General features: G+C 36.0%; 1 pseudogene across 1 annotated transcript; it reads left to right on the top strand.

The window, feature by feature from the left end:
• Positions 1-10,245: 10,245 nt before the first annotated feature.
• LOC306861829 (acyl-CoA synthetase short-chain family member 3, mitochondrial-like) lies at positions 10,246-52,335 on the top strand (annotated as a pseudogene). The gene is made up of 16 exons: positions 10,246-10,277; positions 10,378-10,542; positions 11,471-11,528; positions 11,656-11,790; positions 13,390-13,530; positions 17,373-17,433; positions 18,409-18,504; positions 25,565-25,698; positions 31,971-32,074; positions 40,504-40,599; positions 40,782-40,845; positions 44,734-44,815; positions 51,005-51,122; positions 51,240-51,302; positions 51,892-52,098; positions 52,260-52,335. The product of its transcript is annotated as an acyl-CoA synthetase short-chain family member 3, mitochondrial-like (transcript).
• Positions 52,336-52,752: the final 417 nt, after the last annotated feature.

The raw sequence follows: 52,752 nt of genomic DNA, 5'->3' as shown, positions 1-52,752 counted from the left end.
TGCACAAATAAAATTAATACCATATAAGCGGGGTAGGGCAATGTCTATAGTACCATATTAAACTGTAAAATGACTGCCAAAAGTATTCAGATACAAGTTTTCACAAAAACAAAAAGTTTTATAAAATGATAAACTTTACATTTCAGCCTTTAAACCATTTCTAAGAAAATGGATAAGTCAAAAGTATTAATTATATTGATTTTGACAATTATTATCAATAAATTATTATATAAATGAAATAACATGAATTAGGGGTGTACGAAATTGACCAATGATATTTTCTGGGGTTTTATCGATAAGAATAATTAGACGATATTATTATTGTGCTGGTATCTTAAAGATTACCTCGGACAGCTGACTCCTGAATTGTTTTGATATTCTTCATATTCTTGTGTGGCCAGTTCACATCAGTGATAGAAATTAATCTTTTCCAATAAGTTTTATGGGCATTTTTACCGTTAAGCCATTTTTTCTAAAAGTGTGTATCACCTTTTGAGTCAAATTCTTGCATTTGGGTTATTACCAAGCAAATTAAATCAGTATCAACTAAATGTATCTTTGCAATGCATCTGAAGTGGCATTTAGATGTGTTTACACACTGTTTAATGCAGCTCAGAGGGACATAGAATGCTATAACCTACAGTTACAAATGCTTAAATAATGTTTTGATATTTGAAACATAAAACAACCGCCAGCAGGTGGCAGCGAGTCACTGTTATTAAGTGAGTCATTGCGATTGAACTGAATCGTTTAAAAGGTTGATTCATTCAGGAACGAATCACCGTCATGCTGCTCAGAGACGCAAAATAGCGCTGTGGCTGTGTTTGGGATTATTTTTGTTGTAGAAATAGAGCAAAAGCAGGAAATATGGTGTCTAAAACGTAAGTCTATTAATATTAATTTCTTGTTTATTGAACTATTGAAATTTAAGACTTTTTAAGACCCCCACGGAAACCCTGTGATATGTCTGTATGAACAAAATGATAAACTTTGACTAAATGTGTTTCAAATGTTATAACAGTGATTTTATAATAACTAAGCATGAATCCATCAAACCTATGAAAAGTTCTGTTTAAGTTAGTTCAGTGGTTCTCAAACCTCTCCATGAAGTACCCCCAGCACTGCACATTTTGTATGTCTTCATATATCTGATAAACCCACTTCAGGTCTTGCAGTCTCCACTAATGAGCTGATGAGTTGAATCAGGTGTGATAGATGAGCGAGACACACAAAATGTGCAGGGCTGCGGGTACTCCAGGACAGGTTTGAGAACCACTGAGTTAGTTGAATGAGCCCATTAGTGGTCTTCCGCTACTATCTAGTGGTCATAAATTGCAATTTGTCATACAACACATTGTTTTTAACCTTTATAACTATTATAGTGTTATTTTTTGCCCAATCTCTCTTCAAATTTTGCATGCTTGTTTAAAATGAAATTATGCATCATTTTACACCGTTTTGAGAATTTGATGGCTTTCTTTTAGGATTCATAGGCCTTTGGGTACACTATGTAAAGAAGATATTATAAAATTACCAATTTATAGTTGTGCAAATGCAAATGTTCAACTTTTTATGATAATTATTGACCTAGAGAAGCAAAGTTGATCAGAATGAGAAGATCTATCGTATGATATGAAGATATAGTGTATAAGTGAATATTATGAACATTTTATTGCAATTTGAGGTCATTCACTATAGAAATACTGTGTTTTAGAGGCCGTTTTCACTGTTATAGCGCCACCTTTGGTCCAATCTCCATGAAACTTTGCATGCTTGTTAAGAGTCTGACACATGTTTTCAACAAGTTTAGTAAAGTTTCAAGTTTTCGTTTAGGTTTTATAGGCTTCTGGGTATATTTGGCCTCACCCCTTTTTTTAATGACCCCGTTACAGCTAACCAAAGTGAATATATGAACATGTTCTACAATTTGAGGTCATTTTCTATACAAATATTGTGGTTTTGAAGGATTTTTTAACTGTTATAGCGCCGGTCCGATCTCCATGAAACTTTGCATACTTGTTAAGAGTCATATGTAACATGTTTTCACCAAGTTTTGTAAAGTTTTGGGTTTTCGTTTATGCTTTATAGGCGTTTGGGTATATTTGGCCACACCCCCTTGTTAAATGAGCCCATTGTAGCTAAGCAAAGGACAAAATTCAACATTTTTTTGATAATTATTGATCTAGAGAGTCCAGAGATTATTACTACAGTGGTTTGATCAAGATTGAGCAAAACATCAGAGACTATTTTGCAAAAGTAGGTTTTTCAGATATTTGCAAATATTTAATGAACGATTTGATTGACAGCAATGGTTCTTGAGGCAAAGTTGCTCATTATGTGGAGACCTATCAAATTATATGCATATTGTGTGGATGGGTGAAATACCACGTGATTACAGAGCCAAAAAATCTCGTTAGCGCCAACTAGTGGCCGATTTCTTTCAAAATTCTTACAGACCTTTAGGGCCATGGATCAAACATGCCCACCCAGTTGCGTTCCGATCAGCCACCGTTAACCTTGTCTAATAGGTGCTCAAACTTCATTGGCCGATGGCGGCCATGTTTTTTTAGATACGCCAATGTCCTCATAAACTATTATGGCACATGGGACGAAGACACTGCATACCAATTTTCAGGTCAATTGGACTAACGCTTGCGTAGTTATAGCCATTTTTATGTTTTTTCCATCTTATAGCGCCACCAAGTGGCAAGATTGGTGGAGATATGGTGGAGCAGTTTAAATTCAAATGTTAATTTCAAATTAATTCAATTTCAGTTTGTCTCCTTGTATCTGTTTTATGTTCATGGGTGTTCGTGGGTTTAGGATATGCAAGATTTGCAATGTCATATTTATTAGTTTTACTAAATTTCAAACATTTTTACATTTTTACTGCTACCAACCTCAAATATTAAATAAGATTCACATGCTTTGAATGGAACAACAAGTATGCTGTATTAGATCTTCCCAGCTCATATAGCAGCAGTATAGCGATTAGAATCATCCTGATGAGGGTTTACATTAATCTCCATGAATATACTCAAGAGCTCTGAAGCCCTGCATCTCAGGTTTGCACAGGGTTAAACGCAAGACTTAAATTATGCAGAGGCAAATCCCATGCACAACCTATGACCTTCACAGTGAACTGACAGCAGCAGAGAAAGCACTAGACAGTGTGGCACCTAACACTAATTTGCTCCCTGCAGTATGAATGCAAGGCCTGTGTTTCATATTGTTTGGTGTCTACTGTTCAGCTTCACAGTGAAAGTAATTATGAGCACTAGACAAGTCCTTGGCAGCTTTTCTCCAGTTTATTACATGCTTTCATAATTGCGAACTTTGCTCATTATTTAGGACTGTAACAGCCAACTGGAGTGATTTGTACTATAACTTTTTTCATAGATTGATTCATGATTAGATAACACTTTGCTCATGAGTCAACTGAAGACAGAATTTAAATTTTCAGGTGAACTATTCCTTTAAGAAAATTCAGATGCTTCAAAGTTGCAGTTTGCAAGCTGGTTTCAGAAATAACAACACTGATGGGTTGCTCTGTCAGTCCTCCAGCTGCAGACAGATGTGCAGTGGTAGTAACTAATGGGATGGATGGAGGGCTTAAAGCCAGAGAGAAAGAGGCCACAGGGAGATTATGCTCTCATGGCCATATGGGACACAGCCTCTGGAAAACATTCTGCTGGAAAAAAGTCAGATGAGCAGAGTGCAATGGGAAGCTTTCCCGATGAGAATGAATTGATTTCTGAATGGATGCACAGATTTGAGAGCAAACTGACAGGGATGTTTGAGAGCAAACAGAAGTAGAGAAAAGAGACTATTTTAAGGTTATGTGAATGTGTATACTGTAGTAGCTCGCATGAGCATAACAACTCTGATTCATATTTCACTGAAATGTATTATTTTAAGCCTGTATGTAGGTCAGGGTTGAGTTTCAGAATTTAAAAATTAGCTGTCAGAATTAGATTCAAATTAGACACGTCCAACAGAATGTTTATCAACTGGAATGACAGGATGAGGAATTTGCTCAATTCCAAGAAATTTAACAGTCACAAATCATAAACATTATTCCCTGATATGCACAATGCATTTCCTAGTGTATATATTTGTATAATACATACATACATATTATATGTGTGTGTGTGTGTGTGTGTGTGTGTGTAGCATAAGTGTGTAGTCAAAAGTTTTTGAACAGTAAGATTTTTAAGGTTTTTTAAAGAATTCTCTTCTGCTCACTAAGCCTGCAATTATTTGATCCAAAATACAGCAATTGGGGGATTTAGGAAAATTAAGTGTTCTTGTGTGCTTTCTTGTGTTCACCATCGTTTTATATATATATATATATATATATATATATATATATATATATAATATACTGTATGTGTGTGTATGTATATATATATATATATATATATATACACACACACAGTATTTATATATATATATATATATATATATATATATATATTTACATACACAGTGTATGTGTACCTATATATAAAGTTTTTATATAAAAATAAAATACGTTTTAATTTAATTTACAAGTTTATATTGAAATATTTATTTTTTAAATACTTTTGTTAATTAAATGTAAAATAATAAGAATTTTAAAATGTATTAATTTGTTTGAATTTCATGAATTTTACTGCCTACACTAAATATGACTTACAGTTCTGCTTCCTCTTTACTACCTCAATTCAAATCCTATTCAAATTCAAGGATTTAAAAGGCATTTTAAATTAAATCCTGAATGGCGCACAGTTGTATGATGTGGGTGTAAAGCAACAAGTGACGACTCAGTTAAATCTGTGGCCTTTAGCAAAGATGCCACCTTTATTCTCCATGCCTTATTTCAGCTTGTTTTAAACAGAAGACTCATAGGAAGAGCTGCCTTATTATTCAGTATAGAAATACTACGGTTCATTCGATGTATCTGCACTTTCCTCAAGAAAACAGCACAGTCATTTGGCTGTCAGGAAGTTTTGAAACATGACACTACATCCCTGTAGGATGCCTTTCAAACAGAGTCGTGTTCGGTGCAAGGACAGCGTATCGAGAGATGAAAGTGGCTTGAAGGGGGCAGATACAAGAAGGCTGCTTTTAGCTAACATATGCGTGCTTGAGAGACAGCTCGCTTTTGTTATTTTCCCCCCGTTAAGCGTGGCAGAGGCAGATGTTGTCTGATTCATGATGAATGGAAGCATACATGCTGCTTTGACACATCTTAGAAAACACACCAAACAGCATGTCATTGTGATATTTGGATATGTCAAACATGGCCTGCTTGCGTGCCCTTTTAGTGGTGTTTGTTAAAGCAAGTGTCACTATTACTGTTCCTCATATTTTGGGTTAAGGATTTGAACAAAAATTTATCATAATATGTAAAAACCTAGTTTTAATTTTGTTTGTTTTGTCACTGAAGGTGCAAGCACATTTAGTTTTGCACAGCAAAAATGTGTGGGTAAAATCTAGTCATTTTAATATGAATATGTAGTTGAGAGTTTCATTGAAAGTGACTTCTGTGTGAACTGTGCTTCATTCATCACTACACTAATGGCAATAGACGGTGGACCTTTTTTGCTCATGAAATTGAATGAATGTGATCACAACTTGAGGATGCAAAATATTAACAGCTGTTTAACCTGGGCTTAACCCACAGCAGCGCAGACTTAACTAATCATGTATTTTATCAGCAGATGGAATATTGTCTGACAGTGACTTGAAGGTGATAATAAAGGAATATCTACCTGGTCTCATGGCATAAACGTAACTGGGGGCACTTTTTAGCGAGACGCAAAATACGTACCAATAAGTAACCTACATATCACTGCAGTTTCCAAAAGAAATGAACACTAGAGGCAGTAGAACTCCGACGTCTTTTATTCCTTTTCACACAAATTTACAGAGTTTCTATTAATAAAGCGTAATTTTCGCACAATTACTTGAAGAATATTATGTTATGACTTCAAAACAATATTAATATGCTGGGAGATTTGAAAACTGATGCTTTTGAATGTTAGCATCACACATATCCAGCTTCATATCTATGGGTTTTCATAGACGGTAGGTTTGTTCAGTAGCTCACGGAGTACGGCCACAGCTCCGGGTCGACAGAACAGTTCAAATCTGCATATAAGGAAGTTCAAATAGCATGGTTGCATCAACAAATGCGTTATTATATCAGTTTTGCATTTGTCAACAAATTCTGAACCGCCGTAATACGTATCTGAAGCAATGTAATAAAAACACAGCAATACATACCTATATCAACGTAATAAAAACGTGCCAGGGTTCACGTATTGAACCCGTGTTTTAGTGCCACTCAGTGGACATTTCTCTCTGAAACTGAGGAGCGTCTCGCTACAGCCCACAAGATCCAGGGGGCGTGGTTGTATCCAGATCCAACTCCTCCCACCTTACATATACCTAAACCTACCCATCTCCACCCCCTGATCCCTAAACCCACCCATCTCCACCCCTAAACCCACCCATCTCCACCCGTAAACCTACCAATCTCCAACCCCTAGACGTGAATCCAACCACGCCCCCTGGATCTTGTGGGCTGCAGCGAGCCCTACTTGGCGAAAGTTGCAGTAAGGGTCCGTAAAAACAGTCTTGCTAAAAAGTACCCCCAGGTACGTTTATGCCATAAGACCAGGTTGCGGAATATACAAGGCCTGACAGCATTGTGAAATTTGATTATTACTAAAGATTAATTGTGACATTTTCCAATTAGTCCCAATTACTTACCATTGTAAGTGTCTCACTGTAGACGGAGTTTTCTTATTTTTTAATGGAAGGGAGGAGTTGAAATTAATTTTTGTGGTAATCAAAATAATTATGCCAAAATGTTGTTAATTGAGCTCAACTTGTATTGAACACAGAAAGCCCAAGGATTACTTATCTGTCCAAATAAAACCTGCAGTTAAAATGACTAAATTGTAAAACAAAATATTCAAAGATATATACAAGAAAATGCTCTTTTAGCCTTATTACATCAGTTTTCATGTTTGATTCTTTGTTTTGCTTGCCATTTCTTTGAAATGATTTTCACTCAAAAACTGCTATCAAATTTCACAACTAATTACAAAGTAAATCCTACACTATTTTTTTTCTGTGTATAATCATGTCTGATTTTCCCTATCAATTCTCAGCCATCTCACAAGAATTTCCTGCCCATCTTGCTCTCTCACCATGCCAGACTCACACCAAAACCCATGCAAGAGTGGCTGTCCATCAGCTTCAGCTTTAATTAAATTGCCACTCATCAAATATCTTACATAATACACCATGAGTGCCTCTACATCAGAGTAAGATCATTGACACCCTCCCACATGTTCACATCAGGGCCAGACAAAGTAAAGATAAATATTTCCAATCAAACAATAGCTGTGTTATTATTCCCAGAGAGAGAAAAAGTTATGGCAATATGAATAGCTCTGTTTTAGAAAGTCCTCCTACTGACAAATTGGCGCTGGGAGCAAGCTGACGGGCATTAAGTTCTAAGGCTCGATTCTTGCCTAGAATCCTGCAACACAGGGAGGAAATTAATTGAAGATGTGCAGTTTGTGTGATGTGCTTGCTGAGTGCAGATCAGAGATGAGGACACGCAGTGAGACTATTGAGAATGCAAAACCTAAAACAGATACATGCAAATGGAGATCAGCGCATTGAGGTGAATGCCAGATACCAGACAGAAAAGAGACATTTATGGAGTAATTTGATCATTCAGCACAAGATGATTTATTCAAAATAAATAAATATATATTTGTAAAGACAGCACATGCAAAGTAAATTTAATAATAAACTAATATTAGGAATGGATGATATACATACTGTATATACATTTTTCAGCAGAATCCACAGTGTAGTTATTTCTTTACCAGCCTTTTATCCTGCTGTTTTGCAGTAACAGTTGGTTGCATCATTGTTTTGCACCCAAAAAGGGTAAATGTCACCAATCTAGTAATGTGCATCATACCGCAAGATATATTTATCTTATTCAGCTCTATTAAATCCTGAGCAATTCACTTCATAATCTGTGTGCAGACAATCTGCCACACAGGACTAGGACCACTTAGCATTAATCGCCTCAGTCACTCTAACAGAAAACATTGCACAAGCGATTTGTAAATCACATCATCCCTTAACTGCCAGCAAGATTGATGAATGACTCAATCACAGTGTCCAGGTTGCACAGTTAAAATGGGACTGCAGTCAGCAATCAGAGAGGGGTATGGACACAGGCATTTCTGACAGAAACGGCTGGCAGTCTTGCGAGAGCCATGGAGAAGACATTGCTTCTGAAATAGTTTAGTAGCATCTGAAAGGAACACTTCACTCAAAAATTTTAATTCTGTTATCATTTACTATTTTTTATTTTCTAATTATTACTGGAGAGAAAAATCCATAGAAAATAAAAAAGCTACTGCTTATTTTCTGATAGGTTTATGGACATTTCCTTTAACCCTAAAACATATATGGGTAACAAATCATTCATATTAACACTATTGGGCCCTATTTTACAGACTTGTCTTAGAGTGTATCCCACAATGCAGTGCACTTAATTAATTTCCAGTGTAAAAAAATAAATGTGAAGTAACATTATCTCTCTAAAATGTTTTACCTACATTTAAAGGAAGAGTTAAAAAATAAAAAAACAATATCAGAGTAATTTTAGCCAGAAACTACCATTTAAAGTAAAAAATGTCTTAATGATAAGTTTGTTTATTACAAATGGGCAGCTTTTCACTTCACAAGACACTGATTGGTGGATTGGAGTTGTGTGGATCCATTGGTAAGAAAATTATGTAAAGCTAAATTTCTCCAAATCTGCTCCGACAAAGAAAGAAACTCATTTGAATCTTGGATGAGAGTGAGTAAATTTTCAGCAAAGTTTCATTTTTGGGTGAACTATTCCTTTAAGATGAAACATGAAGATAACTGGATACTTTCAGTTTGTAGTGTTGTATTTTTCTAGGGAGTTTCTCCTGTTCACTGTTGCCTTCAGTTTACAGGGTTTAAGGCAAAGCTGCTTTGGAACAATATTTATGAAATATACTATACCAATAAATTTTATTTAGAAGCCAACATTACTTAGAGAGCATAAAAGACTGTCAAGATATTGCAAAGTAAATATTTTTCACATAATACTTTATTATTTTTTTCTCCAGTGCAATGACAATATAAAAGCCAGATTAATTTTGGGAACCACATGTTGTCTTTTTATACAGTTTAGTAAGTGAAAGGGCTTTTTGTATCATTCTAAATATTTCCCCTTATTCAGGACATGGCTTTTTGCTGTGAAGTCTTTTATATCGTTATTAATATTTCAAGAAGAACGTGTGAGTATCAAATATGATACAACAGGCTTTTGAGTAACGTTTATTTGTACCTCTCAATTATAATTGCATTGCATTAGGCCTATATTGGCACAACAATAAAAACTGCATAGCCTACTTTTAATAATAAAACTAAGCATTTATATATCATCCTACTAGACATATTAGGTAGTCTGCTACACTGTTATCGAATCTCATTGATTTACATTACAAGCAATCAAAATTTCATTAACTTTTTGGCCATATAAAATATCATAAACTGTACCAAATTCCATATTCATAAGTTTTGGCCTCTGAATAAAACTGCTTATGAGATCTTATATACTATAGGCTACTGTAATAATACTGTATGAGCCATACAAGTCTGATATATAATACTCAACAAATACAGTATGCAAACTTTTGATTTTTTTCATATTTCATATTATTACACATAACATTTGTTCTTAAACAGTTTGAATAGGCTTGCATGAAAATATACTGCTGCCTTCATACTTGAGGGTTCTTTGCATTAAAAAGTTTGAAAACTCCTGGAATAGGCTATTTTCCCAAAAGCATTTATATGCAGACTATAGCATTGCTAAACATTGTGTGTCATAAATCATGCAGGGCACCTCAGAAAGCCCCAACATTAAGTAACGATCACATTGCATGGATTGCAAAATCTCGGAGTGGCCTCTGGCTGTGATCTGAAGTATTGAATTATCGCGCGGCCATTTTTTGAGAAATTTGCAGCTCACTTGTGTCAGCAAACACTGAGGCTGAAACGACGAATAGAAAACACAACAAACATGCGTCTTCACCAAACTATGCGTTTAAAACACATCTGCATTGGAAATGTAACGGTGTCTAGAGTTAAGGAAAGTAACAGAACAGTGAGTGCTGTAGGTTCAAGATGTTTGTTGGGTCTGAAGTTTTCATGCACAGGTGTGTTTGGACCGTGTTACCTGCAAAAGGTAAAGACAAATATCTGGAATGGGTGTAAACCGCTGGTTTATACGCCAAACATAACTTTTTACACATACAGGAAACATTTTATTCGTGCATTTGCATCAAAATACACATATGACGACGCGTTTGGCCTGGCACGTGACGAACCCGAGAAGTTCTGGAGTGAAGCGGTTGAAGGCATCACTTGGTTTGAACAGTGGACTCAGACTCTGGATAACACGGATACAGTGTTTCCAAAATGGTAAGTACAGCTTATATATTAGGGGGGCGTTGACATATGGACTTTTGCAGTCAACAGTAACAGAATCGAAGTGAAAGCAGGGGTCTCGGGCTGTTTGATAGTTCACCAAAAAATAGCGTGACAGCCTCAGTCACCATTCGCTGTCATAATTCATCGTATGGAAGAATAAAATGCAATGAAAGTGAATAGTGACTGAGCCTGTCGTGACTGCTGTCCCAGGAATTCTGCTTAACTGGAGTTTCTCTGAAGAGAGAGAGAGTGAGTCAAGGGTGAAGAGAGCAAGTAGGTGTGTGTTTTTTTATTCACGAGGGAGAGTAAACGATGACAATACTTTAATGTTTAGGGGGAAATTATATAATTGTAATAACGCGCCCACTTTTTAAAAACGCGACGCTACTGGAACGCGATGCAACGGAATGACGTCATACCTGTCTAGACCAATCAAAAACAGCGCAGATGAAACGCATAGAATGATTTTTTTGTTTCCTAATCTTAGTAACATTAAAGCAGTCAGCTAATACATAATCAAGACAGGTTTTTCATATTTATTATTTTAGCAGTTGCGCGTAGTGACTTCGGGTTTATTGTGGTTAACTCGGGTGTTATTCCTTAGCAAGCTCTGGATAGACATTGCATGAATGAGAATGTATGCAGTTCATCATTGAGGATTTCGAGATGGTCCTGACTGCAGAATACAAGATCCAGGGGGCGAACCTAAAAGCGAACCTAAAATGTTAAATGTCTATGAATATAAAGTCCCATTCATTTTTCATAGGGGAATTGGTTGAAAACTACATTGCGTATGATTCTGCAGAGCAAATCACAACAAAATAACTCCTTGGCACGCCGCTCACCTACTCCCATGAATCGTGAATGACAAAATGTCAGTTTCCCCAAGCTTAAATATTAGTGTGTACTAATATTACAGCCTCATATTTGGAGGATTCGCCTCCAAAGAGCTCTCCGTCCGCATTGACCATGCTAAGGCAAGCCATTGTTTTTTTTGTTTTTTTTTTAATGAAAATGAAAAAAAAAAATATTTTTGTACATGCATATATCTGCTGAGATTGCGAAATCCACTTCAACTCTTAAATAATTATTTTTCCCCCACAGCCCAAGTAGCTGGTGACAGCATCATTTGGCATCGAGCCGGGCAGAAGAGTGGAATACATTCCCCTGGTAGAGAAAGCTCTGGAGCTCAGCAGTCACAAACCACACAGAGTCCTCATCTACAACCGTCCCAGCATGGTGAGCTCCCAGAAACCCCACGGCACCTGGACGCCAGTCTCATTATCAAACTGGCACACTTTCCGCTGCCTATTAACTGTTAAAAGAGAAGATAATGCAGTGAGAGAATAAAAATGCAAATGTGGTCTCCTTTCTAAAAAAGAGTACCTCAAAATTCAACCTTGACGTCCTTTTTCTCAAGGAGGCTGGCACTTAACCAATATCAATCATTGTAGGAGGAAGTTAGTCATTTTTATAGCTGCAATAACGCACCACTCAAAAAATTATTAGGAAATCAAGTGTTCAAGCTTTCAGCATTTTGACGAGCTCTAGAGTCTTTTTCCTGTTTTAATGTCTCTTAAATGAGTTTTCTCATGTTGCGACATCTAGAAACAGTATGTTGATTTCACAACGCAGGGTACTACTTAAGCTTCATCCTGTGTTGTCATGGAAACTGTTAGCAAATAGCTTTTTGATTTTCCAGTGGTTTGGGAGCCAGGATAAATCCCGCATGGTTGGTGAAGACGAACACATCTTGGAAATATTTGAGTTAAAATCATATGCGAGGGGAGAATTTGCAAGCACCAGAAGAACACACTCAGAGTACACATTGTATTAGTTCTTAGAAGATTTCTACATGGTAGGATCCAATTTACAGAAGATTTTAGGATATTCAGGACTACTTGATTGGAGTTAACACAACTAATAGCAAAAAACACATTAATCCAGCTAAACCCATGCTTTTTGAGATTTGCTGGAGCAGTGAAACCCCAAAGTGGTTCATATGACTTAAAAAGAAAAAAAGGGTTTGCCTAAAAGAAAGGTAGAAAAAAGAGGAGGTCTCAGCATGCATATCATGGCAAAATGGAATTTCTTAGGTGAACTATTCCTTTTAGGCACGTTAGACACTTTGGATTTCCCAAAAAATTGAAACAAAATAATTTTTTACTTCTGCCAGGACTAAAAAAGGTAGGACTAAAACATTTTTGCTAATTGAAATAAAGCTAATATAAATATTAAATGAAACTATAAATATAAGATGAAATATTAGATACTAGACACACAATATTAGATATATTTCTGCACAGAAAAGTCATCTAACTGAAGTAATAAAGTTACTAACTGAAATCGAAAAAAACAAAATCTGAAATAAAAATAAATTAAAACTATTAACAAACAAAAACTAATAAAATTGGCAAAAGCACTACAAAATGACTAATTAAAACTAAAATTAAAATAGAAAATATTAAACTAAAAGCTAACTCAAAATATGAATAAAAACTAAAAGTATATAAATAATACTAAATTAGCACTACTGCCTTGACTGAGCGATTTGTTTTTTTTTAAAGTCCACCCAAAAAATCTGTCGTCATTTACTGACGTCTGATGTCGTTCCAAACCTGTGTGACTGTTTTGAAGAATGTTGGTAACCAAATAGTTTTAGATTGCATTGATTGCATATAATCCATTTAATGGAAGCCATTGGGAACAGAAACTTTTTGGTTACCAAAATTCCTTAAAATATCTACTATGTTCCACGAAAGAAATAAACTCATACATGTTTGGAATGATATGAGGGTGAATAAATGATAACAGAATGTCAATCTTTAATCATCCTGTTCCTTAGTTCTAGTGCGTCCTGACCTGAGCTTGGACTGGGAGGAAGAAATGGCCACTGCCCGCCCTCACGACTGTGTGTCCGTCCCTGCTCATCATCCTCTGTACGTCCTGTACACCTCCGGCACTACTGGTACTCCGAAGGTAAATTCTTGTTTATGACAGATCACAGCGATAAAGCACAGAGCTTGAGGGAATGGATGAAATTGTTTACTGTGGAATAGATCTATTCTGTCAGAGGCTTTGTTTATTGCATAGTGTGTTAGCTATAGACCGTGAGCAATACGCCTTTATAAACTCTCATGTGTATTCAAGATAAGAAGAAAGGTGCTCGTTTTAGTATGAAGGTTTCAGCCTGTGGCTGTGATGTTGCCTGATGCTTTGCAGGCTTTTTTGCTAAAGAAAGTGCCAAAAATGCTATGGCTCTGCCATATGTTTTGGCTTTGTAACTTGAAGTACCATGTAAGTATTAAAGTGCTAAGTATCTGGTTTGTTTTCAGATTGAATTTAAATGATACTGTATTACTAAAACATCAACAATAGGAAGTCATTATAGGAAATGTCAGATATTTTAAATTGTGTCTTTACACAAGTAAAACAGTACAAATATAATTTAAAATAATATGAGTTTTTTGAAACAATATAACAATACTTATAATAAAAATTATTACATATATTTTTACTATTTAAAAATCATTTTTGTTCATTGAAGTGAAGCTGAAATAAAACACAACCTAAATATTAGATGAAACTGTAAATAATAAATATTAGATTAAAAATTAGGTATATTTTTAAACAAATGTCTCTACCTTGAAGTACCATGCAAATACTGCTTGGGGTGTTTCAGATTAAATTTAAATTACCATATATTTTTAAAACATCATCAACAGGAAGTCATTTTAACCAATTTACATTTTTTTTTAAACAGTGTCTTTTCTTTTTCAATCAGAGGATGATCAAGAAGTAAAATATAGTTCAAAATAGTAGTTTTAACAGTACTTGGTAATAAAAATAAATATTTACTTATGTTTGCAAAAACATGTTTCTGGGAACAAATTGAAGTGGTGACATTTTCAAATAACATCTGCACTGTTCCTTAAATTGCTGCAGACTATAGGATACTGTTAAAGTAAGACAGTGTTAATGTACAAAAACAAGGAACTCCTAATTTAAGGTATCATGTTTTGTCATTATGTGAATACTTGATGATCAAATTCATTGAAATAAACACTGAAAGCACCTCTCTTTTCTCTTCCTGCAAATTACCGTAATTATTTTAATAAGCAGTATTTTCGTCACAGCTGGCTTGATTGGGTATTTTCAAGCTGCGGGTGGTTGCATTTTAAATATCCAGTGTCAAGTTAAAATAAAAGTCTTAAAATCATTGCACTATTCACAGAGTTTTTTCATCACCAGCAATAACATCACGCATAAAATTGCAAATATATTGTAGATATTTGATCATCATATATCAACCCCCCCCCCCCCCCCCCCTAAATCTTTAACTTGTAACGGTGACAAGATCCAGGCAAATGTCCAGGCCACATAAGTCCCGCCCATTCTCAAAGCCTATTTGCCATTCTGCTTGCTTGTTCTATTATGGTTCCACCCCTAAGTAACTCTTTTTTTTGTCAATTTAATATTGTCCAAGAGGTGAACAGCACCTTGAAATTTACATTAGCATGCCTCAGGTGCTGTTCAATCCTTAACAACTCACTTTTATATGTACTCTGACTGAATAAGAGACAAGGCAAGAGAAGAGAGTACAAGGAGCACAGGAGGAAGTTACAAAGCCTGAAGGCAGAACGAACAAAACACGGCTCTCCACTGGCCCAGACTCCAGCCAGTATGAAATATCTGGCCCAAGGCAACGCTGCCCTGTACATAAACCTCTTGCTAATAGGCCGTCCGTGCTCACACATACACCTCAGATTTATGTGTTTGGCACACACAGGATCAAATTACCTTCTTACAACTCAAAAATGTGTCCCTCAGTATCAACCCTCGGCCTGATTTGCTAATGATTTACTGACAGTAGGGACAACATGAATTGTAATATGAATAATGGCAATTAATTAATTGTTCTCATATACTTACACACACATTGATGTATTTTTTTCATGCTGAACTTGGATGAATACAATAAAATACATGATTGTGTGGAAAGCTTTGTGAACAAATATTGGGTAGAATAATTATTTATGTGAATAATAAAAATATAAAATAAAATGAAGACTAATTGTGTTGCCATAATATTAAAGTTGATTTTTGCTCTGTTTACTATACTTATTATAATTACAGTATAATTCAAGAGTTCCAAGGACACATCCAAAGTTCTTGCATGAAACTCTAGATGGCGCAGTCCGATAGGTCAAACTCAATCTGACATCATGACATCATCGAATGGCTCAGCTGATTGGTTCTTTTTTTTATCAGCAGCCAATGAGCTTGCTGCTCAACATTAAAATACATGGCTAGTGCTTGCTGTAGCAGTTTCAGTGCACTTCAGAAACCCTCCAACTCCCCAGCTCCACCTGTATAGATCTTCTACGGGGTGATTCATGCATGTTATATATGGGGGTTATTTCATATGATATATGTGCAGCAGTATTTCTTACATGCTATCAGCAGCATGTTATGGATGTACTGGCTGTAGCAAGTCTCGGCACTTGCTGTGCCGCAGCAGCGTAGCAGATCTATTTAGCCAAGACCAAACACATTAACATTGTCATGTATATTACCACGCCAATCCCTCTGAGAGTTGTCATGACAGAAATTAAATTAATCATAAATAACAGTAAAACATCTTTCAAAAATGTATTGTCCACTTTCCATTCATAGCTTTTGTAAGCTGTCCATCTCAGTATCATTGGTGTGAATATTAGAAAAATATGGAATAATTATGTATAAATATTTACATGAATAAAAAGTTAAAGTGTGGCTTAATGCATTGCTGCACCATAAAGAGACAATGAAAAATTCACATTTCATGTCATTTCCACAGTTGCGTAAAAATGTAACAATTTATAAGCTCAAAGTGAGATGAACATAATTAATCATAACGGGTTGTTATCAATTATATATTCATCTTCAGAAATTAACTGTAGCATTAATAGTACAATAAAATGATTTATTTGTCCGCAGTACAGACAGTTTTAATCGTCTATTGACTCTAAGGAAAATTATTTCTCTGGTCACGAAAAATAATTTCCTCACTAATACATTGCTCATAGAGCATGTAACCAAACCGGAACGTTAAAGTGACCATCTGTGAGCCGCAGACACAGACAACCAAGCGTGAATACATATGGATGTTTATTAAACTACACTACAGGGGAACATGCAACATTGAACTAAACACAAACATACACACATTAAACATAGATGCCAACACACAAAAGACATGGGGAGAGCAAGAGAGAGAGAGAGAGAGAACATTTGCGTGCAAGAGAGAACATAATGGCAGGATTTTTACATCTGCTAAACACAACCTGTTAGAACCATCAAAGAATTACATCACCTTAATCAAAAGGGGTCGAAGCCTAGAAGCGCATCTAAATAGTTAACAAGCGGTTACTTGCATATTGGTTTTTTTGGTGCTGAGTATATTGTCCTGCTGCATGTATAATGCGTAGATTCTTGATGAATTCCTTTAGGACTGAAAACTTCGTCATTCCAGCCATGGGTTGATTGGTCCGAAGTTAAATCGCCAAGTCTAACATCCTTTTGACAGTGGGGGGCAACCATTGGCAATTTAGCACCCATATAAAGGTCGAATATGGGGCCAGGTCTGTGAATTATATGCAAATGTCAAAAGGCTAAAAGGCGTTTCTTAAGACATAAAGTTCCAACGACCATCAAGGATCATAAACGGATGTTACAAAAAAAATCCCTAATTTAAATGTTAATGGAGGATTACAATTTAAACTGCATAATAATATTATAAAGGAATCACAATTTTTTTCTTTCCTTTTTGTTCTCATCAGGGTGTAGTCAGAGATTCAGGAGGATATGCCGTGATGTTAAACTGGAACTGCTCCTGATGAGGTAGGTTGTGATCTGTGATGTTCACAATGGGTCAATTAAATTGTCCTTAATGTTTTGAGAAAATAAATTTGATGTACTTTGAAAACACTTTCTCCCCAGTCGAAAAAGTGTGTTGGTGAAATGGTTCATTTACCCCCGGTTTCACAGGCAAGGCTTAAGCCTAGTTCCAGACTAAAATGTTAGTCTGAGCTGTTTCAACTGAAAGAAACTTGCATTGACTGATCTTTAAATAGACAAGTGCCTTTGTTTTGTCTCAAGATGCACACCAGTAATGTTTTTTAAGGCATGTTTATAAAAATTACTTAAATGTCCTAATTGAACTATGGCCTAATCATGTAAATTTGCCACACTGACCAAAAGAAAACATGATTTGAAAGTGACTTCTGTGTGAGCTGTTAACTATTAACTATACTATTATTTACTATTAACATTAGACAATAGACCTGTTACGTGTGTGTTCCTGTTGAGTTCCTGTTTTGCCTTATTTGGTTTTGTTTCCTGTTCTTATTAATTAATTACTGTTCACTCTTTCATCGAGTGCCGATTACTAAAACCACACACTGTTACATTACCTTTTTGCCTGCAAATTTCAGCCGAAATTTCACTAATTTGGTGGCACCTTCGGAAAGTTAATTTTTAACACGTTTTTGGTCTAACCTTGGTTGACCCTGTCAAAATGTAATGCTGTTTTTGCAAAGATGGAGCAGCACAAACTACTTTGCGTAAAAAATGTGTTAAATTTCTTTGTGTGAGAAGAGAGTGTTTACATTGTTGTCTTAAACGAATAGTGGCAAAAAACTGCCTGTTTATGGAAAATATACACATGAAAATTATTTACAAATATTTTTTGTTCACGGAATAATGACTGTGTCAGGGTTGGAACAACAGGAAAAAATTGTGATAAATGTATGACATGACCCCTTGAAAAAAGTTTACACACTGTCTCACACCATTTAATCCACACATCTCTCTCAGGTCTGGTGGGCCGCGTCTGACCTTGGTAGGGTGGTGGGCCACTCTTATATCTGCTACGGTCCACTTCTACATGGCAACACCACTGTGCTCTACGAGGTATGGGACATATAAGGAGTGTGGATATAGGAGTGTGAATGTTACAGCATTTGACCTATGGACCGCACCAGCTAACACTCAATTATCTGCTGTTGTGGTTTACCAGATCCTGACGCTCATGCTGAACTGAGGTCTCCTAAGTCTGTACTGTGAATTTTTTTAGGCTCTAGCAGTCTTTTCTCTTAGGGATTGGATGCAAGGATGATTGAATCTCTACAGCAAACCTCCTGAATCACTGGCTCAGTTTAAGTTTGTTGTGGATTCGATTTGCTGTTGCTTTTCATAAGCTTTTGTACTGTAACAGAGCAGCTCTCATAGTTTTAAACTAGTTATTCTCACTGAGATCACAGCATGAATACTAAAATCATTTGCACTTGATGGGAGGTGATCAGAGTGTGTTTGGTTTCTTGTCAAGGTGAATTCAGCACTGGCGTCGCCTCTGCTGATTAGATGTGTTGTCTCGCTCCACAGGAGAAAATGGAAGATGCTCACAGAATTTATTAGTCTGCTGTAATGGAAGTTTGATTTCAACAGATCTTTCATACAATGTCAATATCCATAGCAGAAAGCCTTCAGTCTCTTTTAATTAATGTCTTTTGTAATTATGCACATCCATGGTAGATTCAAGCCTAATAGTTTTATTCTATTATATCCTGTCAACATGCCAAACCCGATTTTATTTATTCAGCAGTAGTGTTTGCCAAGGAAATACTTTTGACTTTTTGATGCCAGTAAACCCAAATATAATGATATAGATAGATATATATATTAATATTAATATTACTATTACAAAGGCATTGTCATTGTCTGGCATTTATTTTTTGTTTATACAGGTCTAAAGCCCCCCCCCAAAAAATTAAAGTAATATCTTGGAAATATATATCATTAGTTCAAAATAATATTAATCATTTAAGGAATAATGTGCATCTAGCTGGTTGTAAATATTTAGGCACAAATTATTGAGGTGAAATATTTTATTAGCTCATGAACCTCCAGATTTGAGCTTAGATAAACTAACAAGTTCAAACAAGGTGGATATTTAAGGGATTTGTACCATATTAGGCAGCTTTTCACCACATGAATATTGATGGGGACGTGCAATATTGAGTTGAGAGGAACAGTTTTGAAACCTTTTTGTCATCTTATAATTCTTTACAGTGTACAAAACAATCATTCTAGCAACTAGACAAACACCTTAAACATTATTATCTTAGGCTTACTACTATAACTTCTACTGTTCAAGTCTTGTGGTTACAGTCGATAACTGAGATGCAAGATTATGGCAGCTGCATTTACATGAAATGAGAGAGTATGACTATAGAGCAATACGAGAGACATGAAAGCATCCGACCTCAGATACCTGAAGGAGCAATTGTTATACAGTGGTGCGATTGATGGTGGTCATTATTGGAGAATAACTAACCTCAAATGGTTGCAATTGACCAATCAGAATTTCAGACAGCCGTGTAATAATGAAGTTTGTGTGTAGTGCATATCACAATATATGTTGGTTCAGTGTGACATTTTTTTTCATAACTTTTTTGGTCACACTTTATTTTAAGGTCCAATTCTCACCATTAACAATTAACTACGAATTTTGCCTCAAACTCCTAATTTGCTGCTTATTAATAGTTAGTGAGGTAGTTGTTAAATTTAGGTATTGGGTAGGATTAGGGATGTAGAATATGCTCATGCAGAATAAGTACTAATAAACAGTCAATATATTAATAAAAGAAATGCCAATAAGGAAATACAGTAGTTAATAGTGAGAACTGGTCCCTATACTAAAGTTCTACCCTTTTTTTCTATAAAATTTCCAAAGACTCCAATTTAAGAACTTCTGCATAACATGCTTCACCTATCATTGCTAATGCTTGGGGTTAAAGAAAGATCCCAAAACTGAAAATGTTTTTCATCATTCACCTTCATTTCATCCCAGATCTGTAAAGATATTTTGAAAAATAGTTTTTCCATAAAATGAAAGTTAATGGGATCCGATTTTGTTTGGAACCCACCGTGTCTTCTTTTGTGTTACAATAAAAAGTCATACCAATTTGAAACCAAATGAGGGGGAGTAAAGGATGACAATTTTCAGGATAAGATGACAGGATAGGTGGACTTTTACTTTCTAAGCAACCAGTCATCATATTGTTTTCTCCAGTAAGTAACCACCCAGATCACACTAACAATTACCAATTAGCTCTCTAGCAATAACCCTAAAGTGAAAAAATGGGTTTATGTTTTACTTTGATACAATTTTCACTCAGAAATGTCTAGTAAATTTCACAAATAATTACAAAGTAACAACAAATAACATTAAACATGAATTGAATTAAACATGACATTTTTAAGTTAAAAGACTGAACAGTATTTTCTTGTAAAATGTACAACAGTAATCTTTGTTTTTTATTAAAAAAAAATTGGTTGCACTTTATTTTACAGTACGTGAACTTACTTGTACTTATAATGTACCTACCTAAGAAAGTACTGGTAATATAAGGTAACTACATGGGATAGGTTTAGGGGTAGGTTCAGGGTTAGTACCTAGTTATTAACTAGTTATTGTAATTACTATAATAAGTACATAGTAGGTACATAAGTAACAGGACTGTAAAATAAAGTGCTACCAAAAAATTTCCTTAGTGTGGTGTTTTATATTACATGAAAAGAAGTGACGCAGTTGGAAAAACAAAACAAATATTAAATGCCTGCCAATTACGGATTGACACAGACATGCGGCGGATGCAGATTCTTGTTTTGTACATTGCAAATCAAGTACAAACCTGTTTTCTTGTTCAGTTAAAAAATTATTCCTTGCAAGACGTTGTACAGACACTTTCTTTATTTGGAATCAGCCATAGACCGGATCTTTTTGTTTCTATAACAACACTCAAATGTCACAATAATTATTCATTTCTTTGTTCAAAGCTTGCCTAAGACATATCCAAGCATTTCTCAAAACTTTGAAATCGACTGGCCATTTTTTCCCCTCACTGAAACAGGCACAAACGCTGTTCTAGAAATGAGATGAGAGATTCATGTGTGATCCATTTGATTTGTCCCCACTAATATGAAGTCATTGTTTAGTTTTGAGAGCATTCTCTCTGAGAAACGTGGCAGCAACATGAATATTTGAACAGCTCAGTGTTGTGAAATGCTACTTGAATGTGCAATCTCTCTGCAACAGTATTATTCTGTTTCTTTGCCATACGTTTGGCCCATCTGCCACCCAGGCACCTTTCCAAGCCACTCTCCATTTCAAACACAGCCTTGATTTAATATTCACTCCCCAACCGCTGCAAATGCCCATGCTGATCCAGTCGAGTCAAGTCAAGTCACCTTTATTTATATAGCGCTTTTAACAATGTCAAACAATGTAACCAAAGCGCCATCGGTGACAGAATGGAGAAAAAAACCTTGGGAGAAACCAGGCTCAGTCGAGGGGCCAGTTCTCCTCTGGCCAAACGAACCAGCAGTTCAATTCCAACTGCAGCAAAGTCAGATTGTAAGGGCTCAACTGGTTCCAGCGGTCTTTCCCGATGGCTGTCTAAGTGGCGGGGTCCTCACTGGGGATCTGTCTCTGGCGCTCATCTCGGTGTCCTGGTTTCTGCTGACGTTCAGGGCTGTAGAGGTCGTCTCTGGGTGCTGATCCACCATCTGATCTGGATACGGACTGGATCTGGTGACTGCAGTGACCATCTGGGCTGGATACGGACCGGATCGGGTGGCTACGGTGACTGGGGATATGTCCCCGAGGCTCATCCAGGTGTCCGGCCTCCGCCAACGATCAGGACCACATATATCATCTCCCGACGCCGATCCACCATCTGATCCGGACACGGACTGAGAAATAGAATAGAAACAGACAAATATTAGCGTAGATGCCATTATTCTTATAATGTAACGAGCACATCATGTGTTATGGGGAGTGTTCTCGGTTCCGGTTGATCTAATTAATGCAGCCTAACAATCCTTTAACGGATTTGAATAATAGAAGTGTATTAGTGTGTTATGTGTAAGCCAGGTTAAAGAAATGTGTCTTTAATCTAGATTTAAACTGACAGAGTGTGTCTGCCTCCCGAACAGTATTAGGTAGATTGTTCCAGAGTTTGGGTGCTAAATAGGAAAAGGATCTGCCACCCGCAGTCGATTTTGATATTCTAGGTATTATCAAATGGCCAGAGTTTTGAGAACGCAGCAGACGTGGAGGACTATAATGTGATAAGAGCTCGCTCAAGTACTGAGGAGCTAAGCCATTCAGGGCTTTATAAGTAATTAAGCAGATTTTAAAATCTATACGATGTTTGATGGGGAGCCAATGCAGTGTTGACAGAACCGGGCTAATATGGTCGTACTTCCTGGTTCTAGCAAGGACTCTAGCTGCTGCATTTTGGACCAACTGTAATTTGTTGATCAAGCATGCAGAACAACCACCCAATAAAGCATTACAGTAGTCTAACCTTGAGGTCATAAACGCATGAATTAGTATTTCTGTATTTGACGTTGAGAGCATAGGTCGCAATTTAGATATGTTTTTGAGATGGAAAAATGCAGATGCTAGAAACATGGCTTTCAAATGAGAGATTGCTATCAAACAGCACACCTAGGTTCCTAACTGATGAGGAAGAATTGACAGAGCAGCCGTCAAGTGTTAGATAGTGTTCTAGGTTATTACATGTGGGGTTTTTAGGTCTGATAATTAACAGCTCTGTTTTTTCAGAATTTAGCAGTACGAAGTTACTCGTCATTCAGTTTTTTATATCGACTATGCATTCCGTTAGTTTCTCAATTTGGTGTGTTTCACTGGGCCGCGAAGAAATATAGAGCTGAGTATCATCAGCATAACAGTGAAAACTAACACCATGTCTCCTGATAATATCTCCCAAGGGTAACATGTAAAGCGTGAAAAGTAACGGCCCTAGTACTGAGCCTTGAGGTACTCCGTACTGCACTTGTGATCGATATGATACCTCTTCATTCACTGCTACGAACTGATGGCGTTCAGATAAGTACGATTTGAACCATGCTAATGCACTTCCACTAATGCCAACAAAGTGCTCTAGTCTATTTAAAAGAATGTTGTGGTCGATAGTGTCGAACACAGCACTAAGATCCAGTAGAACTAATTAAGAGATACAACCACGATCAGATGATAGAAGCAGGTCATTTGTAACTCTTAATGAGAGCAGTCTCGGTACTATGATACGGTCTAAATCCTGACTGGAATTCCTCACAAATACTATTTTTCTCTAAGAAGGAATATAATTGCGAGGATACTACCTTTTCTAGTATCTTTAACAGAAAAGGGAGATTTGAGATCAGTCTGTAAATCTTTGGGGTCAAGTTGTGGTTTTTAATGAGGCTTAATAACAGCCAATTTGAAGGTTTTGGGGACATATCCTAATGACAGTGATGAATTAATAATAGCCAAAGAGGACCCATGACTTCTGGAAGCAGCTATTTTAGTAGTTTAGATGGAATAGGGTCTAACATACATGTTGTTGGTTTAGATGATTTAACAAATTTATACAATTCTTCCTCTCCTATAGTAGAGAATGAGTGAAATTGTTCCTCAGGGGATCTATAGTGCACTATCTGATGCGATATAGTAGCTGACGGCTGCATGGTTACAATTTTATCTCTGATAGAATCGATCTTGGAAGTAAAGTAGTTCATAAAGTCATTACTGCTGTGCTTTTGGGAAATGCCAACACCTGTTGATGCTTTATTTTTCGTTAATTTAGTGACTGTATTGAATAAATACCGTGGGTTATGTTTGTTTTCTTCTAGAAGAGACGAAAAGTAATAAGATCTAGCAGTTTTTAATGCTTTTCTATAGGATAGGGTATTTTCCCGCCAGGCTATACAAAATACCTCTAGTTTTGTTTTCCTCCATCTGCGCTCCATTTTCCGGGCTGCTCTCTTTAAGGTGCGAGTGTGCTCATTATACCACGGAGTCGGACTGTTTTCTTTGATCTTCCTTAAGCGTAAAGAAGCAACTGTATCTAAAGTGCTAGAAAAGAGAGAGTCCATAGTTTGTGTTACATCAAGTTGTTCTGAGCTATTGGATATGCTGAGGAATTGATATAAATCAGGAAGATTACTTACAAAGCAGTCTTTTGTGGTAGAGGTGATGGTTCTACCATACTTGTAACAATGTGTCGAATTTACAGTTTTAGCTATATGGAGTTTACACAAGACTAGATAATGATCTGAGATATCATCGCTTTGCTGCAGAATTTCAACACCACTAACATCAATTCCATGTGACAGTATTAAATCTAGAGTATGATTTCGACAATGAGTAGGTCCTGAAGCGTGTTGTCTAACCTCAATAGAGTTCAGAATGTCTATGAATGCTGATCCTAATGCATCTTTTTATTATCGACATGGATATTAAAATCGGCAACAATTAAGACTTTATCTGCAGCCAGTACTAACTCAGAAAAACAGCAAATTCTTTAAAGTCTGTGTGGTGCCCTGGTGGCCTGTATACAGTAGCCAGTACAAACATCATAGGGGATTTATCACTAACACGTGTTTCTCTAGATAATGTTATACGCAGCACCATAACTTTGAGTTATACTTAAAGCCTGCCCTCCGAGAAATACTGAGAATATTGCTATAAATTGTAGCAACACCTCCCCCTTTACCTTTCAGACGTGGCTCATTTTTATAGCAGTAATCTTGGGGGGTGGAGTCATTTAAAGTAATGTATTCATCTGGTTTTAGCCATGTTTCTGTCAAACAGAGCAAATCTGATCTGATCTGATCCAGTCTGGAAGACTTGTGTACACTTCCAAAATGTTGGAAAAATTGCAACAAAGGGCTGCACAAAATATCGCACTTTAGCATCTTCTGTAAGAACTACAATGCTGCAACTTTCTCTAGGAATTTAAAAAAATTTTTTTCCAAAAATCTTTACTCATTTTGTTACATTTTTTTTAGCATTGCATAATATTAATTTAAGACTTATATTAACCCATTTTACATGTTTTTTTAAAGATATTGGTCTTTCATTTATGCATTCAGATGCTATAAGCAGTTGTTGTTTCCGCAGGGAAAACCTGTGGGGACTCCGGACCCTGGGGCCCTTTTCCGTGTGATGTCTGAGCATACCGCTCCCACTGCTATCAGAGCCATTCGCCAACAAGACCCTCAGGCAGAACACGGGAAACAGTACCCACTCAGCAGGTAACCACAAATCTGTACCTGTTCATATAATAGCTAACAACATGTAACATATGCAGCAAATCATATAAAAAGTGTTTATTTTTTTCTACATAGGCTTCAACTAAAAATGTATGACGTGTTTTATTTATATACAAATAATCTCTCTGTGTTTACTTTTTGGCCAAAAGTTAGGAATAATTAAGATTTTTCTTTTACTCGCCAAGGTTGCATTTATTTGATGCATTGAAAACAGTAATATTGTGAAATATTATTAACATTTATAATAGCTGTTTTCTATTTGAATATTTTTTTAAAATGTAATTTATTCTCATGATGGCAAAGCTGAATTTTCAGCAGCCATTAGTGTCACATAATCCTTTAGAAATCATTCTAATATGCTGATTTGCTGCTAAAAAAACATTTCTTATTTTTGCATTTAAAAACATTAAAACAAATCAATATTATTCCAGACTTTTGGCTGCCGGTGTATATACAGTGGTTCCAAAAATATTTTGGACACTTCAGTCACACTTAAGAATATCTAAATGTCGTTTGATAGATAATATCAAGTGGCAAGTAATTCAGCTTTTTTCAGAACTAACTTTTCTGAACCACTTTTTACAATTATTTTTATCATGGATAAAAAGTGGGACATTTTTCATAGATGGATGATGCTTCCTTCAAATTCACTATTTATTGATATATTGACACATTTGACAACAAGGTGTCCCAAGACTTTTTGTTTTAATTTTGAACAATATGCCTGTTACTTCATATTTTGCTTTTTTTTTTTTTTTAATAGTTTCTTTGAAAAGTGTTCTTGTGCTATTTCTTGACAATAAATGCTATGTGTTTTGCTGTTATATAATGCAAAATATGAAATATATTGTGTGCAGATATTTTAATCTAATACGCAAATTAGTTTGAAGAACCAAATTAGCCAGAGATCAGTTATCAGGATTAGAAGATCTGGAATCTTTCAAATCATCTCAGATGTAATAAGCGACGTACGAAGAACGGGCCCCAGGCTTTTAGTCTGTATATTTCTTTCCCACAGAAAAGTCAGGCTTCTTTATTAGCTCATTGGGTGAGATCTCAGATGGACGGGACTTGGCAATAAATGGCCAGAAATGTTTATGGTGATGTCAGTAAGTAACAGTGAAGCAGGGTATGCAGTTGCAGTTATTCATAACATTTATTTTAGCTTTCATAAACTTGTCCTTTTCTTTTTTGGCTTTTTTAAATATTGCAGAGCTTGGTAAAGTACTTTTTTTCTTTTTAGTTAAATCATTTCCCTGCTTAGATGGAGTTTACAGAGCAACATTGTAGACACAAAAAAATAAAAGCTCTAAATACACAGTTTTCCAATTTTAATATTATGTCTGTTTACACTGCTTTGTTTTGCCCCTCAAATCATCACTTTCTATAGGAAACATAGCAAATGCAGTCTATGGATCTTTTGACGATAAACACCCGTAGTTTACTCAAAATGCCATTAGAGTGTTGATTCTGCTGTGGATTTTGCTTCTACAAACACTGTTGCTGTTTGGGTGACAGTGCATTGGGAGAAAAAAAAGTGCAGTTACCATGGTGATAGTAAGGGATGTGTTTCAATAAAGCTATATAGTGCTTCTATACATTGGCTATGGCTTTGATTTAAGCTTAAGCACATCTGCATTATAGAGCAGCAATTCCTTTTGTTCCCTGCATTTAAATGATACTCTGCCTAGTAATAACTATTCAGTGCCCTTTTAAAGGCTCAGTCACATGGCCATTAATCATTTACATAAACGTCCAGTTAATAGATGGGATGAAAGCTCACACATCAGAGAAAATAACCACTGATTTCCAGAAGAAAAAGAATCTTATTATTTCGCTTATCCCTGAGATGCACTTACAATGTTAGTCAAGTTTCATTGGGCAAATAACAAAGATTTTAGCTTTACAGTACAGCATAATTTTGACCCTCTAACTAACTGTTACTTGCTGTGGTTTTTTTAACACCTCCTATGTAATGTGCTGCACTTTTACTTGTGACCCGAGTCCAATATTGTTTTAACCACTCCATTTATCAAAAACAGGTTCTTTGCAAAGCCTGCAGTACATTATGGCAGGTTAAATGACACAATGATATTTCAAGTATATTTCAACTTAAGAAAAAACAGTTTTTAATATATGGTGTATGGATACATTAACTTTGATACTGGTTCTTGAAAGATACTTTTTTTCAATACCAATTTTATAAAATCCATTTTAACAAGATTACATTGCACAAAAAAGCAGAAAGGAACAAAATGTAACCAACAACAATAAATCAGCGCAAATAGTTTTAATAAAGTTCAAATGGTAGTCAGTTTCCACATCTTTTAGGCTGTTTACACCAGTGTGTTTTCCGTTTTAAAATGCACAGCTTACAATAATCATCTCTCTTCATTTTCCACTAATTTACTGATGAGCATTAGCTGATTCCAGTGCTCTCTGCCTTTTGTTTTCTCTTCCGTAATCGCTGTTCTGGCTCAGAGGATACTCATTTGCTGCTCATATGTCAATCATATTACACGTTCATAACCCGCCTTGTCTCAAATGATGAATGTGCATTGCATTTCCACGTTCAGTTCTATAAAGAAGAAACCCAGAAAAAACACTTCTTTGGATGAAACAAGATTCAAGAGTTTTATTTGTCACATACACAGTTATACAGAGTATAACCAGCAGTGAAATGTAGGAACCATGAAGCTAATAAACGCATGATTACGACAGTATATGATATGTATGTGATTTTCATGAGGTTCTGCCTATTTTTCATAACAATACAGGGTGTTGCCTCACAAGAGACAATCACCTGGCTTGGTTTAGGCACATCAAGCATGCTGCATGCTTATTGGCTCACTGATGTTGATGAGATGAATCCCTTAGGTATCTAAAGTTGGTATCGAACAAGACATTTTTCGATACTCAATAGTATGAGATGGTGCTTAAAAGTATAGAACCCGATTACCAGCCCTAGTGATATAGGCATGAATATATGCCTTGGAAAATAAAAAAACAAAACAATTTTACCATCATAGTGGACCCAGCTAGATCAGAAAATACTGTAACATTATTACTGTCCAATGGCTTTGCCATTTTTTGACACCTCGTGAATATTTATGCTGTATGAAAATCGCTTGTTTTTTTCCCCACTCTGTTTATGCAAATCATAGTAGCAATTATTATGTATTTTTTTCACTAGAAAAATAAACAAAGACATTATTTCCTTTTAAATTGGATTTATTTTGCTCTGGCTATATCAGCTATTATTATGCTATGCATCTTTAAAATGACCCTTAATGAATATATAACCCACTTTTCTTTTTTGTAACCTAAATGAGCACGAAAGACGCTCTCAAATGTGAAACGGAAGAAAGGGCAATTTATCTCGACCCAAAGGAGCCGTGCAATGTGTGACTTTCACTCAAAACCACAGGCTCTCAGTGTCTCGCGCGTCCTCGCTGTAACCTGCGGCTCTCAGCATGGGTTTAAATGCGTGCCAGAGGGCGCGACTCCACTCAATAGAATTTTCCAGCTCAGAGATTCAGCAGTGACGCTGTAAGATCAGGATCTGCTCTTTCGACAAAGATCATAAGGCTGATGTTAAAGCGCACCTGCAGAAGGTCGCTGCATTAGAAACGCACACCTGGATTCCTGAATACATCCGTGGAGTTGTAAACACAAACACTGATGCAAACGGATGACTTTATTGCAGATGCAAAAGTGATAGCACAACCTTTCACTCAAGTACACACTATCACACAATATGTACGATCCTGTCTTGATACACATCAGTGCCTCTTTTTCATGTTTTCATTAGCTTTTTTCCTTAGAGGAACTGCAATCTGACTCATTTGTGACAATGTTGTGTCATTAAATATCAAATTAAGGCTGCCTTTACACATTCCACATAACTGTAATAGCAAGTTTGTGTTGTGCTTTCACAGCGTTTCTGCAGCATGACTGTATGGAAATTGCATAAATGCCCCTTGCACACCTGAATAGTTGCTGGTGGGTGCGTTGGAAGCATAAAGTTCATGAATAGGGAGGAATAATCCTCCATGTGGCTTGCAAGAAAGTCAATATTTAATGAATTGGCTATGTTTGAGTCAAGTGACCTTTTCCAGGCATGTAAAAGCAGAGAAACAGGCTCTGATTGTGCCTCTGAACACGACAGGCGTGAGGGAGGAGGGAAGCTGTGTGTGTGCTAGTGAACGACCTCCAGCTTATTGTAATGCAGATCACAAGCATGTGACCTTGACTCCAGGTAATTGAATAGTTTCTGCATTGTTTGACCCTGGAATGGAACAGTTAAAGGAACTCAGCTGTTATACTGTTACTTGCTCATAAACAGTGACTCAGAAAGATTCAGTTATTTTAATTTTTTTTATTGCTAACTGTTATTTTCATGTTAAAGTAAATTTTCTGTGGCAGGTAAAATTCAGTGCCAAATCAGTTTCATTCAGATCCACTACATCTTGGTGAATTCTCAATTGATATAACCATATAAATTATTTGACTAAACATTAGCCATGAAGCATTTTACTTAAAATTCGAGCTGTATCAGAAATTTTGGTCTATTTTGGTACTTTTGCTTCCAAATGCAGGAAATACTAATCTCAATATTAATGGCTTTTTTCCCAACTGGTTTATCAAAATGTGTAAATAATATGGAGCAACATAAGGCAAATCTGTATTTTCACCGTGTGTGGGGTTTGGTAAAAATCTTGAAATGGTTGTCCCCAGTTTAGTATAAAAATAATAAAATGCATTGTTGCAGTACATATATATATATATATATATATATATTTTAATACCATACTGTATATACTGTGCCATATTTTTTAAAGGTCAATGTTTGCATCAATTATTTTGGGGTTTATTGAATAACTAAATTATATAACCGTTTATATTTTTTATAATGGAATAAGATGCACTCCATGTCAAAACCCTCCAATCTAGTTGGTTAATGAATAAATTAATGTTAAATTATTTAAATCATTTTAATAATGGTCTAGGCCTACAATATAAATTTAAAAAATAAATCATATTTCATTATGAGGCCTTTTAAAATTATTATTATTATTATTAGTTTATTAATAACATTTAGTATTTTTATCATTTTTAATTTAAAGGGATAGTTGACTCAAAAATGAAAATTCTGTCATTAATTACTCACTCATGACGTTCCAAACCTGTAAGACCTTCGTTCGTCTTCGGAACACAAATTAAGCTATTTTTGATGAAGTCCGAGAACTTTCTGATGATCTGAGCTTTCAGCATGCATTCACAACAGTACCACTCATGTGTGTGATGCTGCTGATACAGGAGCCGGCATTCTGACGTAGAATATGCATGTGCTGCACCTTGTTTACAATCAGAGGAATGCACACTAATGTTTTGTGGTATTGTTGTGAATGCACATCGAAGACTGGCAGGTATAAATTGTTGAGAAGAAAATTGTAGAGAAGGAATTGTTGAATCAAGTCATTATTTTTGTTTTCTTTGCGCACAAAGTATTCTCATAGCTTCATAAAGTTAAGGTTGAACCACTGATGTCATTTTAACAATGTCTTTACTACCTTTCTGGACCTTAAACGGGTCAGTTCCCTTGCTGTCTATGCAGGGTCAGAAAGCTCTCGTATTTCATAAAAAAATATCTTATTTTGTGTTCTGAAGATGAACGAAGGTCTTCCGGGTTTAGAACGACATGAGGGTGAGTAATTAATGACAGAATTTTCATTTTTGGATGAACTATCCCTTTAATGCAAATGCAAAGACAGTCTGAAAATAAATCAACTTTCCAGCTTAGCTTGTGCTTCTCAAGCCACCAACTCAATTGAATCACTCACTATTCCTAGTATCAGCATTTCAAACATGCCTCTGATGAAAATATGTTTTGACTGTGCTCTGTTGTGAGTGTCTCTACGGTATTACAGGTGTAGTTTACTGTAGGCTTGAGCAGATGAAAGGATTTGTGTGATGTGGTCACCCACTACATTGTAATCCATTTCTTGTTTGAGGTTTGTGGGCAGTTTGATGACAGGAACAGTGAATCCTCACCTTTACACCCACTGTGCTTCATCCAATCACCGCTTGTCAGTGCTGCTTGTTTTTTTTACTACAAGAATGAGTTCAATAAATATTTAATGCACACCTGCATTCTTGCTTTTCACATTTCTTTGCTGCAAAGTCTTTAGGGACACATGAAGCTGCTCTGAAGTTTACACACTTTCTAAGAGCTGGTATTTTTCTTTTGGCAGGCTGAGGAACTTGTTTGTAGCCGGGGAACGCTGTGATATAGAGACCCTCGAATGGGCCAAGAGGAGTTTTGGAGTCTCAGTGCTGGATCACTGGTGGCAAACTGGTGAGTCACTGTCTTAAAATTACGCTGTGGTTCATTTCTTTTGTCGTCGTCTTGTCTTTTCTTTTAAGGCATTGTTCACACTGATTCAGGTGCCGTTTTTCAGATTCAGTCTGTAGTCCATTGAATTTGTAAAAACAGCATAGAAGTTTATTTGTTGTTCAGAGTACAAATAAATGGATTTCATTCCATTATGCCAAAAAATGTCTGAACAAAGCCTAAGATGAAGGGTGATCCTGTGGGTCAGTTGTTTTGTAATATCTGTTGATATCAGCTGATATTTATGCCATTGCTTAGCACAATATGATTCCTCTCAGCTGACTTATAAGAGACTTCCGATCAAAAACAAAACAAAAGTCTTACTTATCCCAAACTTGGCTGTGTTAGAGTATGTTTTTAAAAGGTGCATATTACAATGTAGTTATTTACTGAAAAATCCAGGAAAAACATTGAGTGCAATGGAAAGTAAATTTCATTTATTAGAAATGTTTGGAACTGTGCCCAAACAAAATCTTACTGAAAGCTCTTTTTTTTTTAGACATCAACCTCAAATTTGGAACACAACTTGCTTAGATTTATGCCATTGATTTTCTTGCAGTTTTAGAGTAAAAAAAAAAAAAAAATGAATAATAATAATAATAATAATAATAGTAAACAAACTTCTATTATTATTTTTTTTAAATAACAAACAAACAAAAGTGGTTAAGAGGTAATAAATGGATCATAACTATTCCATAAATATAATTCAGTACCATAAGTCCCTAAAAATACAAAATATTAAAATAAAAAACATTATCAAACTAAAATATAGTACATTCATCTTGAAAAACCATTGAAATAATAATAATAATAATAATAATAAAACAAACAAACAACCCCCCTATAAAAGCAGCCATTTTTGACCGCCATGCGAACAACTCAGAGGGTTAAAATAACTATTTTGGAATGTAAAAATTAAGTATGTTTTGCAAGTTTGCGAAAATGACTGCTTAACAAATGAGTACTTTATCAGAATCATAATCAGAATTAGCTTTATTGCCAGGTATGTTTGCACATACGAGGAATTTGTTTTAGTGACAGTAGCTCCACAGTGCGACACAATGACAGCGACAGGACACAGATAATCTCTTTACAACAAAAAGTACTTTATATAATTTGATTTTCTAGTTTTTTTTTATTGGAACTTTATTGACATACTAAAAAGTAAGATTGCAATTTTAAAAAGAAAAGATAATAAAATCACAAGTCGGACAAAAAAGGCACATGATGTAATAATATACATTGAAAGTAAATAACTCAATACAGTAAAACCAAATATTATAAAAAAACTATTATTTAACTGATTGAAACACTTTAGTTTCTTTATGCTCCACTAAAATAGTTGGCAAATGGAAAAAGGTGCAACTTTCTGTTTTTTATTTTTATGCGTGCTGTAATGCTGAGTTCCTTACCATAAAGTCGCCCTTATTTCTCTGGCAAACCTGAAATGGATTGTCTGAAATACAGGACACTTCTTTTGATATTCATAACCCCTATTGCCAGCATGATGCATAAACCATCGCATGTATAATAAATTGGGTTACTCCTCCTTTCTATACTGGCTGCAAAACATGTTCAGCTCATAAATATCATTGAGAAATAAACAGGTGCCTAGCTTGACCGGAGAATATTTATACAAGATGAACTGAATCACCTCTCCCCTCGCTCTCATATCCATCTTTCTAGTCGGTACTGGTAAAGTCTTTGTGTCATTTGATGGCACAAATTTAAAACCGGTGACAGATCCGTATTGATTCGTGAACGGAAAAAACGATGGATCCGTATGTGAGTAAGCACAGGACCAGAGAGGCCAAAGTGCTTCATGTGATAAATGATTCTGTCCTCACAGTGTGTGTGTGTGTGTCCTGCTCTCCATTTATAATTTCACTCTGTCTCCATCCAATTCATGATTAAAAGCATCAAGACCAGTCGTATTATTAGATGACTTGTAATAACAGCCACATCTCCACCTCGGCATGCAAACACACAAATGCCACAGCGTGTTTGAATTGTTCAGCGGCACAGAGCAAGATTTGATTAGAAGAGCTGATGAGGTGTAGTATAACAACAGTTTGGTTGCGCTGATGCGATTTTAGCTTTTCTGAAATAAAGTGGAAGTGATTTGAACCTTCATTATCTATGTCATTACCCGCTCAAACCTCCCCAGGCTCACGCTTGCAATATCAGAAGTCAAGCAGCTGTGACAGAATATCTCTCTCTCTTACACACACATACGTTTGGATGCTTCATCGTGGAGATGAGTATAAGGGTTATTATAACATGTATTCTGAGTTCTGATCATGGTCAATATTGGTGCTGCAGCTAACAACTATTTTGAAAATCATACATGCATAAAGCAACCATTGCAGTGACTCATGAAGGCCAATTGTAATTCTGGCCAATGTGATTTCATATGGACATTTTCAAAATGGTTTACTGTTTTGTCTAAATAAATAAAAAATTAAAAGCTGAACACTAAACTCAGTCATTTTAAATTATTGAATTTGCGCATCGCAAGATTATAATATGCAGTATGAACAGTGGATAATCGTCTTTTTCAGTTTGGTTTAGGATTACATTTAACAATGCTATTATTTTTAAAGATTTAAGATCAGTGAGTGTCAGGTTAATTGACATGTAAAATTAGAGAAATTAGCAAAATTACCATGAACTATTAAATATCCAATAATGACTGATACTGATAATTAAAAATAAATAAATTAATAATAATAATACTGAAATATTGACAATAACCAGTATGGTATTGATGTATTGTTCAGTCAAAATAACATTGATTTAATTCACTTAATAAAATGTTGAAATTCGATTTTATATCCTTAGTTATTATTTTTTTTATTATTATGTTTTATTAACTTAATCACAGTTAGTGTTGTTATTGTTAAGATGATTAAAATCATTTTTGGTAACTGAAATAAAGTTGAAATAAACTAAAATACATTCGATTATGAAAAACTTGAAAAACCTAAACTTAAAAAAAAAAGGAATAATTGTTTCCTTTGGAATAAACTGAAGTAAGTTTAAGTTGTGAAACTGAAATAGCTAAACTGAACCTTAAATAAAAATAAAGGATAAATAGAATAAATAATGTCATGCTCATGACAAAAGCACATAACAAAAATGGATGAAAATATAAAAGTAGCAGCTAATTCAAAATATGAATAAATACTATAATAGTAAATGAATAATACCTTTAGTGGCTATATTAACCACATAACAGCCTTTTGTAGTGTGTTGCTTAAGTCAGACTGTATGTGTTTGCATGTGCAAGTAAATGTGTCGTTTAATTATCCTCTGCGGCAACGTTCATCCAGTACACACAGAAAATGAAAGAAAGGCTGCCGCTTTTGAGACCTGATGATAATCTGTGTGCTATTTTAAGACACAACTCCTGCCGTGAAGAGGTGGGGGGCTTGGTGATGAGGGCTGCTGATGTCACCACTGTTGCTGGGCAACTGGTATGTTTCCAGTTGGGAATAAGTAGCAATGACTGCTGGCTGTACGAATGACCTTAAAGCGGCCCAGAGCGTCGCTGCCCGTCTTTGAGGTGGCCACCGTGTGCGCGTGAACCCTGCCACAGTCTTTCAGTTTTTGACTCTGGTAAACTTTATCAGTCCACTAAATCAAATTTGTGATGTCAAGTGGCTGGCAATAACTTTAAAAAAAACAGGTGATGTTAGGACATGAACTTCAGAAGGAACTAATTAGCCATTACCCACTCGATTAATTAGCAGTTTCCACCAACTGGGTTAAGCACACCTGCTCATTCCTCTTCATTTATTTAGTGTTAAAGTTTTTGCACCCAAAACATGTAGTTGTAGTTTTCCATCCTATCTTTGACCCTTACAATTAAATTCAGTATTTACTCACCCTTTTTATGTTCCAAACCCGTACAACTTTGTTCAATGGAGCGAGAGAAATGTAAAAAGAAATTGTGACTTAAATGTTGCTATGTTTGTAACATAAAGCTTACTGTATAATGGGCTGTTTCTGCAATCGCCCCTAAAACTTATTAATGTACTAATATAATCCACATGAAATAGTAAACTACACTAGTAAGTGCATTTGGACAATGAGTTTACTAGAAGGGTTAGTGAACTCGTCAGGACAGGCCACTTTTGTGTAGTTTGTGCCATAAGAAACTGAAAAAAGCTGCCAGTGTGGTTGTGAACAAGCATTTACCACCACATTTATACTGTCTTCTGCTGAGGCTTGAGAAATAACTGCATGACCCTCACAGTGCATTATGGGATTGAATGAGCATTTGTGATTACATCCACTATGGTTGTGGAAGGCTACAGTAAGATTTAACTTCTACTGATAATTCAATTTTGCTAGGCTACTATGAGATGGATAGCCTAATTGTTATATAATTCAGATGGGCTACCTGTTATTTTTATGGTATATCAAAAAGCGTATATTTTAAATGTGATTGTTGGTATATTTTACCAGTATTTACCATACATTCAAAACAAAAATTAAAATAGGAAAAAATATGCAATATTGAAAATAATTTAAGAAAAAAAAAAATTCTTAATAAAACAAGATTTGGTTTTCAAAAAGCCATTTCCAAAAGGTACTTCTTGAAAAAGGGGGGTCGTCTTATAATCAGGGTCGTCTTATATTCGGGTCAATACGGTAAATCCATTACGGCTGTTGTGAATAAAGTGAAAATGAAATGAAAAGTGTTGACCGCAGCATTAAATTTAGATCTGCTCAATGTTGCGCCATGATTCTTTTTACCCGTTTTTACTGTGTTGCACATTATAACCAATCACACAGGAGTCTGTTGAGCTTATGAATGCAATGGCCAGTCAGAGGCGTTCAGATGGGTCATTTGTTAGGTGTGCGCTCCCTGACTGAATTCAGCTCACTCAAATTTTCTCTTCATCATAAACAGCAAAGTGCAGATGCACTACAGTATGATGTAAGTAAGAGATTCATTCATCAAACTCTATAGACAGCTTTAGAATACTTAAACTCGCGCTAGACTAAATTTAGTTATAATGTTCTTTGGCAATGCAAGTTCTTTGCTCCCATTCTCTGTATAATTTATTCGCCGTTTGAATAACTATGGAAGGTACTGGTAATAAAAAAAAAATAATTCATTACCTTATCCGTGAACATCCTCCTTCATAGCATCATCAAGCTTCGCCTTTATTGTTTTGAAAATGCAACCTTTAGCGGCGAAAACTTACATATTGTGCCTTTAAAATATTGGCAAATATTATGCTATATATCTTTCAAAATTTTTTAAGTAAACATGCTAGACATCTAGATGGATGTGTTTGACCATTGCTCCTCATGTCTTTTGTCACGGCAATCTAAAAATGCGGCACTGAAGTTAAAATAAGTACAACTTTTAAATTACATGTCTATGGGCTTTGTGTTATTTATCAATGCACTGCCCTACGTCTTGCATTTTTAAACACAAAAACATTGTGAACGCCCCCCTAATTGCAAACTCTCTGAGCAGGGATTTCTTTTGAATAAGTGCTTCCTATTTTATCTGACTGTAAAGAAAGTATGAATATACAATATATTATGAATGTGTGCAGTATCCACACATCATGGGATGGACCAGCAATTGTTGCGTCCATAGACTGTAAAAAAGGTTGTGTCGCTTCACTGCCATTCACAAAACCTCTCCCGTGGCCTCATGTGATCTGATGCACACTTCAGAATTTTTGCCTACTGTTTTAAGAATTCAATAAATTTTGACATTACTACTGTTTTTCACATACTTAAAGGTAGAGAGACTCGAACCCACAACCTTTGGGTTACAAGTCCGACTCTCTAAACACTAGGCCATGACTGCCTTGGTAGCAGAGAAGAGAAGTAGGCATATTTGAATGCAGCGTATAACTTTTAAGGTGATTTTGCCTGTTTAGACACTTAAAGGAAAATTCAGATTTTTTTGAAAATAGGCTCATTTTACAACTCCCCAAGAGTTAAACAGTTGAGTTTTACTGTTTTTGAATCCATTCAGCCGATCTCCGGGTCTGGCGGTAGCACTTTTAGCTTAGCTTAGCATAGATCATTGAATCGGATTAGACCATTAGCATCTCGCTCAAAAATGACCAAAGCAATGATATTACGCAGGGCCTGAAAGTAGTCCCCAGCTATAATACCTAGCTGGGGACTACTTTCAGGCGCTGCGTAATATCATTGCGCCTGTTGCACCCATGGTACGGCAGCAAAGTTCCTTGATTGTTATGCCAGAATGAGAGTATAGTTCCTAGCCATATCGGTCTTGAAAATCGCAACTTTTCATTTTCCGTCAGTCTTAGTACACGATGTAACTACAGAAGAGTCAAGTTTTAAATGGGAAAACTATCGAAAATCTTTGGTCATTTTTGAGCGAGATGCTAATGGTCTAATCCAATTCTATGCTAAGCTAAGCTAAAAGTGTTACCGTCAGACCCGGAGATCTGCTGAATGGATTCCAAAGCGGTACAACTCAACTCTTTAACTCTAAGGGAGTTGTAAAATGAGCCTATTTTCAAAAAAAGTGAAGTGTTCCTTTAAAAGCTCCAGTCCGCGTGCATTATAGTTTCATGGAAAAGAGCGACCTGCACATTCTTCAGAATTCATGAGTTTTGAATCCGTGAATATTCAGAAACTCTTTCCCGCTCTGTGTGTGTGTGTGCGTATCTGCACGCTGCGCGTCACCTGTGAAAAGCGTTTGAGCTTTCTGCATTACTCTCATATGGTAGCAGTGGCAGACAGACTCGTGGTGCCACATGCTGCGATGCCAACAGTTTTCTGTCTCACTCTCCTTCTCTCTCTTTTTACCAGTTACTCTTGCCCACTTTTCATGACTAGCTCGCTCGCTCGCTCTCTCTACCTGCTGTTCACAGCTCTCCTGTAGCATCTGGCTCCGTGACGGATGACGAACAAGTCTGTGTTCTATTTGTGAACGCTTTGCTCTGTGTCACGCTGTCGTCTACTGATTGTGAAGCATTTTTAACTTTTGTTGATGATGTTTATTTATAAGCCAGACATGTAATTTATGCAAGCACACAAACGCAGGCGTGAGTGCTGGGTCAATGCAGTGATGTACAGTACATACTTAATATGTATTCATGCAGCAGTAACAGATCTTAGTACACAAGGGGATTGGTAGAGTTTTCCTTGAAATGTCTGTCATTAAACCTACCTATAAATATGTGGAACTAACCTTAAGGTCATGATGAAAGAGATTCTCTCTTAGGATCTACATCCAAGGACACTGATTATCTAAAAAAGAAATAAACGTAAGGCAGGTACCAGTTGCTGATTGGATGGAGGCAGATCTGAATGCAAGCTAGCAGTTGATTGTAAGAAAGGAGAGAGATTTAAGCAGACTAAATGATGGATTGGATCAGTCCTGCATATGTCACCAGAGAGAAGTTTGTTATTTCACCGGAGGATCAAGTTGTAACATTTTGATCATTAATTTAACATTTGTAAAAAGAGTGAATCATGTGAATGGATTTATTGTTTTATTACAATACTTTTTTTTGTCAATTTTATCAATGTTTTATTAATATTTTGATTTGTCTTTTTAAAATATTTCTATAAAGTAGTTTTCTATAAAATTTTCATTTGAATATTTTTTTCTATTTGACTAATTTAATATTTCTATTTACTTTATTTCAGTTTTAGTAATTTTAATACTTCAACTTATTACTTATTTCCATTTTCCAACTGGATATTACTAGTTGGATTGGATTTTTAGTTGGATATACAATGTTATTAATTTTTCATGTAATATTTAGATTTTTTTTTTTATTGTTGTTTTTATTTGAAACACCTAAAACTTGGAGTATCACTTACGTTTTAGCTAACGGTAACACTGAATTGTTCACAGGTAATTGAGATACATTTAGAAGTTTGGTTATTTCAAATAGAGTATTAAATAGAATTTCCATTTCATGCCGACTTCTATTCCACCTAACTGAGCAAGGATCTTTTCAAACTGTTGCACTCTCATGGCAATAGTTGACCTGAAAGAGAAAATTGACCATAGAAGAAGAAATGTACAAAAATTAGTTTGCTTTGCTTAGGTGTTTACACTTTTAAACAATTTACAATTTTAGTCAAGGTTTCTTGCAGCAGACAGTCAATTTCTACCCTCTTTCTGACCCTTAGAATTAACCTGGTTACTGCATCTTTACGATTTCCATAAGTTAATGCCCTCTTTTCTGATTGGTAAACCTCTTTGCATGTGAAATGAGTAACAAGACCCCTTCAAAGTTGCTAAATAATGAATATCCATTGATATGCAAATGTAGGCAGTCATATGTTAATGAGCTTATGTTTTTGACATCAATGCCTCATTCTGTATGACCTGCTTATGCAGCTCTGATCAATATGGTGTCTCTCTTTTGTAGAAAGTGGCTCTTCCATCACTGCGTCCTGCGTTGGTTTGGGCTGCTCACGCACTCCCCCCGCTGGTACAGCCGGTAAAGCTGTGCCTGGATACAACGGGGACATTCCTAGATATTGGCATGCTTCGCTTGGCAATTTTGCGGTTCTTTATTTATTACAAACTCTTTCTCATTCATCGCTGAAGGATTGTGTGTTAGAGCTCATTTTGATTGACAGTTTTTAACTGGCTGGTTCAATAAGTGACTGAAGTACTTAAACTATCTTCATCTTTGTCTCGTAGTGACAGTGATTGATGATGAAATGCAACAGGTGAAACCAAGGACTCTGGGAAATATTGTGGTAAAGTGAGTTATTTTAATCCTTTCATATTTTATTTGTTATTGACAGAGACAGTAGGAAGGAGCAGAAATTCACTAGGGATGGATAACGGTAATAGGATCAGGCTAGATTTGTCTTGCACAAATAGTTCAGTGTTTTTGCACACTGCTTTGATGTACTTTCTTTAAGGGCTGGATCATAATTGTTACTGCTCAAAACTAGGGGTCGACCGATTATCGGCCTGGCCGATTATTGGCACCGATATTAAGCATTTTTATGATAATCGGTATCGGTCATTTTCAAAACCGATGTGCCGATAAAATTATTTAATTTTGAAACGCGCTATTTGGCTCTGATGCAGCCTGTCGGAACTCACCACTCTGTGGCCTAGAGCAGTCTCCGCCCACCGCGCATCTGATTTGTTGAGAGTCAGGAGTCCGACCAATCAACGTGGAAGACTAAAGGCACTCTCACACCGAAAGCGCTTGCTAACTGGTGCTGCTTCATCACGCATCAGTTATCTCTCTAAGGCAGCAGCACAAGTTGCAATAAATTACAATCCACTACACTGAAGTTGTAAAAACCTCAATATTATCTATTTATGGTTTCCGAGATGGGGGAAACGCAGGGGGAATCGCGGAATCCAGTCATATAAATGGAATTGACTGTATAACACGGAGTCACGAAATTTGTCAAAGTGGATGAATTAATCAAAAGTAGGTCAGTACACTTAAATCGACTCATGATATGGACTATCTGTAAACATTAAGATGCAAAAAGACTATTTAAATATGAATTCTGCATGTTCGGCGTGTCTCTGTATATGTGAATGGCACAGACGCGCGGTTTTGACACACACACACACACACACACACACACACACACACACACACACTGAAGTGCGCGACGCTCGCGGTGTTTTCCGCATCTGCCATGTCACTAAATGAGGACATAAATATATGAACATCATCCCCAGAACTGCTCTGAGAGTTACTTCATGAGCATTTGACTGTTTCGTTTGAGTAAAACGATCGTCATATTATAAATAGGCTACAGAAACTTAAGAGGTCATCATGGCAACCCGTCAAAATAAAAGTTTGGTTTATTTACTAATGCTACTACAATTATTACAACTTTTGTTTAAAAGAACAATCACACAATACGCTATTTCTTACATGTTTTAATTTTAATAGTAAACACATTTGTTTGCCAAAAAATAGTTTAACTCTCATTTGATTAAAAGATAAATTAAATTAATGTTTTATGCCTTCATTTGCACTGTTCTGTAAATGAAAACTAATGGAAATTACTGTCACATAGGCCAAGACTAAGATACTGTCACATAGGCCAAGATTAAGTTACTGTCACATAGGCCAAGATTAGGATGACGGAAATTGGGACATTTCAATAGGCTATTGAACCAAGTGAGCCTATAACAGGCTATTAGTGTTATAGTTTCATGAAAATAGTTACGGTCTTCTTCGCAACTTCTACAATGGAGCTATGAAGACAATTAAATTATTTACACTTATTATATACATTGCGCTTTTTAAATTAATCAATTGATGTGCATTAGATGATGAATTGAATAGTCACCTCTTGTAGGTTATGATTTAGTCAATCGAAAATAATTAATGAAGAATTATGAGAGGTTATGCTATTACACATGCATTTCTAACATGTAAATTATTGAAGCCAAATACTTACATTTCCCCAAGCTGTTTAGCTGTAGTATTTAGTATTCATAGGCTTAATCATGAAGCATACAGTGGCCCCACTTTTAACTCTCTCTTTATACATTACCCTTATTGTAGATGGATGCATGGGGGAAGACAAGAGTAAGAAGTGCAACCAACACTAGGGAAGGCCGTTTTTGTCAGAGCCCTTGTTATTCTTAATTTTGACATTCATTTTAATTTTTACACCAGACATATATATATATATATCGGTTATCGGTCTACTTGGTCTGTAATAATCGGTATCGGCATCGGCCCTGAAAAACACATATCGGTCGACCCCTACTCAAAACCATTTGTGAAAGAAAAGTGAAAATGGACTGCATTTACTTTCCTAATGCACAATTCATGATCGCATCGAAATGTAACTTTAAACCATCTGTCGTATAGACAGCACCTTTTACGATCCAGTCAGTTTCAGATGGACAAATTAAGTCCCTTCCCTTTTTTAAATATATTTTGAAGATCCCTTTTTCCTCAGAAATGCAATACACAAGCACATTTAATGGGTTGCGATGAACGCTGTTTGATGTTGACTTTAATAAAAAGACAAATATAATGAAATGTCACCTTTTAATATGCCAGAGAGGGAGGGAATGTGCCGAACTGATTTTAAAATGTCTTTTTTTTTTTTTTTAAAGTTAAGCAGTCCATAATGGCACTTTATATTTTGTCAAAAGTTCGAACACATTTTCACAAAGAAAAGTTGCACTTGCGCATTGACTGGACTAAACTGAAATATGAATTTTGTTAATGCTATTTGGTCATAAAAAATAATTTATAAGGCAATATTTTAGTTCCGATTCAAACGTGTATTAAATGTGTAAATATTAGCCTTTTTTTTTTTTTACGCATTTCAAAGTAATTGTAAAAATTGCATTTATATAAACTACAAAATAATACAAGTGGAGATGCAGAAGTCAGTGTCAACTTCACGAGGTGCATCTTGGGATGATTTTCCTTCACTTATTATAAATTCATCCATAAAAGGTGCAGTACAATTCATAATTTAACTAATTTCAAACATTTATGTATAAAAGTTCAGATCAAAAGCACTCTATAGTAAAAGTACTTTTCAGGTGTCAGAATTTTACCATTGTTTTTCTTTAGAAAACTTTACTTCATAACATTCCAAAGCATAATATTGTATGTATTGTTTCATATTAAATATCATTTAATACTTAATTACATTAGAAATCTATTACTTTCTTACTTTCTTACTTTTACTCAAAAGTAATTCAAAGATTTACTTTAATACAAGAAAGTACTACATTTTTTATATATTAAGTATTAAAGGTAAATCAAACAACAACTTTTATTTATGAAATGTAGTGCAGTAAACGTTTTTCAAAGAAAAACACACTGCGTCTGCTCAGATACCTGTTTGGGCTTTCGCCGTGTCCAAAAGATGGTAGTGTAGCTTTTTTGTTTGATCTTCACAAATAACTTTCCACTTCAGTCTGCTCATCATCTTCTCTACAAAATAAAATATTTACTGACACAAAGGCAAAGCAGAGAGAATAATTTCATCACACATTGAAAATCTTTGAAAGACTATAAAATCTCAGTCTTTGTACGAGGACATTAAGCCCGAGTCTGAGCGGAATGACTAATGGGGTCTCATCCCACACAGTCTCCTTAGAAAAGAGCATTTACTGTGTTCTTTCAGCCTTTCTTCTGGTACAATACCCCTCTAAGCCGACGATGCGTCTGTCCTCGCCCGCCGCTGAGGGAACTCATCTCGTAGATGTTTGTTTTGTTGTCATTTCAGTTCTCGGATAGATTTGATTTTAATCAAGAAAGGCTGCCGGATACATGCTCGGATTAAAAGGAAATTGTGACTTCTAAACGAGACGCTGTTTTATACATAAACACTTTCTGGTGGTCCAGGCAGGATATCGAATGGCTGTGTATCTTGCACGCACTGCTTATTTTTCAAGTATTTTGATTATTGTGTCCATTAGGGGTTATATGCTTATATTCCTGAATTTTTTTTTTCATCTAAAAATGTATTTTATTCCTTATTTTAGTTTTTTTTCCTCTGAATATTGTCATTTATATGCATACTTCAAAGCATTGCCTGACCCTGAAAGGTTGAACATCCTATTCTTTGATGGTTCAAAGAAGAGCAAGGTCACATCTTGAATCCCCCCCCCCCCCTCTAAAAGTATCTCTTTTTCTTCCTCTGCCTCCTGGGGCGGCTCTCAGTCTCTGGCAGAATCAGACGCTGTTTAAGGAGCTGTACTTCACCAAGTTCCCTGTAAGAGTTTAGCTACAAGATATACAGTGGAGATCAAAATTAGAGAACAACCTATAATATCGTACATTTCAAGGTCACTGCTTAATCCTATTTTAAGTTATCCTAACAGGAGTAGAAGGGCAGTTTTTTTAAGCATATTTCATAAATTAATTGTATTAAGCACGGTATAAAAAAACTTAAATGAGATATTTTGAAAAGAACTCTGATCAAAACTAGAGAAGACTTACAGATACCTCCAAGTTTTTGAAGTTAAAGGGATAGTTCACCCAAAAGTGAAAATGTTGTCTTCATTTACTCACCCTCATTTCGTTCCAAATCTGGTTGAGTTTCTTTCTCATGTTGAACATAAAAGAAGATCTTTTGAAGAATGCTGGTAATCAAACAGTTGATGGTCCACATTGACTTCTATAGTATTTTTAAGTATTTTCTTCAAAATATCTTCTTTTGTGTTCAACATCAGACAGAAACTCATACAGGTTTAGATCGACATGAGGGTGAGACTATATACATCCAGGATGAGAACATGTCCTAATTCAATTCCATCCAGTATAACCTCAATCAACAACAAACTCAGACCTCCTTTCTGATACATATTCAACCCATTTCCTCCACTTTCCCAGAAATGCATCCTTCTTTAAATGAACCAAAAAAGTGGTCTTTTCCATCGTATAAATCTCTATGGTCACGTCTATCCAATTATCTAAAGTTGGTCTCTCTTGTTTTAACCATTTACGTGGGATTGCTTTCTTGCTGGCTGCCAAAAGCACACCCATCAGGTATTTATTATCTGCTGTTACTATATCTGGATATACAAAGCCGAAATACAACAAGTTGCTTTCTAGAGGTATGTCTCTTCTAAAAATATATTCAAGAGACTCCTGTATTTCTTTGCAGTATTCTTGAATATGTTGGCATTCCCAAAATATACGATAATGGTTTGCTTCATTACATCCACAATTTCGACAACATGTTGGAGAGACATTACTTGGCCATTTGTACTGGTGTTTTAAAATATCTAATAATGTTTTTCCAACAGTATTCCATCCAATTTAATGAACTAGTTGATTTCCATTTGAAATTTCCATTTATTTGACCACTCTTCATCAGTAAAGTTATTCCACATTCTGTCCTCCATTTCTCTTTGATATAAGTTGTAGAGTGTGTTTTCAGATTTTCCAAACTCTTGTATATCTGAGAAACTGAGATCTTATATCTAATACCTGATGTGTGTGCCTTCTTAAGTAGGTCCATCGATGGATTGAAATTATCTTTTGTTTTCCTTTTACTTCTTGGTCTCAATAATTTCGAACCTGGAGGTATCTGTAAAAATCCTGATTTACTAGAAAAAAAGTTTTCCTTTAGTAGTTGAAAATTTAAAATTTCTCCTTTCTCAATGATGGTACAAAAGTAAGTTAGTTAGTTTAAAGTAAGTTTTGTCCATGGGTCTTCTAACTTTTCTATATATTGTCGTAACTTGGTATCTGTTGACATGGCTTGTATTGGAATATTCTTTGAAATACAACTTTCCGTATCCTTCTACGGAGCATGATAATGTGGGTCACACCAGTTTACCACTGTCCTAATTTGTGCTGCTATATAAGAATATTTTAGTGGAAATGGGTAAGATTTTTAATGTTCTGTTCCTAACATTCGATTGGTATTTTACTATGGGAACAGCCCATCCTTGAACGATTGCGGAAGCACCAATGACACCATGTCTGCCAATCACGGCAGGCCAATCACTGTGGTCCTGCCTTCCTGTATATAAACCACAGCTACCTGTCGTCTCGTCATTCTCGCTCTCTTCCCCATGGAAGATTTCGGAAGCCATCCTCAATAGACTTTGGGAATTATTGCTCATCAGTTTACTGACGAAGCCGCGAGGTTATGTCCCAAATGCAATTAGGGGTGGGCGATATGGCAAAAATATCATATCACGATTTTTTTATAGAAATATCACGATTCACGATTTTTATCACGATTCTTTGTTAGTTTTACTATTTTGGTTTTACAAGTTGTCTGAGCATTACAGCCAAACTAGAAAGACAAAGATGCATGGCAGATATTTAGGCCAAAGTGGGCGAAGATAAAAAATCTTTGTCATTATTTTATTTTTCTTATTAAAAAATAAGAACAAAGATACACATTACAAATACACATAATATACAAATAAAACAAACAGTGCTTTATTTCCAGGTACAATAGGTGTATTTAGCAGAGCATTCAATGAAATTGAATGAACAAATATAAAAATAAAACACTACATAGACTGATTCCTAAAGCAACTGTATTAAAGTTTTTCAGTCAAGAATAGTGAGTGATTTTTCTCTTTGTGTTTTGTTGTTTTGTTAACGTTAAATGAATAGTTCCCCCACAAATTAATATTCTGTCATCTGTCTGTCAATTCTGTCATAATGTTGTATTTTTATACCATCATTTACTCAAAAGTTGTTTTAAACCAGAATGAGTTTCTTTCTTGTGCTGAACATTTATAAATGCTATATTGAAGAAGGTGGAAAACCAATCAGCTGCTGGTCCTCAGTGACTTCCATAGGATTTTTCTTTCCTACTATCAAAGTCAATGTGGACCAGCAACTGTTTGGTTTTCCACTGAGTAAATAAATGACAGAAATTAAATTTTAGGGTGAACTATCCCTTTAATGACAGTCGACAGCACGTTTAGTGTCCTGTCCCGTTAAGAGCTGCACGCATCTAATAAACAGTACAGGCACGCATCCGTTTCTCTCTTAACTATTTACTTTCATTTTAGAGATAACCAACTCAGTCTGTATGTAAACCTTGTGTGTTTTGACAGTATTAGCGCAAAATATAACTTAGTTGAGTAATCAGGCGCTGTTAGACAGGCGTTTTAGTGCGCGTGCTTCAGGTGTATGCGCTCAGAACAAGCGCACGTCAGACCAGCGCGCGAATTAAACATTTAACCAGCAAGGCTTGTGTGCAAATAATGTAATTTTGCGATCGCGAATAAGTGCAGTGTCCTGTCAGAGTAACTCTATCGCTGTATGTCGTGTTGTACAGTATATAGAGACGGTGGCGCCAGAACTGTATTTGACAATGTGCGCGGTAGCGCGATACTACGATATTTCTTAAAAAGCAGATCGTGGAGACATTTTTATCGTCCACGATCAAAAATCGTCATATCGCACACCCCTAAATGCAATATTTCCTTACGTTTATTGAGTGACTGCACTTGGAGTTGGATGACTAACGCATTAAGGCGAGTTTTCAGCTTTAAGTTCGCAATAGGCTACGTTTTTCCCATGTTTTGGTGGTGCTCATTAGGCACCAAAAAGAGGGGAAAAGAGAGCTCACTACTCTCAGCATAGCGCCGTAGAAATTTTCACATTATGGTGGACTTACCATATGAAGAGAGTGCAGGCGTCTTCATGGCCACCTCCAAAGAGCTAGAAAGCCAAGGAGGGAAAGGCCTTGTGCCCGTGGAGTGTGGATTTCTGCCAAGGATTCACACGATGTACCATTGGGTGTGGATGCTCTAGTCGACAAATGACCAGACTTGTTACTGTACAAACTCCCCCTGTTGAGCCTAATTGAGTTGACATTTACGGAGGGTACGAGGATGCAGTCATATGATGATTCCAATAGCACCGTACTGGCCGGGGAAACTGTGGGTAGATTGCGCTGCTGCTCTACAATCAGCCATGGTCACTACCAGCAAGTAGGGATCCTCTCTCTCAAGTACGGGTGAAATATTCCACCCCTCCCCTCAGAAACTGTCTCTGGGCCTGGCCCGTGAGAGGTTGAATTTAAATGCAGCTGGTTTACCTCCTAAGGTCACCGGGACAATTTAGAGCCGCGTCTACATGCTCTTTATACAGTCTTAAATGGGGAGTGTTCAAAGCAGAGTGTGCGGAAAGAAAAGTCATCCCTTATTTATGTTCAATTGTGGACGCGTTATGTGCATTGCAAGACCTCCTAGATAAGGGTAGAGCCGCAATCTCGGCATGCCATATAGGACTCGACTCGGGTACTGTAGGCCAACATCCTCTTGTTTGCCAATTTACGAGAGGAGCGTGGCAGTCACACCCAGTATCAAAACCGGTCCCTCCCTGGGATTTGGCCGTGGTCCTGAATATAGAGTCCCCAAAGGAGTTACGAGCTCACTCTACCAGGGTTATAGCCACATCTTGGGCCTGTGTAAGGACATTTCTATACAGAAAATTTGTGCTGCAGCTAGCTGGTCTTCCCCGCACAATTTTGTGAGGTTATATAGACTGCACGTGACACAACCTTCACTTGCCCATGTATCATAGAGTTCAACCTTCATGCTTGGGGCTTTCCCATAGTGAGATACCTCACTTAATGTTATTAGGGAACCTAATTTTTATTTTGAAGTCTCTTATGCTCACAGAAGCTGCATTTATTTGATTAAATAATACAGTAAAAAAAATAGTAATATTGTGAAATATTACTACAGTTTAAAAGAACTCTTTTCTATTTTCATGTATTTTAAGTTGTAGTTTATTCCTACAATGGCAAAGTTGACTTTTTAGTGTTACATGATCCTTTAGAAATCATTCTAAAATTCTGTTTTGCTTCTCAAGAAACATTTGTTATCAATGTTGAAAGCAGTTGTGCTGACTTTTGTGGAAACTAAAGTAAATTAAAGTTTGTAAGAATAAAAAAAAGAAAGAAATGTGTGTTTTTTCTATAGCAAGGACATTAAATTGATTGAATTGAATTGCATATAAATGCGGATTATTTAACTTGGTTCATTCAAGAATCATAAAAATGTATCACAATTTCCACAAAAATATTAAACAGCACAACAGTTTTCAACATAATAATAATAAAATAATAGTATTGATAATAATAAAAGCAAAATAAATAAAGCCTTGGTTAACCTTAGAAACCTCAAAAACATGAATTATTTGAAACTTTTGAGCGGTAGTGTACATGCATGTGTGAAACAAAACATGGTTATAACTTGGCTTCCTTAATTTCTGTGGAAGTAGTAGTTTTAAAGTAGCATTTAGTATCACTAGTGTGGCCAGAATTTGGACTTTCAGAATAGTTTTGTCCATTTATTCTAGAGAAGAAGTGCCCACTCGGACAAAAAGGGACCATCTGATTTTAAGACAGCAGCCACAATTTGTTTGGTTTTCATATTAGGGGCAGGGAGCACCATAAAAAAAAAAAACAGATGTGTTCAAATAACATTTTGTGACAATGACCAAATACGGAAAAAAAAGCCCCTACTAAAATGAAAAGTTTGTGCCTTTGTTTCAATTTTTAGGTAGTAATTATGATCACAGTGTTTACTGTCATAAGAAGAAAACAAATTGTATTATGCAGTTGCGCTGATGTATATGTAGTTCACTTGTGCCTCAATCAAAAGCTGATAATGTGCTTGTAATAATATCATCCCAGACAAATGAAAGTCGCACAGCAGTCTGATTTGTGATTCTGACAGGCGCCTTCCAGTTATGCGTTAGATGGTCCGTGGGTGTGCCGAGGCTGTTACGCGCCCTTTGATTATGCTCACTATATCCGTTCCTTTTGATAATAATCAGGCAGGACAGTCATAATCCCTTCACAGGAAGGTGCTCAGCATGTGCTTTTGATAATTACATTTCAGCTGCTGCCGGCTGCATTCAAACCACATGCTGATTGTAATGGCAACAGAAAAGTTTAAAGGATGTGTTTATCACTGAATATATTTTTATTTTAGATAGTAATTGTTAGTAAAGCTGTATGCTAGCTTTGGGTGAAAAATTTACTTTATTTCCATTATTTTATTTGAATACCTTTATTTCTGCAGCAAGTGTTGGTATATAACAACAACATATATCATACACCCCCCCCCCCCCCCCCCCCCACGCTTAATTACTCCAAACATTTGATTAGTAGTGTACAAAAAAGTAAACATATTTTGGCAAAATGTCTTGTTTGTAGATGTGTATAGTTTAATAGACATGATTGACAGCTTATAAAATGCCTATATATATATATATATATTACAAAAAAGGGTCATATTGTAGGACTGCATAGCAAGTTATGATTAGTTTTTTTGTGGTGCAACACCATCTAGTGGTTCAAAGAAGCATTACATATCAGCTGCTATTATACTGGCACTGGAACTGTTTAAACTCACAAATATGTATTCCTATTGTTGTATTCCTAAAGTGTTTTCATTGCGCTCCCTCCTAGGGTTACTATGACACCATGGACGCAGGTTTTGTGGACGAGGAGGGCTTCTTGTACATCATGTCTCAGTCCGATGATCAACGTGGCGGGTCACAGGCTGTCCACCGGTGCCCTCGAAGAGGTGCGAGGAGAGGGAGCATCTCAATCATGACACAAATAATAATACTATTATCAATAATCTCAAGCATCTTTGTTATTGCTTTACCAAAGGTTGTGTGTGTGTGTGTTTATCCTTCAGTCTGTCCTGCTTCACCCTGCTGTAGTGGACTGTGCTGTGGTGGGGCTGGAGGACCCCCTGAATGTGAAATGGTAAGGAATGGAGAAAGGGATATATATATATATATATATATATATATATCTATATCTATATCCCTTTCTCCTTTGAGTATACCTATCCTTCTGAATCATTCTAATATACTGATTTGGTTCTCAGTTATTTTTGTTGCTTAGTTGTTAATAATGGTTCTTATTTCTAATATCCTAAATTTTTTTTGTAGACTGACACAATTGTAATAATAATGCAAATCAGCATATTAAAACAATATCTGAAGGATCATGTGACACTGAGAATGGAGTAATGATGCTGAAAATCCATGGCTTTGCATACTTGTTCGTGTTTTGATTATATTTTTAGATCAAATAAATGCAGCATTGTTGAGCATCTGTTTTTTTTTTCAGAATTACGTAATTATGTTTTGTAAAAAAAAAAGTACTGAATTACTGAAATTCTAAGTGAAGTGGTGTATTAAAATGTGGGCATGGGAATATAGATTTAGACTACCTTTGGGTTTGACTTGTAAACACCATACATGTGAATGAAGTAAAGGGATGCCAGTGTCCGTATTTATTTTTGTCTAAAGTGCCTTAAACGCATAAAGAATGCACCTTAGGGGATGTATATTTGTTTATGCGCGTTTGCAGACTGTCAGAAGAGTGAGGATGTGCTGGCGAACGAGATGGTGAAATTGGTGAGGGACACCATTGGGCCGGTGGCAGCTTTTAAGAAGGTCGTCTTTGTCAAAGCTCTACCCAAAACCCGCTCTGGAAAAATTCCACGATCGTCTCTCACTAACCTGGTGAACAACAAGCCTTGTAAGGTACTTTCTGACTTGTTTTTTTTTCCTAGTGATAACTGTTAATAAATATTTGTGTTATATGGAATTTGTGGTAAGGACAGCTGCAAATCTTCAGCTTCAGTTCAAAAATCATAGTAAAGCAGAAGTTTCTAATTTGGATGTTTCTGGTTTTGAATTCATAGATCAGTCCCACCATAGAGGACCCTGAGGTCGTTAAGGACATTGAGAAGGTGCTTTGAGAAACTGTGAAAGAGCCTGGTAAATAATTTACAACCAGATGTGGATGTGCCTATGTGCAAGCGCACACACACACACACACACACACACATTCACTCACTCTCTCTGTTCTCTCCAACATGCAAGATTCTGTGAAGATATGCCATAGAGAAACATGGTTCCTATTAGAATGTACCCCTGATTAGAACACAATATTTTTTATTAGTAATGTGTATGAACATGATAATTTGCACTTGGACCAAATATGAGCAGCAGTCAACGTTTAGAAAATCAAAAACTTGGATGATTTTGAATAGGTGAATGTAAAAAAAATATGTCCGGTTCATATTAATTTCACCCCCAAGATCAAAAAAAATGTTGTACCCAAACTGTCAAAGCACCAACAATTGTGTCAGTTTTTAAATGTTTGAATTTGAAAGATTTTATTGACATATTCAC

This window comes from Barbus barbus (genome assembly GCF_936440315.1).
Source record: "Barbus barbus genome assembly, chromosome: 42".
NCBI lineage: Eukaryota > Metazoa > Chordata > Actinopteri > Cypriniformes > Cyprinidae > Barbus > Barbus barbus.
Note: the sequence above shows the minus strand (reverse complement) of the source record. Positions and strands in the feature narration are given on the sequence as shown.